Below are 51,690 nucleotides of genomic sequence, written 5' to 3' on the forward strand. Positions count from 1 at the left end.
GGCTCAATAGCACTATAAAGTGCCTTTATTGTCCTCATCGGAATTACTCAGTCATCATGGAAATGTGACAGAATATTGAAACTCTGAGGTTGTATTATGAGTGACCAAACATTTGTACACATACTTGTACAATGATAAGACTCATGCGTTTCCTTCATTTTATACTATTTATGAATTTTTTGTATTTTTTTTGATGAACGTGATTTTGGCATGTCCCGCCAACTACAGTGTGCCTAATGAGTGGTTGAAATGTTTTCTTACGTTTTTTTTTAAAAACAAATTTGATGAAATGAATCATTATGATCATGTACATCATCTATTTTCATGATCATATTTTCCACGTGTCCCTGAAATTGTCATTATGGGGTAACTCTGTCATCGTGAAATATCAATTGACATAAAAACCTTTCAGAAATTCCCAATAGATTTGTTAAAACAGTACACAGTCAGCCTGCGAAACAAATCATGTTGCTAAGTGAAGGTCCCCCATGTACTCATTAAATGCTAATATACACCCAAAATATCCATTCTGTCATTGTCCGCCTAGTCAGCAAACTCACGCACAGTATTTGGCTGTTTACATGAACATTGTCTGCTTATAGTTAATTTTAAAAAAAAAATGTCAGAGCTTGACCAATATGCATTTCTAACAGCATAATATCTACTAAATACAATCGCATTTCGTAGTTCAATGGAAAATGATCTTTAAGGCACCTTATGTTGATATTGAATCAGGGGCATATTTAGTCACAGGGTATTAAGTTGTAAATTTAAGAAAATTTACCAAGCTAGACAAAGTCCTTAATATCCTTCTTGGGGATTGTCATCTAACAAGTGAATCATCTCAACGCCTTTACTGTAATTGATAAGTACATGAATCAACATTTAATATAGTTGACCATTTTGACAGCTTTAAAACTCAGTGAGTAGTCACAATTACTCACATCTTTGTGATGAAAATTCATCGCTTCTGCATCCTCCTGGTAAGAGCATCTATCTCTTGTTGTTGTCCATTATGCACGTTCGCTGTCATTATCAAAAATGTTGAAACCACTGGTAATTTTGATCAAACTGTTTGTTTTGCTCTCCTCCTCCTCCTCTTCTCCTCTCCATTAGGTAATTCCGCTTCATTTCCCTCACGACATGCCGAACAGTTTGTTTTGCAAGTCTCTTCCTGAACCAGGTCTGCACATGCACTGTAAGGAGATGGAATGGTCCATTGCATGAGAAGGAGGAGGAGTGGGGTGTGTGTGTTGGGGCGGTGGGGCGGATCTTCGAAATGATCATGATAGATTAAACATTTGGATTATTTTAAGTATGTGGATTAAAAGTAAAACAATAAATGCTGTAAAAAGAAGACAACTTTATTAATCAGTTTTTATGAAACGTTTGGAGCTCCTGGATGTCTCAGGGACCAATGCAATTGCCAATGTTTTCCCAATGGTAAGTCCGCCCCTAAAAGTCTGCGTCCATATACTGTGCATTATTAAACTCTAAAACGTGCATGCTAGGTTGATTGAAGACTCTAGATTGCCCGTAGGTGTGAATGTGAGTGCGAATGGTTGTTTGTTTGTATGTGCCCTGCGATTGGCTGGCAACCAGTTCGGGGTGTACCCCGCCTCCTGCCCGATGACAGCTGGGATAGGCTCCAGCACTCGGAAAATGGATGGCTAATTGAGATTATACAATTTTGTGTCATGGCCAGCATATTTTCTGTCTGGAGAAGATATCATTTGAGAAGAGGTGAGCAGTCAGGTGGGGTGAAAATGTCTATTGTAGCATTAATATACAGCACTGCGAGTGTTCTTTGTCCAAACCAGCTGCCAATTCAGTGTTTGAAAAATCTCACGGCACTGACACGAGGGAGGTGTGGTGAAGGACCCATCTGCAAAATACGGAACAACCAGAAAAGTTGGAAAGGAAAGCAACTGTAACAGGTCTCTTCAAAGCCAGGATACAGAGCAGTTAACGTCACAGTCCAGAGGGTCAGGCTTTGACTATAGGGAATTTGTTTCGGGCCAGTGATGCGAGGTTCCGGAATCCACTGTATCACTGTAGCTTGTAGAACGTGATTGGCTGACAGACTGGCTGTCTGTCATGATGGGAATTGGCAGACTGTGACAGGCACACCACCAAACAAAAACATCCCAAAAGTAGCAGGTCGCACCTTGACTTTTTTCTTTGACCATGCTCATAACTCAATTTACTCATTCCATCAAATCAGTTTAAGCCATTGAAATGAATAGAAAAACTCCAGACCCCCCAAAATACTTTTTGGTTGTATTTTTGATAAATAGAAATTGCTCTGTATTGTGTAAAAACATAGCAAGACAATGTAAAACATAAACTTCTTTATAAAGTGTAATTACTGTATGTTGGGACAAGCCAAAAGTGACAACACCTGGAGTAATATTATCTGTGCCTTTCAAAGGCGTGGTCTAGTGAGTGACTTCAGGTGTTGAAGTTGACTTGGCCCAAATTGGCTGATTAGTCTGCTTGAGTGTCTGGGCGTGACTCATTTTGCATTTGTGTGTTTGACTGTCCCGTTTTTTAAAAAATGGTTAAAAGCGCATCAACGGTTGAAGCTCCCCTTGGAGCAGTAATGTGTGCTCATAAGACAAGGCGCAAAAACAAAAACAAAAAAGTTGTAACTCGATAAACTAAGTTAGGGACTCATTTATTGTGCTTTCTGCCATCTAGTGGAAGAGCGTTTAATTATTCTGCCTGTCACAATAGGTCACCAACATAGCGAGATGAACAAAGATACTGTCTTTGTAGTGAATAAATCATTTTTGAACCAATCGCAACACATCTGATTATCCTGCACGGTCACGACACTTATGTGCCACAGCACATGCAATAAAGAAAGTAAGCATGAAAGAAAGAAAGAAAGAAAGAAAGAAAGAAAGAGGACACAAATGCCAGAAACAGTGAATTACAGTAAATGTTCAAACTGTGCACGTTAGAGTGGCTTCAACATTTCCATTTTTATTCCAATGCAGTATGTTTGAATACAGTTCAATTCTTTTCACCTTAGTACAATTTCAATTTTTCAATAATGTCACTCAACTTCGTTGCAATGCATTTGATTTCTTCTAAATTTATTATTATTATTTTTTTTAATGATCAATCACTGAAGCTTTATCTTCGTCAGTGGTGGCATGTGGGGACGACGGGGCATTTGGGGCATATGTGGATGGGGCAGTCGTGGACGTGGGGGCATTTAGGGCATTTGGGGTATTTGTAGAATGGGTATGGACGGAAGGTGGGGCATTCGGGGCATGGCTGGATGGTGGTGCATGTGGGGCATGTGATGGGGGCGGGGCATGAGGGGCATGTGGTGATGTCAGGGCATCTGGGGCATACGGTGGTGGGGGGACATCTGGTGCATGGGGTGGATATGGGGCATGCGGGGCATGGGGTGGTGTTGGAGCATGTGGGGCATGTGCGCCAGGGGCGGCATGTGGGGCATGGGCGCCAGGGGGGGCATGCGGTGACGGTGGGGCATATGGGGCATTTGATGACGGGGCAATCTCTGACGGGTGTATGGTCGGTGGTTGTGGGCTCGGTGGTTGCGGTTTTGATAATTGAGTTGACGGAAAGTGTGCTCTGGAGGAGTCGTCTACCGCCGCCGTGGTGTTCTTGACTTTCCTCAGCAGTGGTTGCTGTTTCAACGGAGTCGTTTGGTTAGATATCTTACATGATGACATGAAGCTCTCGATTGTAAAATTTTGTTCAGATTACTTACCAAGAAGTGAAAGCACGAAAATGAAAGTTTTGATCATCATCATGACGCCCTTCTGTCCTCTGATATATCAAAAGAAATGGGATTATTTCCTGTAAAAAAAAGATGAAAAGAGAAAGAAAAACACTTGAATGTAAAATTATGTTTATGTCCCCAAATATTTCCTCTTTTATCAAAAGCTGTTTGGACTTGTTGTGATGAAAAGTTGCGCATTGTTGGAAGCACTGCAGGAATGTTTTCCACGCAGGATGTTCAAAATGGGATAACATGTTTGTTTCACACTTACCGTACGTGTTTCTGTTGGTATATTATTATTTTTGTTAGTTCACATTCCATGTCACTTTTTAGTCTCTTCTATTCATTTTTTTTTTTTTTAAATCTTGTATTGATGTTTTCTGTTCTTGCCAAGAGACGCATGCAATTAAGAATGTCATTCTTCCCTGCATTTCATAAGCTGATCCACACCAGAAAACCTTTTTTGCACACTGTCACTTCAAGGTGTCAGTGTCCAAACTCTACAATCCCATTAGACAAACATCCTAAAGTGGAGGAGGCAATGTCCACTTTGACCCCAGTCCAAATCTGTACCTTTCGCGTGATTCTACAAAGTGCAACAATTAAAATGTCCAACTTGGATGAAAGTTGGAAGTTTCTCAATGAAAATTTCTCGACGAAAATACTTCAAGATGGAGAAAGTACTCACCACGCTCAATCAATGACGCTGTCAATAGCCTGAGTGGAGCTCGAAAGAACTCTGTGTTGGTTCGGGTCCTGCACCAACGTTTTATGTGGACTCCCAGCAGGGCCGTGATCGTTGATAATTAGTGTGACCTTAACTTACGTCATAATTATTTTACTGCTACTCCCTAATCTTTTGAAGACAACTTACTGTGTATTCAAGAGTTGACTCTTTTCAAGCACTTATGTTTTGCTGTCTGTAATTAAATAATTATCAATTGTCTGACTAATGTCATACTAAATGTGTTCTAATCAGAACAGGTGACATTTGGCAAATTTACATCTAATGGTGTTGGCTGGCAATTAGTTGACTGATGTGGTGCAGAGGTGGTTCTAACATGGAGGAACAACAAGTCAAACATGACGTAGAATTATTGACTTTGCACCCGTTGTTGTGAAATCTAACAACTGGGAAACACAAGACGTAACATGGAAGAGGACACACGAGAGGAGGGGATGATGCTGGTTTTGGGATTGTTTTTTACAGAAAAATCCCTGACTAAAAAAAAGAGAAAAGATTTTGAAAAATTCTGGAGACAGCGTGAAAGTGGACTTTATAGTCTACTGCACAAGCGGTATCCATTTTATTCCGCTTATCCGGGGGATGGACTGCAGGGTTAGCATCTTAAGAAGGGAAGCCCAGACTTCCCTCTCCCTAGCCACTTCGTCCAGCTCTTCTAGGAAGATCTCCATTCTTCCCTCACTTGTGAACAAGACCCTGAGATACTTGAACGCCTCCACTTGGGGCAGGATCTCTTCCTTGACACGGAGAGGTCACTCCACCCTTTTCCGACAGAGCACCGTGGCCTGAGATTTGGAGGTGCTGATTTTCATGTGTCCTGGTGCAAAGTGCACGTATGGACACACTTATGTTTGAACATGGTGTTCGTTAAGGACAGTGCTTGATGATCATAGACGTCCAGTAACAAAGCAACAATCAAATTCAGATCGGAGAAGGGTGTCATTCCTCCGAATCGCACCCCTCCAGGTCTCACTGTCATTGCCCACGTGAGCGTTGAGGTCCCCAAGCAGAATAAAGGAGTCCCTAGCAGTGGCGTTCTCCAACACCCCCTTGAAAGACTCCAAAAAGGGTAAGCACTCTGAGCTGTTGTCCCCCCACCCAAAGGCGGAGAGAGGCTTTGGGTGGCTCTCGTCTATTGGGGTGAACCCAAATATACAGGCGCCGAGGCGTGGGGCAATAAATATACCCACAACTGTGCGGCACCTGTCACTGTGAGCAACTCCAGAGTGAAAAAGAGGAGAACCCCTCTCAAGAAGACCGGTACCGGAGCCCAAGCGCTGTGTTGAGGCGAGCCTGACTATATGTAGTCGGAATTTCTCAACCTTGCACACCAGCTCAGGCTCTTTCCCTACCAGAGAGGTGACGTTCCACGTCCCGAGAGCTAGTTTCTGTAGCCACGGATCAGACCACCGAGCTAACCATCTTCGGCCGCCCCCTTGGCCCCTCCCACATGTGGTGAGCCCTTTAGAAGCGAACTAATGTTGAGTTCGCCAATTAAGTTAATGGCCTGGGTCATTATCCTTTGTGTTTCAGATAGTTCAAGTACCTTTTTATTTACGCCCGCTTCCTCGTTCCTGTCAGGTCGCTTCTTGGTTGCGGCCGTTCCGTTTCAAGTCACAATTCAAGTCAAGTCATGACTCAGGAGTAGAGAATGCCATTTTTCAGGATTCCCACTGGGTCCCACGGGACACCAGCTCAGGGTCTTTCCCTGCCACAGAGTTGACCTTGCACGTCCTTAGCGATAGCTTCTGAAGCCGGTTATCGGACTACCAAACTGATCCCTTTGGCTGGCGTCCGTCTCGCACTACACCCGTAGGTGGTGAGCCCATGGGAAGCTAGCTAAAGGTGAAGTCTCTAATTAAGTTAATGGTCTGAGTTATTATGGTTTTGTCTTTGGGTAGTTCAAGTTTAGCTTTATTTACACCTGCTTCCTCATTCCTCAACCAGGTTGCTTCTTGGTTGCCTACTTTCCATTTCAAGTCAGAATTCACTAAGTCATGCCTCGGTTAGTCGAGGCTGAAAATTTTCGGGATCTGAGGGAATTTCACCATCAATCACGCAATTGGGCAGGAGCAGGATTGAAGGTCATCTCGAGCGGGTGGGAGCGGGAACTATGAAACAAAGTCACTGGGATTGGGTGGGTGTTGAAGCCGTAATGGCAGGAGTTGTTGGAAGTGGAAACCATAACAGGAGTGAAAACATAATGCAGTTATTTTATTTTTAGTCAAATCGATGTTTTGAACATTTCCCATCAGCATTTAGATAAACATTGCTATTGTTCATAAACTTGTTTTCTTTCTTGATCATTCCGGTAATACAGTGTCTTTTACAGTGACTAAAGCAGACATATTTTATACCGAGGAAAAATAACGGAGCAGGATTGACTGGTACAAAAAAAAATAATAAAGGAGTGAGGGGTGGTGGGTGGGGTGCGTGTATGGGAGTGGGCTTCTGTAAAATTTTGGCTGGGATAGGGATCAATTGCAGTGGGAGTGGGATTTTTTTCAAAGACTCGGGTTTGGGCAGGATTTCAAGATTTTTTAAACACTCACTTGAGACTGGGAGTAGTGGGAGCAACTTCTGTGGAAGTGGGAGGGAGTGGGATTCAACATCCGCTCCCATGTGAGCTTCGACTTGGGAATCGTTGACTTTTTGGTCGTAGATATTAAACACGTTTAATATTAAAGACTGTCGGACTCGACCCGTTCCAATGGGACAAATTCACTTCAGACCACAAGATAATTTTATAGGATAATCTGAGAAAACATATTCTGCAATTTGTCCTTGGTCAGAAAGGTGGCAAAATCAGGACATAAACAGACCCATTATCTTTACGTATGTGGCCGAGTAAACTGTCCGAATTATGCAGCCGCTCCGATTTTTTTACCTGCATAAAACCTGGACCCAGTATTTCAAAACATTTAATCTGGAATCTGATTGGTCTGGACAGGAATCAATCTCAAAATTGGGTATTTCGAACCAGAATGTGAACCTGACCCAAGGACATTTGGAATATAGATTTGGTAATCCAATCCTACCCAGAATCCCGATCAAATGCTCTTCTTGGGTATTTCAAATTCCAAGGTGGAGACCAGCAGTGTGCGTGCTCGCCAATGGCGAACTGAAATGTAAGGATCAAATACTTTCTAATTCTAAAGGAGCATTCCTTTTTTTTTTTTTTTTTTTTTTACAGGTTCATCCCACAAGGACCTGATGTAATGGTTTTATTAAACCATACAATTATGACCATATAACAGGGCAGTTGAATGTAGGGCTGCACCTATCGAATATTTTAGTATTCACATAGCCTACCGAAGTCAATCGAATAATCGAGTATCCAGATAAACTATTTTTGCTCGGTTAAAGAACATGTGCAATTCATAGTACATATACAGTATACCTGTATATTTCATCAAACGAGTGTTTTGTGTGTGAAAGAAGAGTGTACAAAACCATCAGACATCAAGAAGCAGGTTTTAGAATCAATTGTTTATAATTTAATGATATATGGTACACAGGACACCTGGGTCTTCAAACAGCAGCTGCTTTCTTCTCCTGATAGGTGGCCATCATCTTCTTGATCTCCGCTATGGCTTTCCCCGGGTTCAGGCCCTGTGAGGACGACACAGGCGGCAGGGTATAAGTGTCATTCACCGACGGTCAGCAGCGGCCGGACGCGTTACCTTGGGGCACGTCTTGGTGCAGTTCATGATGGTGTGGCAGCGGTAAAGAGAAAACGGATCCTGCAGCTTGGACAGACGCTCCTCTGTGAAGTCGTCCCGCGAGTCGATCATCCAACGGTAGGCCTGGAGAACGACAGGGAGTGCGCTCATCCTTGACACGTATGAGGCTCTTACAATACAGTGACGTTAAACACAAAAGTTTGGTTCAAATTCTAAATCTATGAAACGCTGTATTTGGCAACCCATTCTTTGCGGTCGCCATTCATGTTCACGTCTCAAGTGCGCGTGGTGCGTTCAGGGACACTGCGTCAAGGGGAGTGAATGTCTTCTTTGGTACGTAATTGCAACAATTGATGACTAGAAAAATTATTTGTATCAGAATGCCTTAGTTAACACTGCACGGAATTTATTTAGTTTTTTATTACATAAAATATTTTGTTAATATAAGTCAGCGAGAGCTGCGAGAAATGCAGTTATCATTGACCTTTCACCATCGTTCCTGTCACACCGCGTTGTTTGGTTTTGTTTGCGCATTAAGAACAAAAGTCCTGTTTTGTTTTATTTCCTCATTTAAAATAATATTAATAATGCATTACACTTACATAGCGCTTTTATGGACACTCAAAGACGCTTTACAATTGCATACATTATTCATTCATTCCACAGTCATAGCTGGTGGTGGTAAACTACTTGTGTAGCCCTGGGGCAGTCTGACGGAAGCGTGGCTGCCATTCTGCGCCTACGGCCCCCCGACCACCACCAAACATCCAATCACATTCATTCGTAGGCAATGTAGGTTAAGTGTCTTGCCCAAGGACACGACAACAACATGTGCTCAGGCTGGGATACGAACCAGCGATTCTCTGGTATTCTTAGGCTCTTCACCACACAAGAATGACTATTCAAGCAACAAGTTTTTCCTCATGTTTTTGAGATTGTAGGGTGAGAGCTGCAGCTGGTTACCAGGGTGGAGTGAATGGATGGCAACATGGGGGAAATGAAATGCCAGTGTTTTCAGGGAAACAGCCTGTCAACAACATATTATTTCAAAATTTTTAATTATGAACTATGAACTTAACTAGTTCATTTTTGGGATGAAATGAACTTTGAAGTAGTTTGTGTAGAAAACAAACTTTCCCAACACTGACTATTTCAGTGTGTATACTTTTTTAAAAAAATTTTTTTTTTAAACATTTTTGTTTGGTGGTGTGTAGTGAGATGTTTATAAAGTAAACCATGTACCAGGGTAGGCCTGCAGGATATTGGGAAAAAATGACATTGCAATTGTTTTTTTTTTTTTCAAACCTGCAATGTGAAATACAGGATCAGTGTTGGAAAAGTTCATTTTCTACATGGAGTAGTTTAAAGTTCAGTTCATCCTTCCAACAATTAACTAGTTCCGTTCATAGTTCAAAGTTCACTGGTCCAAAAATTAACCAGTTCATAGTTATCATCCCCCCCCCCCCCCCCCCAATATGTTGCTGACAGGCTGTTACCCTCAAAATACTGGCATTTTATTTGCCCATTGTTGCCACCCATTTGGTTCACACTAGTAGCTAGCTGCAGCGTCCCCCCCTACAATCTCTAAAACATGAGGAAAAACGTGTTGCTTGACTGTTTTTTAAGGAGGAATTAAAAGAAAAACAGGACTTTTGTCCTTAAGATGCAAACAAAAACATTCAACACAGTATGACAGGAACGATGGTGAAAGGAAATCGATAAAATAATTGATCTTGTCTTATATTGCAAAACAAAATCAATTCCATGTTATCCCAGTGTGATCGTACAGTGGTTTAACTGAAGCATTCTGATACAAATAATAATTTTCCTGGTAATCCATTTTGAAAATGATGTACTCTATTACAAAAGAACACATTCGCTCCCATTTACGCAGTGTCCCCAGATGCACCTCGTGCACTCACGCAGCTGCAGCGTGTCAGCCTAGTTTCACTCTGAAGCCCGAAATAGGAAATGCAGCAGGTGTACAATCTATTAATCTTTTGAGCATGCCCGAACAGATCCCTCTGCTGGTCACTTGTAATATTACAGTTGCTATCCCTGTATGTCACAGTACACCTACATCGTAGCAGACCCAGCGATTTGACTATTGCACACACATACGTCGCGATAACGATGCACAAACAAAATATCGTGCAGATATTGGTATCGATATTGTACATCTGCATGCTCCGATACCGCAACACCCGATACCGCTTCACCAGCCTTAAATACATACGATACCTTCCTGGTAGGAGCCATTACAAACATGTGGAGACACTTTAAGGAAATGGATGACAACACTTTTAGGCGACTGCAAATTATTCTCTGCAAAACTCCAATTCAGGCAGCAAGGGTGGTGACCACCTTCCGGCAAGCAACGAGCTTCACGACCCCCATCTCCCACTCGGCATGCAATGGTATTTCTCAGATGTTCCGGAATCGTTAATTATTTGACGTTCATATTCTGTTTGTGTTTTGTATTTTAACATGTTAAGTGCCCATAAAAGCTTCTGTTAGTTGTTGTGATCCATGTGGCCTTTTAAGTGACTATTTGCAGATAGAAACAAGTTTTTTGCCCCCACGTCAAACTAATATGAAGTTGTTTGTGTGTTGCACAAATGGAAATTTCTTGTAAAGTCCTGCTCAGAAATACTCACCCCTGGGGTGGCAATATTTTTTAGCATTATGCTTTTTTTCTTGACTGTCTGACATGAAATCAGACTTTCCTGATATCAAACCTTTCCTGTTTTAGGTCTATTGTGATTACCAAAATTATTTCTATTTACTAAATGCCAGAAAGTGAGAGGAATATTTTTTATTTTTATTTTTTTTAGAAAAATAGATATAATAGACAATACAGTTAATACAGTTCCCCACATTCAGTTGCGGCCCCTCACATATGTACGCCTTTGACACAGTGCCCCCTGGTGTTCCCGACTGAAACACCACATAACTAAAATGGCTTGTGTTACAGGCTACGTTTAAAAAAACATGCAGTTGGATGTTAAAATGTCATTTATTCTAAAAACTGTTGTATTTGAGTGAAACATGCCATGCCACATGTTCAAGAAAAGTTCGTTTTTGAACAATATTGGATTAAAACATGTTGATACCTGGAATCGGTGAGTACTCAAATGTAAGTACTTACACTTGAACTCTGTCTAAAAAGTGGTATCGGTGTGTCCCTTATTTATTTATTTGTATTTAACCAGGTTATTTTTATTTAGCCAGGTTGGTCTCATTGAGATTGAACCATCTGAGTAATACCTACGAATCCATTGTTTCAAGTAGCTGAGCTAAAACGTCAACATTCCATTATTACTTTTACAGTGGTTAATGTCTTCTTATATTTGACAATAACGTTAAAATGTTACTTTTAAAATTCCGGATACAATTAAGAAAAGTTGTATGGCAGTTTGGACTCTGGGACATTTTATACTGAATATAATTGATCTCAATGGTAAAAAAATAAATAAATAAATGTTCTCCTAAACAAATCCCAGGTCGACAAGCGTCACAGAACAGATTTTGGTCGAGGTACTATAGTACACACCTGCATGAGCACGGCGGGTCCGAGATATTTGTCACCATTCCACCAGTAGCTGGGGCAGCTGGTACTGCAGCAGGCGCAAAGGATGCACTCGTACAGCCCATCCTGCGCGGGACAAAAAAAAAAAAGGAAGTGAGATTAGTCCTCAGCATCATGGGACTTGCGCTATGGATAGCGAATGTGAAAGCAGAAATGAGAGGGACATGCCAATTTCTGCCTGTCCTCCACAGACTGCATGTACTGCTCCTTCCCCTCCTGGGACTTATCCTTCTTCTTCAAGTACGGCTCAATGGACTTGTACTGAGCATAGAAGTTGCTCATGTCCTGTGGAGCAAAGCACGCTTACTTAAAACTTTGCCATCCATTCTACACCTACAGATTGTTTTTATTTCAATCATGGGAAAAATAGCTTTGAAAGCCATACCCTGCGTTGGAAGAATACTTGACAACAAAATTACATTTCCAGAAGTTCCAGCCTCCCCCCCTAAAACGTTTGTAATGTTTTTCATATTTATTTAATATTGTACTTTAGACAAACATACAGTAATTCCAATTAAATACAAGGTAAATAAATTAAACTGTTTTTGCTTCAATTCAATGGTCATTGTGCTTCTTCAAGTGTGCGCATCTTGGCCACCAGAGGGGAGTAGAATATTATCAGAGACACACAAAGAAGTGTTTCACAACTGACTCTGACTTTATCTAAAAAAGATAAAGAATATATGCCTGTGCGTATTGTTATATTTGTCTGTCTACAAGTGTTGCGCCACCAAATATTTGTTGCTTAAATGGTTTTAACATCGCGACACAGATGCTATTCGTCCGCCCGTCTACGGCGTTTCCCATTATGCATTAGCATTAAGCTAGCACACTTTAAGGCGAAGTTATGTGGTTGTTTTACTTACACAATGTGTAATTCTCTTTGTTTAGTTTGACAGTTAACTTCAACTGGGAGTTAACCAGCTTGAAGCCTCAATTTGGAAATATATTTCACTATGTGCCAAACTGCTGCTTGAAGTTGAGTTTTCAGTTCTCTCCCACCAACAGTCACTCGTCTCTCAAATTTTTGTTGGCAAGTCAAAGAAAAATAAATACATAAAAAATAACGACGGCTTGCATCTCGAAAAACTCTTACTAGGCTTAAGATGGCGTATACTTACAGGCACCAGGTCTTTGACCACATACATATGTGGAAGGGGGTAAATCTTGGTTGGCTTGCTGATGTTCGTGTCAATCTTGTTGAGGCAGGCCAGCGTGTTCCCACCATTGATGTTCATTGCGCACGATCCACAGATACCTGCATTTACAAGTAAGAGAGTAGACCCCTCACGAGGATTCAGTTTTATTTGTATTTTTTGCAAGAACAATCTGAAATAACAGAGGCACTCTGCTTATGGTCTGATGTCAAACTTGAACATTCAGAATACACACCTTCTCTGCAGGAGCGGCGGAAAGTCAATGTGGGGTCCATTTCATTTTTGATCTTAATTAGGGCATCAAGTACCATAGGTCCACATCTGCAGGAAGGATAAAGAAAGAACCGAAATGTCAAACGTGCATGTTTAAAATCTTTTTGGCACACAGCTTTAGAGGCTCGCTAAGTCAAGCTGTGCGAACATGTTGGCCACTTTCCCAAATTTAAGACCTAATTTGGATGTTCCGCTGTTTTCAGGACAACACTTAATACGCTGCAGCTGTCACAGGCTTGGATCTGGGTCACCTACGTACGTGTTGAGGTCGATGTCGAAGGTCTGCATGCGAGGTTTGTCTCCTGGAGTGTCTGGGTCCCATCTGTACACCTGGAACTTCTTAATCCGAGGCTGTGCTGCTGGAGCGGCTGCTGTCTGCGCGCAACGCACTGCCTGCCACAACGAAATGCAATATTTAATCCAAATCAACATGATGAAAATGAAAAGGTGGGATAAACTATAGACAACTGTTTCCCAACCCTCAATGAACCAAGGCACATAGTTTACATTAGAAAAATCTGTCAGCACGCCACCGGTAAAAAAAAATGTCATGAAAGTAATGCATATATGTATATATTATTGAATTATTGGATAATTTCTCATGGCACAGTGGTTGGGAATCACTGCATTAATGGTGACTCTTTTTCACGTGATTTGCAGAGGTTAGAATTACTTTTTTTGGGAGGATTTTGAAATTATCCATGGTGGTCTAGTTTATTTAATATGTAAAAAAAAATAATGGTAGTATTCAAGAATGTCATTAAGGTTTCATCTACTACTACTGTAAATAAAGAGAATGGTGCCGATATGCAATCGGTATTCCAGGATATAGACGGACCCCTCTGTTGTCAATCTGAGTCATACCATACAAGTCATACAAGGCAATATTTTCTAACACGGAAAGGGTAAAAAAAAAAAAAAAACTTTACGAGAGTCGGTGATGATTATGAACATACCACTAGACCAGTTGATGAGCGGAAAGCCAAACCCCCACAGCGGCTCAAGGACGTGAGGCTAGCTACGGACATGTTGCTGTTTCTAGCCTGACCTACACTTCCTTCCTTCCTCCATGTCCCACAATCCACCGCAGTAGCGTCACCAGAAGGTGGAAGCGTTGGTTTTGAATACCGGCATCGCCCGGATTTTACATTCCTTAATCCGGCCCACCAAGCATTTACATTATCAACAGTCTCTTTAGCATGAGCATTTATCAGATAAAATACATTTTGGCTCTTTTCCCCCACGAAAATTTTTATAAATTATTTTTTTGAATTCATTTATCGCATTAAAGAATTAATTATTATGCATTATTACTATTGTTAATAATCTAATCCACTAAAATAAAAATTCCACCTGGATTTACCATTGCTTTATTTTTTTTATTGAATAATGGGATTAATTATAATTAAATAAAAATACCCATAAAAAGATAATTTTTATTATTTTACAAAAATAACAACATGATTTTGCATATTTTAAACACCCAATTATATATTTTTTAACCTAATCTATAAATGACCTGGCCAATGTTTGAGTTTTAAAAAATAAAATTGTGGCCCTCAATCACAAAATGTTGCCCAACACGGTGCTAAATAAAATAAGAGTTGGTGCTTATTGTTGAGTTTTAGAATTTCCGCACATCACCATGCACAAAACTTGACTTTCCAATCCAGTTTAAATCCAAATGTATTCATATCGCACGTATACAAACAAAGTAATATTAATAAAACATATTACAAAACCAACAAACCACTTATTTTCATAGAAAGAAATACATCAGTAATCAGTAACTGTTTTTTTTTGTTTTGTTTTGTTTTCCCGGAGCTAATCCATTAGTGTCTGGAAAACCTTTACCGGCTTTCACGGTACAAAAAAAACAAGCGAACCCATGTACCACTAGCGTGCAGTGAGTCTCACGTAATGAGCGAGTGTGACTCGTGTGGATTCTATCGAATGTCACAGTCAACACCGTGGCCTCATTGTTGCTGGTGGTTTTTTTAGTAAGAATTCTGTGGAAATCCAAAAATGGTATTCCTGACGTTGTCCAACTGGATTAGAAGCCGTGGACCGGACAGATACTGGAAGGTTCAAGAACTTCTCAAGCATGCACGGGTAAGCACAAGAGAGCAACGTGTTAATGTTAAACTACTGTTTCCCGTTTGTATTACACGTCCCTATCATCGTCCTCTTGTTTGTTGATGTTCTGAGAAATGACTCAAAGATGTCTATAAATGTGACGATGATGTCATCATATAAGATATTGGACGTCTGTTTGAAGCATTTCAGAGGCAGAAAGAACCGCTGTTACAGTCTGGCCGTGCGGGCTGTCAGGAGGGCTTTTGTCTACGCTACGAAAGGACGCAGGCTGAAGAAACGCAACATTAGAACGGTGAGAAATGCATATTTCGTTATTGTACTCATGAGGACCACCGTACCAAACATGGAGAAGCAATACAAGAGCGCTATCAAAAAAAGGTTCTGCCTTGGACTAGATAATAATGCTCACATTTGTCCAATTGATTGCAAGGTGGGTCAAAAAAAAAAAAGTGCCAGGACTGGTGTCATAAAAGTTATTTTCAAACCTAAACTCCAGCCAATGAGCTTTGCCCCCCTTCGATGTGGGCCAGATGATCAACCGGCACAGCCGCAGAGAGATCTGCCACGCTTGCGTCATTCAGTCAGTGTGCGAGAGTTGTAGCTCACAAGCCCCGAGCATCTGACAGTTCCTGGCCGAGAAGAAAATCGCTGTGCTGGAGCTCACCTGACCTCGCTCTGTGTGATTTTATTTTTTGTTTTGGTTTGGTTTAGTTTTTTTATCCCCCCCCCTTTCCCAAGCTTAAGAGGGTCCTCAAAGACACCACTTTTGCAAATGTGGATGAGCTCAAGATGACTGTCAATAGAGCTGGGGATGATCCCGGAAGAATCCTTCCAGCAGTGCATGAAGGCGCGGCAGAGAATGATGTAAAAATGTGTTACTTGGTATTAAAGTGGAGATCACTATTTGAGAAAATATGGTATGGTCATTTTTTTATTTGCTTTGTTTAGTTACATGAGTGGGACCAAATAGAAATGCAGAAATGTTATGAGACACGTGTAGGTTTCTCATGAGTGTATATTTGTGCTAAAGTGGTTAATGTGTGCGACTAAAATGTGCATCTTACAGGTAGCCAGATTTCATCTTGAAGGAGACTAAAAAATTATTATTATTTTTTTGTCATATAATCATCCCTCCTTTGTTTGTCTTATTCCAGCTGTGGATCACACGCATTGCTGCAGCGTCCCGAGAGCACGGCATGAAGTATCCCGTCCTCATGAGCAACCTAATAAAGGTTAGTCTTTTTAAATATTTTTATTTTATTTTTTTTAACTCAAAACACTGAATAGCTTCCCCTCTTAGAATATTTTTAAGGGGTGTACAACTGTACCGTTTTCTAAATATGATAACTAGAATCAAACCAAGCATTGTTGTCTTTGTAAAACCAGAATATACGACACATCGCTTTTATTGGATCGTATTAGATTGTGCACTAAAGTTCCGTCTGTTCTTATCTACAGAGCAGTGTTCAGCTCAACCGGCGGGTTCTCAGCGACCTGGCCATCACGGAACCCAGGTCGTTCCTCGCCCTCGCGAAGCTGGCCCGGACCCGGCAGCAGGAAGGCTTCTGTGCAGCGCTGGGTGACGGCAAAGAACCTCCCGGTGTCTTCTCCCGTGTTGTTGTGCAACAGTAGTGGACGCGCTACTGGCCTCAGTATTGTGGAGCTGTTCATTAAACGGGCACATACAGTCGATTTGGTTTAGTTTTTTTATTTTTTTTTTTTTTTCCATTTGTTCTTTACAGTGTAAAGGGGTTAGAAAGCTTTGTTTTGTAAAACTATCAATAATATCAGTGTATTATTGTAAAATGACAAGACATGGTGATTTTCTAACTCTTTGAAGCCGTCACACCGCCACAATTCCAGTTGGGAACGATTTCATGTCATAATAGTGTGTCTACAGATTATATTACAAATAAATTCAATTCCTCTGCATAGGGTTGATCTGAAATGTCTGTCCATTTTTTTCCTTTATGTAAATATTTATTTCTCATTGTGTGATTGTCCTCTGATTGTTTAGTTACCATTAAACATTTTGATATACTGTACGTTTTGTTTGCTTTTAATGTATGTGTTACAGGTGAACTTAAATTGAAAACTTTGGAATATACATATCCAGCTGTGGAATGTTTCAGAACTTTCTTTGTGTTCAATTTCCTGTTCCCTAAAAAGGATCGGAATGAAAATTTACAGCAGGTGTTTGATCCAAAAATGGACCAATAAGTTTCCTGGTTTAATTAGAATTGGTATTTAAACAGTCCTTATGATCATGCTGTTCACATTTTGTCATAGAAATGAGACCCAAGATGTCTCCTAACAATTGATCAACTGTACCTCTCCATTGCAAAGCTTCCAACCGGATGTGAATGTCAATAGTAAACAAGTTGTAACGGAGACTGGAAGACTTACAGAAAGGTATAAAAGTGGGCATCCTTGTAGATATGATTAACGAGTCATGGATAAAAAATGACAATTTTGCTATTCAGTTGTGCAAAATGTACTGAAACAGTTGGACATATGTAGGCTATTTTAAAATAAAGGTCAAATCAAGTTCACCTGGAAAGATTATAGTGCATTTTAGTTCTATGATGAAATTCCAGGTGAAAACTAAATAACTATTTTTGAGTAGCGTATATATCATTCAGTGGGCATGCAAATTTAAAAAAAAAAACAGCAATGTCAAATTTTTTCCTGGTCACGAAGCATCCCAGAAGCAAGGACATTCAACAAAAGTCAACGTTTGACTTTCAGAAGCAGCCGGACTGATGTAACAAACCGACATGACGCTCGGATCGGATTTGTCCCATGACGGCTGCCGTCTCTCATCTGGGTGGGGCCTACTGATGACCTCTGCAGTCACAACGACCAATAAAAAGAAAGAACACTCAAATCGAGCCAATCGTTATTGGTGTTACTCAGCGACACCGGCCCTCTCCGTTGCGCATGCGCATAACACTAGTGAGTGGCACGCGCGTGGAGGAAGTCGAGTGACAGATCTTTGGCAGCCCGTCCCGGTCCCACTACACACAACTGGCCCAATTCATCCTTAGTCACTCCCAAAAATGTCGTGGCTGTTCGGCCTGAACAAGGGGCAACCGGAGCCTCCTCCGGGTCTGCCGGTTCAGCCTCCCCAGCCGCCGCCGTCCGGAGGCTCCAGCGGCGGTGGAGATAAACCCAAGGACAAATGGAGCAACTTCGATCCCACCGGGCTGGAACGGGCTGCACAGGCGGCCAAGGAGCTCGACAAGTCCCGTAGGTTTTCCGAGAGGAGGGGGGCTCTTTACACGGGACGCACTCACTAACTCCGGAGTTTCCTTTTGGTTTATTCCTGTACCTGCAGTCTCTTTGACATCGAGGCCTAGCACTCTGGTTCAATTGGTATCTTCCTCAACATTAATATGCAATAATACATGCCAATTTCACCAAAAAACACTTTTTTTTTTTTTGTCCCACCGCCATTCAAACTCACAGGCATGGTTCAAAGGTCGTCATCACGCTCCCAAGCAAGCAGTGTGTGTGTGTGTGTGTGTGTGTGTGTGTGTGTGTGTGTGTGTGTGTGTGTGTGTGTGTGTGTGTGTGTGTGTGTGTTTGTCTTTGTGTCTTTTGACTGACATGCTTATAATGCCTTGTGTTGTCCATTCATTTAGGAAATGCCAAAGAAGCTCTGGAGTTGGCCCGCATGCAGGAACAGAGTACCCACTTGGAGCACCAGAGCAAAATCAAGGTACGCCGTAAGAAATAAACAACAGCGGCGCCTCTCTCTTGGTGCAAGTCATTTCATTTAGCTTGTGGTGTAGCTCGTCGCTGTTTGATATTTACAATGTGAGACTTTAAAGTTCTATAATGGACCGTAAATTTCCGTCTAGTGATTGTAGTGGTTCACCTGCACATATTACACATGCGAATATGAGCAAAAACAAAAACTGCCAGTCTTACTGTAGGAAATAAACAAGTGGAAACGGCAGAAAGTAACACAGAAGCAACAAGTTTGCTAGTGACATAACACAAATGCGCACAACAGAAATAAGGGCCACAATCTTCGTCACATTTATTCAACGTCATCCTGCTCACGAAATCCATTGAAGTCATTCATGCCGCTTCAATGGCCAGGTCAATCGCCTTCAACTTTAAGGCTTCATCGTTTGTCTGTCAGCTAGATAAATAGCATAATAGCATCTCCTTTCATGTTATCAATTCAGATTGCCATTTGGAGTGTGTTTATATTCATGTAACTATGTAATTTGGCCTTGGAAAAGTTGAGTTTTTGCCTCTGGTTAGACAATAATGTCAATAATGTCATAATGAGGCTAAAAAGTTTTGTTTGATGGCTTTTATTCTGTTTTCCACCGTGACAGGAGTATGAAGCGGCCGTGGAGCAGCTGAAAGGCGACCAGATCCGAATGCAGGGTGAGGAGAGGAGGAAAACTCTAAATGAAGAAACCAAGCAGCATCAAGCGGTGAGTTTTGCGCCATATTTGTCCAACATTTTTCACTTTTTTGTGTAAGTAATCCTTCGTGTCTTCTTCAGAGGGCTCAGTACCAGGACAAGCTGGCCCGGCAGCGCTACGAGGACCAACTAAGACAACAGGTGAGCTGTCCTGATTTAGTTTGACAGTCCTCTGCAGTAAAGAGTTTTGGTTTGAGTTTTCCCTCCACCCCCGCTCAGCAAATGCTGAACGAGGACAACCTTCGCAAGCAGGAAGAGTCGGTTCAGAAACAGGAAGCCATGAGGAAAGGTCCGTGCATCGGCTCTTCAATAAACCCAAGATCCGCCGATGAGCTGGAGGTTGATGTGTTTTGATATTTTTTTTTTCCTCCTACAATAGCGACCATCGAGCACGAGATGGACCTGAGGCACAAGAACGAGATGCTGCGCATCGAGGCCGAGTCCAAAGCGCGGGCTCGTGTGGAGCGAGAGAACGCCGACATCATACGCGAGCAAATCCGCCTGAAGGCTGCGGAGCACAGACAGACAGTCCTGGAGTCCATAAAGTAAGACATGCTCACTTGACAGGCCAGTTTAGACGCATGCACTCGGGCCACAACATTAGGTACACTTTCACAACAGTGACACACATTTTTTGTGATGAATGGTCCCTCCTATTTTTTTCATGGCGAATCCTTGAAATGATTGTCAAACTTGGATACCATACTCCTCCCGTGTTAGGTGGTGCAGGCCAAAAAAGCGTAGCAATTTGGCGTTGACCATCCATCTAGTATACCTGCTTCTGATTGAGGCTCATTTGGGCAAATTCCTTCAACGTATGGAGCCCTGGAATTTACGCAAAATAGCCGCTTCAAACCAAAATGTCTGACTCCCGATTCAATTCCGGGCATGGGTACTTTTGACTTTTTTGTGCGTCCTGCTATGATGGGCATGTCCACCGAATTTCATGTTGGTGGGTGAAACTGGTGTTGGGGGATAATATTTTCTAACTTTCCTAGTAAGTTAAAAGACTCCTTAATTTTTTTTTTTTTTTTTTTAAAGTCTCCTAAAATTCATACAGTTTCACTCTTGGTGAGCTTCTGGTATTTTAATTTGCCAATAGAATAATACTAAGCCGATTCCATGTGATTACTTAGTAACGCTCAGTTAAGAGAATGAGAATCAAACCTGTTTGACAGTCTTTATGAAAGCAATTGTTGATAGAGAGCTTGTATTACTGTAGACTTATTAAATTGTGCAGGTGTGCCTAAAGTTCCTAAATCATATCAATGTGATACTGGTCACGCTGATGTAATGAACGTACTTATTACTTTTAGAACAGCAGGCGCGGTATTTGGAGAAGGATTCAGAGCCTTTGTGTCTGACTGGGACAAAGTCACGGCCACGGTGAGTCATCTGCTTCTATATGCTGCGCGTGTACAGTAGAACCTCTAATGTGCCCAAGGTTCGATCCTAATGTGGATAAGCGCTACAGAAAATGGATGGATAGCTAAATTGTCCCCCTCAGACTAACTGGTTGTCCATGTAACAACTTTATCTCCTTGCAACAAACAGGTGGCCGGACTAACACTTTTAGCTGTGGGGGTGTATTCAGCCCGCAACGCCACCGGAGTGGCGGGTCGCTACATCGAGGCGAGACTGGGGAAGCCGTCTTTGGTGCGAGAGACGTCCCGTTTCACTGTGGGGGAGGCCATTAAGCATCCAGTCAAGGTAGGACTTTTACGTCACAAATAAATCCTGTATTTGATGTATTCCTCTTTTGACATCATTGTTCCTCTCGCGCCGCTTTTTAGACGGTCAAAAGACTGAAAAGCAAACCTCAGGATGCCCTTGAAGGAGTTGTGCTCAATGTAAGTAGCAAGAACACACAAGCTACTATCAAGTACAGACAGTATTGTGACAGTTTTATGTTCTAGCCTATGCTGGAGGAGCAAGTGCGTGATATTGCCATAGCGACAAGAAACACAAGGCAGAACAACGGCCTCTACAGGAACATCCTGATGTACGGACCCCCAGGCACCGGCAAGACGCTGTTTGCGAAGGTACAGAGTGGCTGATGAGACTTTTTAAAAAGGAGCTTCGGCTGGAAAGCATTTGTCTGTTTTGAGCAGAAGCTGGCAGTGCATTCTGGGATGGACTACGCAATCATGACCGGGGGTGACGTCGCACCGATGGGCCGCGATGGTGTGACGGCCATGCATAAAGTGTTTGACTGGGCCAAGACGAGCAGACGAGGGTAAGCTACTTACTTACTGACTGACTTATAGGAATAAAATGGAAACCTGCAAAAATTTCAATTCCCTTTTATGTTATTACAGTCTGCTGTTATTCGTCGATGAAGCCGACGCATTCCTTCGTAAGAGATCCACTGTAAGTTTGAATTATCCAGAAACGATTAACTTTTTGTCATTTCTTAAAAAAAGAAAAAGAAAAGTCTTTCTAGCCTCAAGTGTGTTGATTAATTTTAATTGTATGCAGCATTTCTGGTTCAAACCAGTTAAATCATGTTTGCCACATTTGTAGATCAGGTTAAAAAAAAAAAAAGTTGCTAAAATGTGTATCTAAAATAGTTTATATTAATGATAACAAAAAATCATCATCGATTGTAAAATGTTAGTAATAATTAATTTAATGTGACCGATTATTTAATAAAATAGTTAAATGCATATGTAAAATATTTTTGTACTTTTTAAACATTTTGGTGGACTAGCCAAAAGTCAAACACACAAACAAAGAAGCAAACAACATTGACAATTAAACCAATTACCATATTGTTTGAGAGACAAAAATCATAAATTGATAAGTATATTTTGATGGATTTTTATTTATGCATAGCACTTTGTTTGAGCTGCAGTTGTTTGCTAAAGTGCTCTATAAATAAAACTGAATTGAGTAACCAATTTTAGAAACAAACAAGACAAATGAAACATTGCTGGCGTCCGGCAAAATCCTCTCATCAAAAAAATACGGCATTGAGCCATAAATGTTGCATCGTCAAACGGAGCAAACCATTTTCAACACTTCTCATTGGCCAATAATTTGTAAAAATAAACCCATGTGGGGACTGACCAATAGTATTGATTTGTGAAAGAAATGTGAAATTGACCAAATTTGGATATGGGAGGTTTCTGCACGACGGCAGCGATATATTAATTCACATTTTTAATTAGCACATTATTGCATGAGCTACATGAATAAGAAGACAATAGTGAACACATTTTTTAATCTCAGGAAAGAAACCGCTAATGATGTTCCGTGGCTGGAATTTAAGAATGGAGCGGGCTGTATGTGTCCCCTGAGCTAATTTGGAATCTTCCTTCCCGATGTTTGCAGGAGAAGATCAGTGAAGATCTCCGAGCCACTTTGAATGCATTCTTGTATCGCACTGGAGAGCAGAGCAACAGGTAAAGTCTATTCTATATTTGGAAAGTTTGGCCTTTGCGACTACCTGCCACATCTCAAACTGTGCTGTTTTGCTGTTCCCATCAAGGTTCATGTTGATTTTGGCCAGTAACCAACCAGAGCAGTTTGACTGGGCCATTAACGACCGTATCGATGAAATAGTCAATTTTGCTCTGCCCGGGCTGGAGGAGAGAGAGAGGCTGGTGCGTTTGTACTTTGACAGATATGTTCTGGAGCCCGCCACCGGAGGGAAGCAGTGAGTAAAATATATATAGTTTTTGGGCACAACAAAAATGATGGCTTAGACTGCTCAATCAGTAGCAAACAAAACAACACAACAATGAAGTGCTTCAAGAAGCGATTAATAGACCAATCCAAAAAATGTTCTTTACAATAATTTATTCAATTATTCCCATCACTTGCAATCCCGAATAGCCTTCATTTCCTTAATAAAACTGACGTGCTTATAAAACTGTATCCAGGCTCACAGTTGTTGTCTTTTGTTCACTTGCAAACGCATGAATGTTTGTCTTCCTGCAGGAGAATGAAGCTGGCGCAGTTCGATTATGGTAAAAAATGCTCCGAGATAGCCAAGCGGGCAGAAGGCATGTCCGGTAGAGAGATCTCCAAGTTGGGAGTGGCCTGGCAGGTAAGGCCCTTAAAGTGCTCATCAAAGTGAACCCTGGGTTATCGCGGGGGTTACGTCCAAGTTCAAATCTGTGACATGAGAGACCATATAAAAGCATTTTTAAAAATTGTTTAACCCCTCCCACTTATTTTAAATACACTTAAACTTATTATAACACACTTCCTTAGCGCCGCCTCGCACAGTTTTCCAAAAAAGAGGCAAAGCTATTCAAGCTATTTGTATACTGAAGTGAGTTGAAGGGCTTCATTTGGACAAAAGTAGTGCTTTGCCGCCATCTTGTTGCATCTCTAGGCCGTTCTACACCTTTTGGTGGGGTATCAATTACTTGGGGATTTTTGCTATTCGCAAGTAGCGGTGACTTAAAAATCAGCGATATAACAGCCGAACACTGTCATCTTAAGCGTGTTTTTGGTTCTAATACGAGCACCATGTCCTCACAGGCAGCGGCGTATTCCTCCGAGGACGGCGTTCTGACAGAGGCCATGATCGACGCCCGCGTGGGCGACGCCGTCAAGCAGCACCGGCAGAAGATGGACTGGCTGCGTACCGAAGAGGAGGCTCAGACCAAGACCCTCACGCCTCCGCCAGCAGGGGGCGCCGCTAGTAGCGCTGTCGGTAAAATAGGCTTCACTCTGCCACTTGGAGAGACACCTCAGGCTCAGGAGGTGATCGCCCCGCTCCTCGTCCACGAGATGAAGCAACAACGGGACGGTCTATCTCAAGAGAGGACAGCAGAGGTTCAAAGTTCTGCCTCAGCCGGACTAGACTGTGAAGAAGCAGTCAAAGCAAGTTTAGAGCAGCCCGCGGCTGACAGTGAAGGCAGCGTGGAGAAAATGGACATGACTGGCTCGTCTCCAAAAGATGGAACTCCAGTCTGAATCATAGATTATTTCAATGAATTAGAAAGACTCATGTCCCTCGAACGAGTCTGTCACTGTGTCTTCACACATGTTCCGACTATCTTGGACTGGTTCGTTTATTGTTGGAGGAAACTAACCTGTAAAAGATTACTTGTCTGTCTGTAACAAGTTCAACATAATATAAATGTGCACAATGGAGTCAAGTAGAATTAAACTGCTCTGTGTCTTTCTAACCAGTAACAATTGATATGATTATCACCTACATCACCATCGCTACATTAATACAGGTTCTTTTTTCACCCTGAAATGAATGACGAAAGTGAAGGCAACATGCCTGCAACAACCAGCCATTCCAACAAAGTGATGACATCATGTACACGACTTGATGTGCTATAATTAACTCATTCAAATATGTTATAATTAATGGTATAGCGCTTTCAATTAAAACCTCAAGTAATGTTGAGGTGAAATAAGAGATAAAACACTAAGAGGAAAACTCAAATGGACTGTGTGATTTCACTGGAAATATGAACTGATAAATGTTAAACATATGAACATACATGATCAAGTGTCCTTTAACATTTGCCTCAAGTTTTTTTATAACCTAAAATTGCTTGCTTTTAATTAATTTGGTTGACTTAAAGGAACAAATGGTGAAATATGTTTCCAATTTCAATAAATGGTTTAAATAATTACAATTAAAATGAAATTAACTATCCATCCATCCATTTTCTGAGCCGCTTCTCCTCACTGGGGTCGCGCGCGTGCTGGACCTATCCCAGCTATCATCGGGCAGGAGGCGGGGTACACCCTGAACTGGTTGCCAGCCAATCGCAGGGCACATACAAAAACAAACAACCATTCGCACCTACGGGCAATTTAGAGTTGTCAATTAACCTACCACGCATGTTTTTGGGATGTGGGAGGAAACCGGAGTGCCCGGAGAAAACCCACGCAGGCACGGGGAGAACATGCAAACTTCACACAGACGGGGCCAGGGATTGAAACCCGGTCTTCAGAACTGTGAGGCAGACGCTCTAACCAGTCGCGCCACCGTGCCGCCTGAAATTAACTATTTTACATATTTTAGACTGAATTGTTTGGGCACCTCCACTACAAATGACCCACCAATCCGTCTTCTACATTAAATATGGTCGATCAGCATAAGTTTGCCTAGCCCTGATTAGTTTTTGGACGCCCCATGCTGCAACTTTTTTTTTTTTTTCATCACCACCAGCTAAGCCTTAAAAGTTCACAGAATATACTTTGTGAACTCTCCAACTGAATTAGAAATTGTAAATTGATATTGTATATACAAATATATTTTAGATGATGCTTTAACAGCACATTAGCACAGAGGTTTCAGAAGAGCAGAATAACTGACCCCAATGCAAATGTGCTAACATAACAGCAAGTCTGTAATGCCGAGTACTTAATGTGGAAAAAGTATTTTCAGGTCCTAAAAGCAGTGCAATGGTTAAAAAAAAAAAAAAAAAAAAAAAAAAGAATAAGCCACAAATCTTTCTTAGAGATTCTTTTAGTATATTCCTATGTACAAATCAGGCACTCTTGAGCTGACAAAGCATCATTTTTAACCCCCCCTCAAAAAAAGGTACACCCTGAAAGACAACATATCCAAGTTTGAGTATCAGGCCAACACATATTTCTTCAAAGAGGTCAAGGTTTGGTTATTCACTAGCTTGACCTTTTAACTTAATTTAAAACGCAAAACAAAAAGCATTCAGATCATTCTTCCTGGCTCAATAAAACAAACCTACAGAGTTCTGGGTGTGGAAGACAAATCTGACGAGATTGAATGAATTACTGAACAATAGATGACCAGGATTGGGGGAGAATCATCTTTATGAAGATGCACTGAGTAAAATGGTGGGACTGGGCATCATTGCACTCCCTGAGGAGGCGTGGCTGACCTTGGCTTGACCTTGATCAGGAGGAATAAAGGCAAGAGGAACAGCAGTGAGTCAGCGCTCCTCGTGGAGGCCAACCAAATGATTGCCAAGATTTTTCGTTAGGCTCTGCACACGTGTGTTTCTCTGAACACAAAGCCTGTAAATGTAACTGTCACATTATTTGCCATTGGTGCCGGGGCCCTGCGTGTGCTTATTGCAGCTGTCAGTAGAAGCAGACCGTGTGAAGGAAAGCCCTGCTGCTCTTGTCCTCAAACTCTTGCAGGAGCTCGTCAATTTCGTTCTCCATGTCGTCCGTGTGCTGGATCTGTGAAAGATGTGAGGAGAAAAAAAAAAAAATGCGGCTTAATGTTGTGGCAGCAGCTGCGGTGACAAATGCAGACTGAAATAGAATAACCGGAGGGGCCGAGCCCATCAGCTAAGTGCAAAAAAGCCAAATTGACACCCCTCCAAGTACAGCCATATTGACAAACATAAAAATACAGTGGCATCATTATTACTTAAATTTGGATTTAATTGTATTGCACACGTAAATAAAAATTCCACTTAAATGTTTGAAAACAAGATTGAATGATTGAACGTATTGAACGTCAAACTTAAAACAACTGAAGTGTACTTAAATGTACTGGTATTTAAAAAAAAAAAAAAAAAAAAAGCTTTAAACCACGAACATTTTGCACCGTATAAAAATTTTATTCAGTGATTCTTTCCCTTACCACTAGAGGGAGCCTATATACAACAACTGATACTTGTACGACACTTTGAGAACCAATGGTTTAAATCGTAACTATAAGAAAACCTAGGATCCCGGTTGCTATTTTAATACAATTTCAGTCATCTTACGACATGAACCTTAAAAATAATTAGCTTACATATTTAATTTAAAAAAAAAAAAAAAAAAAAAGCCTGAAGTTTGCATGTACATGCGGCAAAGCCTCCCTGAAACTTCCACTCCCCACCCAGATTAAATTTAGCTCATCCCTGGCATACAAAGCTGGTCTCTCAGTCGAGATGCATCACTTCACCCTGGAGACCAAACCTGTTTAAAATCTTTTAGAAATAGCTGCCAAAAAAAAATAAAAAAATAGGTGAGTTTTTCCAGTAAATAATGGACAGATAAAATTATTATTATTATTATTTTTAAACAATTGGTGAATTCACAGTGTGTTCAAATAGTGGCACCGGCTGAGTGCCTAGCTTTCTTGGGTTTGCTGTGGGTACTCCTGTCTTCCTCCAACATTCCAAAAACATGCATGTTTGGTTAATTGACGACTAAATTGGCCTTTGGTGTGAATGTGCGAGTATGAGGTCGTTTGTCTATATGTGCTATGCGATTGGCTGGCGACCACTTCAGGGTGTACCTTGTCTCTTGCCAAGTCAGGTTGGATAGGCTCCAGCTCACCCAAATGGCAAATGACGATAAGCACTAAAAAAAAAAAAATTGATGGATGGAGGGAGTGAAGCGGGAGGGGGGCGGTCCTTGTGGAAACTTGGTCTGCCTTTGAACAGTACCAAAAATTCAGAATACATGTACTGTTACACCCCCAGTTATATTTCTGATGAAAGCCTGTTTAAATGTTTTTTGTTTCTTCTTCAGTAAACAAAGACTAGTCAAACCTGAGATGTGGGTCTTTAGTTTAGGATAGAGTTCTGTTCCAACGGCATCGACGTAACCCGCATTTGTAAGTTGGAACACGCCAAAATCAATTACGAAGCTAAGCTAATGCAGTAGTAAAGTCACAATTACAGTAAATCTTTGTATGAAAAAACACTTTTAGGGCACAAATATAATCAAATGAAACAGTATGGTTGTTGTATGAGCGTGTCTTTTGGTGCCACGTGACAAAATGCATACACCGAAACGCAAATTAGCCAATTGTGTGCACTTTGGTGCTGGCGTAAACAGAGGGCCCCTTGTGATTGCTTTTTTACTAGCAGTCTGCTCTCCGCTCAAAATGGGTCCACGAACCATCAGTTGAGAATCACTGTGCTACACCTTCACAGACTCCCAAAGTTGACAAAAAACAAACAAAAACAAAAAACCTAAAAAGCTTAAGCAAATGCGGAACATTTGATGCTGATGCCTTGCCTGCCTCAGTGACCTCATCCATGTTTGCTCAAGTTCTACACTGATTTTACCAAATCTAAACGACCTATCTATACAAGCCACTTGATTAGATGCACCAGAACTCTTGAGACCCAACAGAAACTCTTATCAAAAGCTTTTACAAAGATAATGATGCTCAGTTGTGATTGATATTGACAAAGGTTTATTATAGAACCATAAGGCTTCTTGCTGTTGACTAAAATGATCCATATAGATTATAATGCTCACTTAATGTTCATGACAATGCCAGAGGTAGTTATCTGAAAAAAAAGTAGTCAGAATCGGTTCTCAGTATGGTGCAATGCTGCTCTTCACCACTGCAAGTGACAATCACAAAGTCAACATTTTGGGAAATGATTGCTTCTTGTTCTGAACAAAAGTGAGGATTATTCGCTTTAAAAAAAGATTTCTATATTTGATGGTGCAGATGATGCGAAAGAGGAATTGGCTTCAAGTGTTAAGAGTAGAAAGTGCTCCAGTGCAGAAATGGTCAGTACGAATCATTCCAAACCAAATTGTTCTTCAGAGTGACGCCTCCACCTAGCAGACACTCACACATTGACACAGCTCGCAGATGAGGAAGGCGCCCAGCGTTGCTTCCTCATGGTTGTCCTGAATGTCTACATTGATGACGTGCACGGGCTGCAGTGTCTCCTGCTCCCGTGAGCTCAGATCTGTGAAAACAACAACAACAAAACATGAGGGAGGTGGGGAACACAAAGACAGTTGGACAGGAAGCCCCGCTCACCCTCCAGCACTTGGTCGTAGACGCGCTCCTCGCAGGTGATGACCAGGTCAAACTTGTCCTTGCAGCTCTGAAAGCGCTCCGGCTTTGACTTGATTCGCTTGTTTCGGTCCAGCATGTGGAGGATTCCATTCTGTGTATATCTGAGGAGGGGTCTGGGTCAAGGAACATACCAAGGCGATAGATCATGTTGACCATTTGAAGTGAGCAACATCACCACCTAGTGGTAACCCTGAGGAACACACGTAGCAGAGACGATTGCGTAACCATGTTTTGGTATACGCCACCATTGCGACGTCATGTGCTTTAACAAATGTACTTCTAAACGGTTAGAAGCTTAATTCGGCTAAATTCTGTGGTAAAAGGTTAATTTAGTATATCAACCGCCACTGCAACTCAATTGTCAAGTTTGACTGTAGACAATCACAAATACTCAATTGTGTCACATTTAGTAATAGAAGGACCCAGCCATCCTGCACTTAGCAATACAGTTAATAAGCTCAACATACACTACTCAAAAAGTTCGGGATATTCAGTTTTCAGGTGAAATTTCAGGATGAACCTAAAAGGCACGCTCACATTTACATTGAACTTAATTTGATTTCTAAATTTTCACATGCCCAGTCGTTCAATGCTTCAATTTTCTACACAACTTAAGAAGCTGAATGGCACAATTTGCAACAGGTGTTACACAACATTTCCTGGTTCAATTATAATTTGTATTCAAACAGTCCTCTTCCCCATGTTGCCGGAATTTTGAGACCAAGGCGACACTTAACCATTGTGAGGCTTCAAACAGGATGTCCTCAGAGGGAAGTGACAAGTGAGCTTAAAGTATCACAGAGTGATATCAGATGATTGTTGACATACAGGGAGACTGGAAGAGTCACAGAAAGGCAGAGTGGACATCCTTGGGGGGGAAAAATAAAAAATCAATTCAGTTTTGCCATTGAGCTCCTTAACCAGCATGTTAAAAAAAAAAAAAAAAAAAAAAAAGTAAAACATTCAACAGTTGTATATGTGCATTTCTAAATTGAGGTGTCAAATTAAGTTCCACTGTGAAGGTTTTGGTGCATTTTGACATACAAGAACTGAATCTGCTCTTATCTTACTAGGTAGGTGTCCCTAATATGTTGTCCTTTGTTTTTAAGATCAATAGATTTGATGAGGGGATTATTGCATGGCTCCCTCCTTTAGTGTGGAACTTTTTTTTTTTTTAAGTTGAAACATTACAGCTATTGCTAAAATATGCATACCATATGCTTTCCTGAACAGGAAAGAAACTTTAGTTTTATGCTTTTAAAACAAATTTTCCCCAAGTTTGCATTTACAAGATGCTAAATAATTCAGTGGTCCAATGGATCCCAATAAAGGGCCTTTGAAAATTATACTGCAGCTTCAATTAGAATAAATACCATCTTGAACTTATATTAATCTAATAGTTTCCTTTTTTTTTTAAATAAAAAAATCATTCGTTGTTGTAAGCGTGCATCCATTTTTCTTTAAAAAGTTAAAACTCAAATATTCATTAAACACCATATCAGCTTATTTTTGTTGTGCAATATTCCAGTTTCTTGAGATGGTCAATTTCATAAAACTATAATCAAAATACAAATAAAAAAAAAAAACTTTAGACTTGTAAAGACAATGAGCTTTTTGACTAATATACTCTAGTTGCATTGAGATGCACTTGTAGTTTGTCTTAAAACTGTCAACTGATGGTGTTTAAAAGCAGCGACAGCATCAAGTCAAAACAAGACAAGGTTTCTGTATTTAACCTGTATATCAGAACTAAACGGAATAGATCTGATTCCTTTCTTACAAAAAAAAAACCGATCTATTTTTTTAACCATACAGCCATTTACTTCAACACAACTGGCATATTGCAAGATGTTTAAGTGTATTGTTACAGAGCTAAAGACATGGGTTCCCTGGCATGCCATTTACCCATCGATGCAGTTGCGTCCACCTTCCTGATGTCCATAAAGCTAACAAAGATGCGCACACAGTACATGGAATACTTATCCCGTGATTTGTCTGACAGTGCGTGTATGTGTAGTGAGACGGGGATACAGTTCCTTGTCCTTGCGGACCAAGTCGTTGTACATCTGTTCATATGTTGTTTTGAAGTCGTACACATTAGGCTTGTCTGGGGCAGGACCGGGTAACTTCACATGAGAACCAGTCCCGAATGAACGCACATCGAATCCACGTTTACTGCAGAGGACAGAGAGAAGATGGGGCGGGGGGGGAAAAAAACAAACAAGTTAATTAGATACCATAGGGAAAAGTAACAATTTAAAATGAGTAGACCAGCCGACCAATGCCAGAGTTCTGCTTTTTTTTAATTTTTTTTTTTAAATCACTTATGCAACCTATATAAATATTTCTATTAAAAATAAAATAAAAAAAGGCTTTCTTGCAGTTTCGTCTGTAATCCCACAGACATTATTTCATCTTAAAAATGTTAACTTTAATACGAGCGATCCCAAATACCATTTTTACCCTATGGAAAGCTGTTTGAAGCATTTATTTGACATCCTTGTTATCCACCTTGTAGGTCCACACACTAGTACATTGTCCTCACTTGTAAGACAATTCGGCGCACTAGTAAGATATCGAATAAACACATTAATGGCTTGCCATACAGCCATATGAGCATTTTTTTGATATCCTTCTTAAGGTCCAAGTAGTAGTAACTCCTTTCATCCTCAACAGGACAACTTGAGCATACTAGTTAAGTTAGGGTTAGTTAGTTAATGCATCTAGTGCTTCATCACCAGTACTAACAGTACGCAGGTGTCAACTACTGCAATTGTCCTACTTGAATACCAAAGTTGGACGAAGAGCGTACTAGTAACATGGACCTTAAGGCTGCCTATCAAATAAATTACAGCAAGCCGTTTGAGCAATTATTTAATTGCCTATTAGTGCCCTGAATTGTCTTACTTGTGAGGAAAACGAGCGTACTACATGGATCTTAAGATGGATATCAAATAAACGCTCAAATGGCTTTCCATAGGCTTTACCCAAGTCAGCGCAAACATTAAAGCGAGTGACCGAAGGGGGGCAGCACTGGGCCCCTACGTCATCCAATGCCGCGCAGCAGCAGTTGCTTCCTTCCGTAATTCTTTCACCTAGGGGGCGCTCTCGCTCTGTCAGCATGAATCGACTATTAAAAAAATATATATGTCCGACTATTTTTTTAAAAAACGGACTCAGTTGAGAATACACGCTGTGAGGGTATTTATCCAACGACAATCTTAAACTGACTCAGAAAACAAGGTTTAAGAGTAGAGCTCAACATCCGGCGTGACACTGCACTCTGAGTCCATTGTTGGGACTGCGGAGGCCCGGCAAGTGCGGCGTCGTGTCAGCTGGAAACCGCTTCACAAACACGACGCGATAAGGCACATTTCGTTCATGTCGTCGTCGTCGTCGCGTGGTCGTCGTCTTCTTCTTCCTCGGGTGGCCATTGTTTACCTGAGGATATTGTGCGCTTCCATACTGCGGTTCTGGTTGCTCGAGCACACAACCGCTACTCGCAGCGGGTGGCTCGGCATTGCGACTCTCCGGCTGAAGCTACGCTACGAAAACGGTCGGAAACCACTTGGTGTCGTTTGTTTGTGCCCAGTTTAGACAAGAAAAAAAAAACAACCCCCTTTAAACAAGCTATACAGTAAAGCGCTTCGAGTACTGTTCTATAGACGCCTCTTCTCCTTTGAAAGCAGGAAGTTAAAATGGCGGAAACCCCGTGCTTGGAAAAGTATTTATTACCGTGACGTCATTAGAGGGCGTGCCCAATCGTTATAAGGTTAGCTGACGTCACTGTATGACGCGCGTGGTCTTTGTTTATTTTGTTTGACGTTTGATAATTTAGTATCAAAATTAAGAAAATAATTCCTGTACCGAGCATCATAATTAAAAAAAAACTATTTTATTAAATACACAAAAGAACCATACACATCGTGAGCCTAACAGCATAATTGTCTACATCATTTTTTCCAACATTTTAGGAAAAAAATAAATAATTCAACGAACAAAATGAGTTTGTTGCCTTGTTTCAACCTTTGCGGATTACTATGATCTGGATGACTGAGTATCTACACACGCACATGAAAAAAAATAAAATAAATTAGCAAACACATTTACTGATATTATGACAGTAAGTTAAAAATGATTTAGGCAATTATGCTATTAGGCTAACGATATGATGGTGACGTATATGAAACTCAGTAGACCGTATGATAAATCCAATCTTTAAATCAGCTGTGAATTAAGAATGTAGAAAATGGATGGATGGATCATATTTATTTCTGTTGTTATTGTTATTCTATTTTTGTATTTTTTTTTGTTTTCCTAATTCTGTGTGTCAGTTGTTACATGGTGAAAGTAAATACATGTCTGCTATTTTGCATGTTGAAAAGGTGTGTGCTTGCTACAGAAGTTTGAAAATGTTGTATACTATTCTTTATGCTAAATTGATGCCCTCCCGCAACACATTTTACTATCAAGTAGAATATATTCCACAGAAGGAAAGCCAGACCCGAGATTCTAACCCTGAATCTCAGAAATGTGAGGCAGACATATATCCACTTGACTGTGATCACAATGTACGAGTAATATAGAAAACTGTTATAACAGTCTCAGCCTCTCCTACTTTGATACTATACTGAATCATATTCGAAAGTCTTTTTATACTGTTATACAGCTTTCTTTTGGATATTTATTTGCATAACAATGCTTGTGGTCATTTTCTTAGTGTCATCTTGTAAGTGTGAAGTTGACCAAATGGCCAATCTCTCGTGCACAGTCAGTAAAGAAACACAGTCAAATAATATAAATAATCTCATGATACTTTACTGGCTGACAGCAGGACACAAGTGGGTAATGTAGTTTGGTACAGTATTTAGAGGTTGTATTGCCCTTTATCAAATGGTATACAAATGTGTACATATGGAGACCACTGCCACAAAATTAGTCTAATGGGCACACGTAATTCACTCCAGTATCTTTTTTTTTTTTTTGTTTGTTTTTGTTACAGAAAGGACACAAGTTATCTGGACACTTACGTGCGGCGCAAGTTGAACAAACCATCAGCTGATGGGACACATTTGAAGCATTTCATTAATTATATTGCTGTATATTGCTGCCGGTATACAGATTAACTATTAATCACTGACAAACCTTTGAACGTAACAGTTGAGTTGATCGTCATGTACTCAGTGTACAGTGCAGTGGAACCTCCAAAGTTGAATGCCCTCAGGTTGTAAAAATATGGAATTCTACTTACATTTTTGGGACAAAATGCCTCTAAAGTCATTCACAAGACTTCAAGATGAATTCCACAAGACTATTTTGGGTTTTCTTTGGCCCTTTTGCATTTTTATCGCAACGAAGGGTACCAGTGATGGCAACGAGGTGAAGTATGATGTCGACTATAGAACCATAGATGGATATGCAACACGGTAATACGGTATCGTCTGTATGTTGTGGCTGCTCAGTACAAAAATAATCAAAGAAGAAGGGAGTGTATCCCGGAGAGTGTGTTATGCAAATTAGCCATTCGGTCAGTTATTCTGGACATGCATCTCTTTCCTGGTTGAAATGTCACCTAAAGCAGCGATTCCCAACCATGAGAAATTATCCCGTTTCAATTCATTTATCTGACAATTATTGATTACAAATATATCTTTATCTGTCTTTACCAGCAATATATGGTGACAGGCAGAACAATTAAATGCTCTTTCATCCGATGGCAGAAAGTACAATAAACCCGTGTATCCACCTGTTGCCATTCTTAAAACAGAATCTTCCTGTGAGTATCTTCGCTCTATTCGATTAAAACGGTTCAGATTTCATGCTAAGTAAGCAAATTTGTTGGTAAATTGAGACAATATCATTATTTTAGTATTTAGACATTTTGGGACTTTTGTGCTTTTGTTTGGTATTGTGCTCGGAGATTTTTCTAACGTAAAATGGGTGCCTTGGCTCAATTGAAGTTTGCGAAACACTGACCAAAAGCAGGGGTCCCCAACCACCGCTACGCGGACCGGTACTGGGATGCGCAATTGAACAAAAAAAAAAAAAAAAAGATATTTTATTGACCATCAGAGTCTGTTTGAAAATTAGGTGCATCCACCTGTGCCTGTGTGAGAACGGGTCACGTGATACAGGGAGAAAAAAAAAGGAAGCACAAAAGCTAACAAAAATGAGTAAATATGTCACAACAGGCTCACAAATGAGGCAATGAAGCTATCAAAACTGCTTAGGCGCAAGGAACCCAAGCAAGAAAGACAAGCCTTGGGAGGTTTTTTTTTAAAAGACAAAAGATTACCCCAAGATGGGACCGGCGCCCGATCGTTACAACTGCAGTACATTCAGCGTAATGGCGTAACGTGAATCGTGTATTTTATCCGTAAGGGCCGTCAATATACTGTATGTCTTTATATGTAACCCATCCGTGGCGCAAAAAAACGTTGGAGATTGCTGACCTAAAGCATTGCCTCAGGATTGCATTGTTTTTAAAATGACAGCAAATTGGAATCAAACTGGACTGAATCCACTTTGGAGATTACATTGTACAGTATCAGTAAATTTGGTTTAGCGCTTGTTTGGAGACGTTGAAAGGTTTATTTGTGTCAGAGTCACTCTTGTGCTTCAGTAGCGTAGCAGCACACACTGGTGTTGCTACGTGGACAACAGTTGAGAGAAGGTCACGTCAGATGCAGTCACGGTGGATGCTTAAAGCTCATCAGTGCAAAGGTTAGGCGGGGAACCTCAGTGGCGTGAGTGAGTGCGGTAAGAGTATGTGTGCTGCGTTGCGGGGCTCATGATGTTTTCCGTGATGTACGCCACCAGTAAGCAGATGATGACCAACATTACGCAAATGGCACCCCCGACCGTCGTCATGGCGATCACGATATGCTGCATCCCGGACGGCGGCAGGGTGAACTCCACGCAGTCCCTGTGGTCCGCTCTCTGGACCGTGGAGCGCAGGCAGATGCGGTAAGGGATGTTCTCGTGCAGCCCGCTCAACAGGAAGTCCCTGCACCCGGAACCGAGACGGACCCCGGCGCACTCGAACTGAGTGTAGCTGCCGTTCCACCGGCAGCTCAACTCGTAGCCTCCGGGTCTGTGGCGCCGGCCGCTAAAAACACTGTTTGCATTTTCCCCTCTCGACGAGTTTGTCCCACCGCGTGACCCCCGGACCCCCGTGAACTCTCCCCCTCGACCCCACTGTAGTAGCACGCTGCCATTGACGAGAATATTCGCAACCAGGCTCCCCGAAGACACGGCTGATGTGCAGTCTCCCTTGTGGCACTTAAACCCAACCGACATGTGTCGAAAGCAGAGCGGCCCCCCGATGCCCCCTTCCGTGACTTGGTAGGCACACAGCGCTGATGACCCCCCGCTCGCCGGGCTCCACTTGACCGACGCCGCAGCCGAAGCGTTGCCGTGGCTCGACGATTTCTGCCACGGCCTGCTTTCCTGACTGCTGTTGTCATGGTTGAGCCGCCTGCGTTGCATCCCAGAATCCTCCCCGCCTGTCACCTCCGATGACGACGCTGATGCTGATCCGCTGCCATGAGTCCTGTGCTGTGCTGTGCAGAAGAGCAGTGCTGCTAAAGCGAGCACCGACGGCCGCTGTTGGCCGCTCATCTCCTCTGGTCGGACGTGCTGATGGCGGCCATGAAATTGGATCAGCTCTGCTTCAACATCCGCGTGGAGGAGGGAAGCGCGTCCACGGGCGAGGACACTTAGGATAAAGCATCTGCGACAGAAATCACACAAGCAGAGAGAGAGAGGGGCTCCCTTTGAGTAAAAAGAACAAAAAAAAAGAATTCAAATCAGCCCAAGTTGCGTCATCGATCACCTCGCCATTTTAGATCGTCACTTACTTCCTGGGTTACGGTGCCAGTGGGTCTGCCGGCCGCGTCTTCCTCTTGTCGCTCCCCGTCGTGCGCGCTCTGATGTCCGCCGTGGGCGTGTGCACGCGGGGGGGGGGGGGGGGGGCGCCGCACAGTGCACGCGTGCGTGTGCAGGAATATTAATGGCCATCAACAAGTCGGCCTGAGTCACAATCCCACGCAAGTGTTGAAAAAAAAACAACCAACCAACCAGTCCCCAAAGCACATGGGCGTAGGAATGACGTTAAGCAACCCGACCCCCCCCATTCACAACAACACAGTCAACGTCTTTATTAATTAATCTTTATGAATTATAATATCACAGTTTTTGAAGCAATAAATATGAGTTCAACTATGAATATCTATTTTGCAGTTTGAGTGTATTTGTTTCATTCAGAGGGAATTCAGCTTGACTGTCATTCACACTCTCACAATTTGATGTAATTCAATAGAATAGTTTTAATAATACAATGTTGCCCCACATCTTCTTTTTCACAGTTTTTATGCTTAGCCCAAAGCACGGTATAATATACTGCGTAAGTATAGCTTTGCCGCCATTTTGTGGCATCTATAGACAATTATAAATCTCTTTTTTGGGGGGGTGGGGCCGTGGGTGGTGTCAATTACTCGAGTATTTTGTATGTATATTTGTGGCAGGCCTCTGTCCCAACTTTTATTGAGCAAAGGCACATATTTACATCAGAAAAAAATCTCATGGCATCGTCATGGCTCTGAGTGACTGGCATAGATTGATGAACAGCTATCTAATGGGGATTATTAGGAGATAAAGAAAGATTGGAAAGGAGTTCTGCAATCAAATGTTGTGACATTATCATCTGTTTGGGAAGGCTTAAGTAGATTTGACAGGTATCTGTACCTAACTTGAGAATTTAGTTTTCGGACTACTTTTTACTTCTACACCTTACATTTGGAAATAGAAATATGTACTTTCTATTCCTTATTTTGACAAAATAGGCTTGTTACTTTTTTCAAACTCCACGGATGAAAACACAGTGTAAAAATGATAGCAATACAGAGGTCAAGTCAAATGGCGTTAAGATTTGGATTACATTTATTCGAGATAAGCGATGTGAAGGAGCCAGGGAGCATTGATGACGATGATGCAACAGTTTTGGAGAGGCAACATACAGGATTCCGCATCCTAATTTAGCATTTGTGCTTAGTCAGTTCATTAGCATTAGCAAAGCTGAGGGAACTTTGTTTTGACAGCATTGATTCCCCCCCCCCCCCCCCCCCCCCTTCTCATTATGAGCACTGTGCAAATTAATGAAAGAGGGAAATTATTTTGTGTGGAGACTAGTTTTATTTTTGTGTCTTTGTGCCAAATCATCTAAACAGCTATTGTATACAATTGTCAGTATAATTGAAAATGGATGTATAGATGGAATTTGGTTTTAATTTATTACCCATTTCTATCACTACGCCGTGCAGTTAGCTAGCTAGTTATGCGTACAGAATGAAAATGCATCTTCCCTGGATGCTGCAATTTACACAACAGTTCATTCTTTGTAATTTCTAATAACAGCCATTTGATGGTGCCATAACCAACCAAACACCAGAACGGAAAGGAGCTTATAACAATTGATCATGATCCCGTATTGTGTGCCAACATCTGACTTCATAGAAATTTAAATACAAGAATATTTACAAACCGAACATATTTCTCTCGTGTCCTTTAATTTAACCAATGAAAACATTTACAGGAACAACTGAACTATAAATAAAGATGGAAAGATAAAAAAAAAAAACATTTAAAAACACATTTCTTTTTGGTTTATAAATGGGAAGAGTTTGATAAAAGAGCTTGTTTGTCATCATGTCATCCTATCTGCCGCCCGTATTGTCACAACGAGCCCATCCACTCACCACATCACTCCAGCCCTGCAAACTCCCCCGGCTCCCTGTCCAATGCAAATCCAATATAAAATACTGATCTGCACCTTCAAGGCCATCAATAACCTCGCCCCGCCAAATCTTGCTGACCTTCATGTTGCCATACCCTCCCGCTTCTGTCAGGTCTTCGTCCTCCATCCACCTCACCGTCCCTTCTGCCCGTCTGTCCACTGTGGAGGACAGAGCCTTCAGCCGCTCTGGCACCCGTCTTTGGAACGTACTACCACCTCACCTCCAAAACACAGACTCATTAATCTTCTTCAAATTCAAAGTCAAGACGCACCTTTTCCGGAATGCCTACTCACTTTAACATTTTCCATATCATTTACCATTTTAGTTGATGTTTTATGTTCTGCATGCTTGATTTTTTTTCAGTTTGTGTGGGGACCTTAAGTAGATTGAAAGGCATCTTTAAATAAAATTAATAATAATAAATTATTATTTTGCATTTACTTTTGTGTTAGACAGAGGGTGGCTGAAGGACGCAACAATGTAAAGCACGTGGTGTACTAGTGTTAAATCAGAAAGGTGGTGTCTGAGTGTAGCCCATTAAAACACTTAGCAACTGTGCGGCAAAAAAAAAAAAAAAAAAAAAAAAAAGACTAAAAGCTGGGAAAAATAAATTGCAATGATCATCTTTATAGTTTACTTGCTTTCGTAGGTCACATCCACTTCAGATGAAAAATGCTCAAATTTATGAATCCGGGCTCCAGCTTGCCTGTGTGAAGTTTGCATATTCTCCGTGTGCTTGCATGGAGAAAATGGATGGATAGATAGTTCTGCACAAATGTATAATTTGACACAAGCAAGTCCAGTAATAACTTGACTCTTATTTGCTACGATATTTTTCATCATTCAATGTAAATATGAAACTTGATTGGTCCTGAGATGGAAATTCAATTATGTATAGATAGTGTTAGGGATAATAATAATCAACATTTTGTATTTGGAAAGCCACAGCCTTGAACATGTTGTAATGTTATGGCTGAAATTCATAAAAAAAAAAAAAAAAAAAAAAAAAGAATAATAAGACTCAGTCCTGCAAATTATCTTGTGCCTCCAGCACTCCAAATGCAGATTGTTTGCCAGCTGCTAGATTGCAGCATTCTCTCGTTAATCCAGGAAAACGGATATTGCATTTCCACAAATAAACAAAAAAACACAACACAACTGAAGAAAAGAACTGAAGAGGCCTTAAGCTCCGATAACCTCTTTACTTCTCTGTCGTGCAGCATATGCCCTCTCCTCGGCCCGAGCTGTAGACGGGCGACACGCACACGCGGCTGCTCGGCGCAAGGTGTGTGAGACGCGTTGAGTGTGAGGACGGCGGCAGGTATATGGAGGAAGAGCTGTGGGTGTGGCCTTTCTCCCAGCTGAGCCAGAATCCTGTCAGGCCCTGCTGTCGCGCCTTCCATTCTACCTGTACCTCATCGTGCGCCGTTGGGTTGAGCTGAAGATCTGACAGGGCAGGCAGACTCTCTGCTGGTGCTGGTGAAAAAGAAGATATAAAGTACTGCAAATACACTAGGAATTTGCGTTTGACAACATTTTTCTTGATCCATTTATCATTCATCCATCCATTTTCTATAGCGCTTGTCCTCATCAGGGCTGCAGGGGAGCTAGTGACTAGTTAGCCCAGCTGACTTTGGGTGAGAGGCTGGGTACACCCCCAGTCAATCTTTAATTTAAGACAAATACAGACAAACCATCCATACTCACATTCACACCTATATTACTGCAGTCTCATGCACAAATCCATGTCGAAAACAAGTTAGCGCGACGGCAGTGAGTCAGAAGCAAAGTGCGTAAAAGAATGTCCAAAGTTTGGCAGCATTTCACACTGAAAAAAAGAAGATAACACAGTTCAATGTGTCTACTGCAAAGCAGAACTAGCTAACATACCAAAATAGCACATCTATGATGGCCAAAACAAGGTATCGGTATTAACTAATAGCCGACCGCCGCTAGGTAGAACATATTGTAATGACCCCACAAGTGGCCAAGAATATACACAGCTGCCACTGCACTTTCCATCGCATTACTGAACAAACCGTAATAAAATAAACACTTAATAAGCACATTCATACGCAAGCTGCTATGGCCAACACTCACACAGATTGGCTAACAGTTAGCCAGTTGGTAGCTGTCTGCTAACTTGCTAACAAGAGCCACCTTTACACTCCCATTTGCTGACTCCCACGTCACTCACAAGGTCAGACCCCACCTTTTAAAGCCACACACACACACACACACACACACACACACACGCACACGCACACGCACACACACACACACACACACACATGAACTATTTTTGTTGTGCAATAAAACAAAATGTATTTTTATCCAATGGGATAATCGGTAGAATAAATATCCAATAGCTGCAGTCCTACACCTATGGACTATTTAGAATCTTCAGTTAAACTCTGATGCATGTTTTTGGAATGTGGGAGGAAGGTGGAAGAAAGCCGGAGCTGAGATCCGAACCTGAATGTCAGAACTGGGAGGCAGACATGCTAACCACTCGCTCACCAGCTGCAATTAATCAATTGTTTGTTTTTTTGAAATGGTATTCAAATTGGGTGGGATAATGTTGGCTTGTTCTGAACTTCTTTTTAAATGTATTGAGCAGAAGAGGAGGTTGTTCCATAGTAAAGGTCTTTGCGAATGTAGCTCAACTTCCCACAGCTGACATCATGCTATATTTCTTTAGAACAGCAAATTAGTTCCGAGTGGATCAACAGCGCCTCAGCTGGTCGCATTCAACAAGTGTACTGCGTTTTTCCTCAATTGCGCATTGGATTGATATGGCCATCACTAAAATGATTGGTTGAATAAAGCAGCTGGCATAGGCCATGATTTATTTTCCTATGGGGCAGTTAGGACTGAGCCCCATGAACTCTGCCTAGCAACAAGTTGCAAAAAAAGTGCAGCAACTCCTAATTTTGACTGTAGTTGTTTCTTTGTGTTACAAATAACTGGTGGTGTAAAATAAAAAAATAGTTGAGTTTTCTTGCTATGGAGACTGCATAAATGTTTTGTTTTTTTAAATATAAAAATGATACAAAGCTTGTCTTCTTGTCGTAAACAACCAAAAAAGATGAACATAAAATACTGTACATCTTTCAAGGACAACAGTTTTTCGTTTTCTGCATTGCCTTCCTGTTCTTTGTTTGCTTTCTTGCCGAGTTACACTATGTCACACTGCTTTTGATGTCTCACTGTTTACATAGCTGATACAGCCACACCTTGCCTACTCAAACTGTGCTGTACCATGGGAAAATCAAGTGTGACGCTCGATGGAAAAGTGGCCAGTGACATTATGATCAGAAATAAAGGTTATCTTTAGAAAAAAAAAAAAGATACAAGCAAGATGACACCTTTACACACCTTCTTGAGTGCATGCTTTCACAGACATGGCTCTTTCTTTTCCGTTCTTGTACAAGGCACTGACTGTGACAAGGTACTGAGTTCCTGGCTCCAGGTTGGTGAGCACAGTGGAGTTCTGGTGGCTCTGTGCCATTACACTGGAGACCGCGCCGCTTGGAATGACTCCGTACTCCACGTTGTATCTCGCAACCAAAGCTGGCTGCAGGGGACCCCAGCTCACTCGTGTCTGACGGGCGCCGGATTCGGACACCGAGACCACTGCCGGGCTTAAAAGATCTGAAGCTGTTATAGGGAAAGATAACATGATAATCATGAGAAGGAATGAAATAAGCATCTCAGAGAAACATCTTAAAGTGTAAATTGCAAATACTGCAGAAAATGCATGTGAAACTGGGGATGCTATCAAGCTAAATAAATAGATAAATACAATTTTGAAGTATTGCACTGGAAAATTTAAAAATTTGAAATCGTAGTTAAGTACATATTTAAAAACAAACAGTTCTTAAAGCTTAAATGCAAATGTTTTGAATTTGAAAATTGTGTTAAGCAACAGATATTTGAACACAAACGGTGGAGCAATTCATTTAGATATAATATATAACAATACTCACGGGCATGTTTTCTTTATCCTCTGCGAAAAACGCCTAATATTCCTGCAGCTTATTGAGGAGCTGTGATATTTCCATGTATATCCATGCTGTATGTCTGTATAATGCTGCCTCCAGGTGGCCAAGATGCGCACACCAGAGGGACCAGCACGATGTCCATTGAATTGAAGTAAAAACATGTGTCAAAAACTGTTTAATTCTTTACATTTTATTGGACTTTGTCATTTACTGTATGTTTTTTTATTATAAAGTACCATGTTATAGAGTGCTATTTTTTTTATTTAAAAAAAAATATATTTTTTTTTACGGGAGTCGCTGGAATATTAATGAATGAACGGCATTTCCATTCATTTCAAAGGGGGTACATGATTTGAGATAAGGGTTTATTGGTGTGTTTTTTTGTAACTTAAGGCACCACTGTGCGTTTTTTCTGTGTTTAGTCTATCTATTACATACTGACAAGAAGTATGCATGCTGTTGGAAATACATTTATTAATTCCAAAAATACATTTACATCTTTTCTTCAAAGGATGAGGCACTTTCCCACTTTATTTACAGTTGTGTCATTACATGGTGGTTATTCTCTATCATCCTTGTTTGAGTTAGGAATGTGATCAAGTTACCTAATTAATTCCCTTTCCTTTGTTTTTAAATGAGAAAAACTAGGAAGCCAGCCAGTGACACAGAACAGATTTTGCTTGACTTTGATACGTGTAGCACTACAATTTTCAGGTGATCACATCATTGTCCTGTAGCATTCACGCAATGATAACATTCTCACCTGGAAGCGTGGTGAAGCTCACAGTGAGGGTGTTGAAAAGCCTCTGGTTGGACTCGGGCCGCAAGAAGGCGGAATAGGTGGTCTGGGGTTGCAGTTCGGTCAGCGCCACCGAGCTGGTTTCTCCCGGGAGAATGCGTCTTGCCTCTGCGTGCGCATTCCCAATGGTGTTATACCACAGCTCGTAGTAACCGCTTAGTGTGCTTAAAACAGGGCGCCACTGCAGTACAGCGCTGTGCGACGTGACGTCAGTGGCACGGAGTCGCTCTGCTCGAATGATTCCTACAGTTAAGATGAACAAAAAGTTGTTGGAAATCATCAACAAATTGTATTGCCTTATCCAGATAGATACATGGAGAAAACTACACCAGCCGCCACTGGGCCCAGGTACCAAACATAATTCACACATACTGATAATGGCCGCTCTCATTTCCTCTGTGATGATGTCAATGTTGTCCATGTCCACAGAGTACAGGTGGGACTCCAGAGGAGGGGAGACCGCACGCTGCAAGACCTGGTAGTCGCCGTGCACAGTGGACACAATCAACACAGACACCCCTTGCGCCTTCAGTTGTGCTATGGGCTCGTCCACCTTCCCCAGCTCCACGCCATCGGTCAGCCAGAGCAGAACCTTCGGCACGCGCGTCTCCGTCAGGAGCCGCTGGGCTATCCGTAGCGCCGCCTCGGTGTTGGTGCTCCCCTGCAGCTGTGCGACGCCGAGCAAAGCTTTCTGCAGACTTCTTTGCTCGCTGTGCACATCCAGGCCGAACTCCAGGTTCGGGGCGGTCCCCACCTGCAGCAGCCCGACCCTCACGTGGCCGCGGCCTAGCGAGAAGGGCCGAAGAAGCTTGGCGGTGAAGCCCAGCATGCGTGAGAACTCGTAGTTGGCCACGCTTCCTGACGAGTCCAGCAATACGAGAATGTCGCCCTCACAGCAGTTCCACACTGAACAGAAGACAGAATACGGCAAACACTACTTAAGTTTGGAGGAGTCCCAGTGTGAGTAATTGGGTTTCACCAATACAAATTGTTTTGAAATCAAAATATGTTTGATGATGATCTTGGTCACAATTTGATACTTTTGTGAGGAATGCCGAGATACCGTATATTGCACCTGAATCATTGTACATGTAAAATAGAACTTTGGGTATTGCACTTGTAACCTATTTAGAGGTACTATGGATAGCAAATACACATCATATATTTAAATATAAAATGTAACCATGAGTAATCCTTGGCAGTGAATGACTGTTTGAAGTCTGGAACTTGTGGAAATCATCACTTTCCTGATTTTCCTCTCTGGCGATACTTTGACACCACCAAACATTTGGATTCTTCTTTTGTGATGCTTTTTCCAGGCTTTCATTGCAGCTTCTTTCAGTTATTGTTGTGGTTGTTGTCGTTTTTATGGAGAGGAGGGGTTTACCCCCTTCAGTCTCCTTTTTTTAGCAGGAAAAATCCATGTTCTATAGAGTTTAAGTCTGGAGATTGACTAGACAAGTCTAAAACATTCCATTTCTTGCTCCAGATGACCTCCTTTGTTGTCTGGGTCATTATCGTGCTACATAGTCAAAGCTCTCCTAATCAGTTGGTTGCATCTTGCTTTAAATTGGGAGGCAAAACGTTTCTGTAGACTTCAGATTTTATTTTGCTGCTGCCATCATGTTGTTTATCAGTGAAGATTAATGAGTGATAACAGTCTCAGAAGATGCCATGCAAGCCCAAGCCAGGACATGACCTCCAGTGAGTTTCACAGATAAGTTTCCATGTCTTGTCTGTCCATAAAAGTTTCCACCCAAGATTTTTAGGCTCATCTTTGCACTTTTTGGCAAATTCCAGTCGGTCCTTCCTAGTCATCATGCAATGAGTGGTTTGCATTTTCAGGTGTAGTCTCTGTACCTTTGGACTGCTTTCACTCCTGCCCTCTCGGGGTTGTTGCTGATGTCATTAACAGTTGTTTTAGGCTCTTGCTGGCAACGTTTCTGTTATCAACTGCTGCTGGTCTACCCATTCGACGTCTGTTACTTAGTACACGAGTGGTTTATTTCGTCTTCAGGGCATTCCAAATAATTAGATTATAGTAGTAGTTTGGAATATAGTTAGATTATTTTTTTCACCTATAGGCAGATTTCTAGTTTTCATGTTTTTCTTCACAGGCAAAGCCCAAATGTGAAACTGAGCTTAGACACGCTATTTATTGTTTGAATAATCAATGTAACAGGACACACCCGGGAAACAAAACACACGCCAGTCACACGTTCCAATACTTGCGCTTACATGTAAAATGTCTGGGTTCAGACAAAAGGTGTTACAGAATCTTCAACTGTGTATCAGGTGAAGATCTAAATACTAGGAAATAAAAGCTAAAGATATTGATCACTTTTTCATATGCATAGTTCAGATTTCAAAGACCTCAAAGGATTTTAGAACCGCAACTGCCCAATTCTTTCAGAGTGGCGTGTGTGTAATTTGTGCATTCTGGATCTCCCATTTGTGAAGCCTCAGCAGAACCAAAGAAATATTTTATTGCAGTGCTTGGCCACAATCATGAATTTTTTAAAGGGGAAAAAAAAGCCACTGGAAAAGAGTGAAAAACGAGCGGACCAATGCTCGTAAAACAAATACCTTTAGATACCTTGAGAGAAGAAGCCGAGTGAAAATAAAACAAGACAGAGACAAAACACATGAGCTGATGAGGGTTAGACTGACTCTTCTTGGAGATGCTTGAATGAAATGTTGCATCTTTGCATTCATCCAAAACAGAGGTGAAATCTGAGCATGTCATCTGCGAATGCTGGAGATGCAGGAAATTTTCACTGGATAGACAAAAATATTGGGACGCCCAGCCATCATAACCCACCACCCAGCAGCTCTTACATCTTCTACTCTCCTGGAAGACTTTCTACAAGATGTGATAGTACGTCTATTGGACTTGCTGGTCATTTGTACTGTATACTCAGGTCACTGAGAGAAGACCTAGCTCTTAGTTCATTCCAAAGATGTTTGGCTCAAGTTCTTCTTTTACCAAACTGATCCAAGCATTCCTTCAGAGACTGTAATCTGTGCACTGGGACAATAAAGGGTATACTCCAAACTGTTAGCAAAAAGCTGGAAGCATAAAGTTTTTGAAAATATCTTAATAATATGACGAATGAAAATTGATGGGGAAACTAAGAGACTTTTGTCCAGATATAGTACAGTTAATGGGGGTTGAATTACTAAAGATTGTTTGTTTTCGATTATAATGTGAAGAACGTAAAATCAAACTATATTAATTGATTATGTCATTTATATTTTTTCAGCACAGTAGAGCAGTCGCCCATCTTTTTTGCAGCCCAGACCAGTTTCAAGTGAAGACACATTTTGACGAACACAAAATACGTCTCGCGATTATGTTGAATGTAGTTGTTGTTATTGGTGTTTTCCATACTCGTAGCTACTTCACGGCGTGTTATAAGACGGGACATCGTAGCCAGGCTCCAAAAAAATGAAGCATTTCTCTTTTTCAGTTTGTGTTTCGCTTTTATTGTGATTGAGGATAGTCTTGCATATTTGGCATGTGACCGTTGTTGACAGTTGTCCGGACATTTTTGGACATAACATTCCCGCGGTCCTGCAAGTATGAGTATTTTAAGACAAGTGGCGATCAGTATAGGCGAAGCTAGCTCTTCTACCACCATCTTATTTTCACGCTCTTTGACCCACGCAGATGTATGACGACTGCCCGTTGCCTTGATGGCTGGACATTTCGCTCCTCCGTGGAGCGTTTATGTTCGACAATGGCAGTGGAGGCGTGAGTCAAAAGTCATCGGAAAATGTATCAATTGGAAGATGAGATGAAAAAAAAAACATGGCAAGGGATTAGTCGACTTCAAGCTTTAAATGTTGATGCAGAGTCGTAAGTCTACTCGTCCACCAGTCGACAAATCGACTCATCCGTTCAACCCCTAATAGTCAACTGCCATTGTTAAAAGGAAATTTAGAGGTTTTATAGTTAGTTGTTTCGACTCAGTCTGTAGACAAGCCTGCATTAGCACACATTACCAGATTTAAAATACATTAAAAAAAACAGCAATGAGTAATAACAGGGGACAACCTCCCTCCACTAACATCAGAGCAAAGTAGCGCACTGGACAAGTAGCAAATTATTCTGCTTTTAAAGTGTCACAGCACCACTTTTCGAGTTTCTCAGCCATTAGGTGACGGAGCTATTTCTGAAAATAAGTCTGAAAGTAACAAAGAGTGTGGGTGGAGGGGAAAAAATGCTGTGAAGCATGCAGTAGCCTGCGGTTGACATACTGTATTATTAATAACTTCCTTGCATTGTACCTTTGGAGAATCATTCATTTAAAAGTGTGCGAAGTATAAAGATGGACGGAAACAATCCATTAAAAGGTCCAATCTGCCTTTGGTTGTCATAATTTGGTCATGGTCATTACTTAACCCTGCAGCAACATCATCATAAGCATTTTGCTGTTGTTGAATAGCATAAAAATAACATTGAATAGCAAAAAAAATTTAAATAGAAAATATCAGCGATTAGATGAATCCGGTGTTGCCGAACCGCGAGTATGCACTGCAGACAGATGATATAGTAATACTCGCAGGGATATATTCTTTATCTTCTGCAAAGTACGATTGATATTTGACCACCTATCTGTATGCCGATATTATATCGCCCCCAGGTGGAGCAAAAGGAGCAGCACAATGTCGAGTTAAATTGAAACTAAAAAGGGGGCAAAAACTGTTTCATTCCTTACATCGTATTTTTTTATGACAGTCCTGTATTTCTTATAAAGGGACAATTTTACACAGTACTGTACAATTTGTCTTATTAAAAAACATTACAAAAACGGATGCTGTTTTTTTGGGGGGGGGGGGTTTGTAATTGTTTTTTTGGGAGTTCAGCAGCCAATGCAAATGACAATACGTGTTGAATCAAAGTGTCATTACTTTTGAATATAAAACGAAACTGAACGGTTGAACCCAGGCCTCTCTGCCAGTGTCATTGTGCAGGTGTACCTAACGAACTGGCAGTCGAGTGGAATGACTTTTGCGCTGCTGGAATAAAATGAACGAAAATAGCAACTCTCGACCTGAAGGATGTCTGTTGTGAGTGTCGATACGTTTCGCCGTCTCTCTCACCTGAGTCAGGTAATTCAGCAACCTGCAAGATGCCGCGCTGCAACGTCGCCCACAGAAAAACGCAAGCGGGCCAAATCGTCTTCATCCTCATAAGATGGTCACGCGCGGCATAACTCTTCTCCTCAGTGTGTGTGGAAATGTTGATTAGCAATGCTCGGAGTAACCTTCCAGCTTCTCCTCCTCCTCCTCATCCTCCTCCTCCTCCAGGAAGTCACATCATCATTTCAAGTTTTAGTCTCGCTGCTCCAACATGTAACAGGCACTTAACGCCCGCGGGCTCACAAGTGATTCATTACACGTCTAATGAGCAAATAATGAGCAAATCTCAAAGTGCTCTGTGGTAACGCCCCACTATTAATAATACAATGGCATTGCGCAAGTAATACGAACAGGGCGTCACGCGGGACAGGACGACACGCTCAGTTACCGCTGGGCAAAAAAAAAAAAAAGGGGGGAAAAAAAGAAAAGTTACAGTAGGGCGGCATGGTTTCCCAAATTTTTTTTCTCAGTGTTTCTGTCTATTCCCCCCCCCCCCCCCCTGTTTTATGACTATCCCCCCCCCCCCCCTGTTTTTCTGAGTAATTTTGTTTCTAATGACTAATAACAATACCATCTATGTGACTCAGACAGGAGTATCTCCCAGTGTCTTAAAACCCGTATCAAAATAAAACTTGATCAAACTAAATAAGCCGGTCATCCGCAGAGTCACTTGCAGTTCTCAGGTTCGATGTGTCCGATAACTTGGAAAACAATTAGCCAGAAAAACAGGTGGAAAAAAATTTGTCAGAAAAACTGAGGAAAATAATTAGTCAGAAAAACTGAAAATAATACTCAGAAAAACAGAAACAAATATTTAAAAACAAAGCCCTAAAAAAAAAATTCTCATTAAAACAGGAGTTTTTTTGTTTTTTAATCCAAGTGAATGCAATACGCTTCCGTAGTTTCCGAATGGTTTAGAGGGGGTGTAAATATTAAATATTCCGTCAAAGCTCTTGAAACGCAAAGTAATGGCTCAGCTATTACCTTTCCCACTATGATTGGGCACACGAATGATTGACACCTCGTTGGTCACGCCTTCTGTCTCTGATAGGTTGTTTTTTCCTACTGCATGGTGGTTTAAAAATCTTATTAGAGGTACAAGACGGGGCCAGATAGAGATTTTTTATTTATTTTTTTCAAAGATCTTTTTAATAATGTACTACTGTTAGGTCATCCTGATGGTTTTAACGAACATAACCAAAAGTGATGTTTTTGTTTTTGTTTTAAATTGCAAATTGTCATTTAATGTACAGTCTTTCAGGTACAGCAGCTATTTGAGAATTGACTTTTCTTATGACTTTTTACTTTTATTCCCTACATTTGAAAACAGATACCAATATAATTTCTACGCCTTACTTACAAAATAGGCTAGTTACTTTTTTTTTCAACCTCCGCAGATGTAAACTCGATGTGAAAAGAGAAGAAAATAGAGAGAAGTTAAGTCAACAGCGGTTGAGATTTTGACTGATTGACATCTTGTGGATTTACAAGGCGGAACGTAATTCAGGGAGCTGAAAGCAACCATTTGGAAAACCAAATGACTCAGAACATTTTGTACTGTAAAAAAACGAATTGAAAATAGCACCATATACGTAACAGCATATTATCTGAGTTTTCATCTCATTTCTTGCTAAGGAGACTGCAGACAGGGAGAGAGGTGCATGCTGGGTAAAAGGAGGCAGGCTGATGAAATGATAACACAAATGAGTGCTGGAATCTGTTGATACACGGTTTAAAAAAAAAAGACAAAAATCTTGCTCACAGTCTGCCAATTTTAACCCTCTCAAAATCATCCAGACATTTCTCCAACTTTACGAATCATTAACGCAAGATAGTTTAGGACCCTTTTATTTGTCATTCATTCATCTCTAAATGTGCAGCAAGAGTGCCCATGCTCATTCTACAACCTTTAAAAAGGAGAAATGTAAAAGGAATATTTGATTTTGTGTTGACGGAAGTGTGCAGGATGAGTGATGAATACGCATTTGATCAACACCGTGTTGATGAGCTGTGCTGCTGCTGGGGAGTCACGCTAATTAATATGACTCCCGATGAACGTGCTGTCAGCTGTCTGCTTTTATTTGGTGTCACAACAGCTTAGCGGTGCAACAGTCTTTAATTTGAGTTTATTTACAAATCAGGTGAAGGATGTAGGAATAACAGCAGTTTGTATAAATGCCTCCCACTTTTGAAGGGACCATAAGTCATGGGACAAATTAACAATCATGAATCAAAAGGTTGCAAATCCTTTGCAGTCAATTAGAAGCTAAAGTCTGGAACGTGTAGACATCACCAGACGTTGGATTTCATCCCTGGTGACGTTCCGCCAGGCCTCTACTGTAACTATCATCAGTTCCTGCTTGTTCTTTTTCTCTTTGTTATCACAGTATATATTTGCATGAAAAACACTTCTAGGCGATCTAGTTTCGAACAATCAAATGAAAAACAGTAAGTACAATGAAAGGAA

General features: G+C 41.3%; 6 protein-coding genes across 6 annotated transcripts; 2 read left to right on the forward strand and 4 right to left on the reverse strand.

The window, feature by feature from the left end:
- Nucleotides 1-7,975: 7,975 nt before the first annotated feature.
- Nucleotides 7,976-14,323, reverse strand: sdhb (succinate dehydrogenase complex, subunit B, iron sulfur (Ip)). The gene is made up of 8 exons (XM_061783639.1): nucleotides 14,164-14,323; nucleotides 13,467-13,600; nucleotides 13,170-13,255; nucleotides 12,899-13,035; nucleotides 11,946-12,062; nucleotides 11,742-11,843; nucleotides 8,189-8,311; nucleotides 7,976-8,117 (listed from the first exon to the last, which is right to left on the reverse strand). The coding sequence occupies exons 1-8, from the start codon at nucleotides 14,233-14,235 to the stop codon at nucleotides 8,037-8,039; spliced, it is 852 nt and encodes a 283-aa protein (XP_061639623.1). The 5' UTR covers nucleotides 14,236-14,323; the 3' UTR covers nucleotides 7,976-8,036.
- Nucleotides 14,324-15,091: 768 nt separating this feature from the next.
- Nucleotides 15,092-17,349, forward strand: mrpl20 (mitochondrial ribosomal protein L20). The gene is made up of 4 exons (XM_061783642.1): nucleotides 15,092-15,319; nucleotides 15,486-15,596; nucleotides 16,459-16,536; nucleotides 16,763-17,349. The coding sequence occupies exons 1-4, from the start codon at nucleotides 15,233-15,235 to the stop codon at nucleotides 16,934-16,936; spliced, it is 450 nt and encodes a 149-aa protein (XP_061639626.1). The 5' UTR covers nucleotides 15,092-15,232; the 3' UTR covers nucleotides 16,937-17,349.
- An 890-nt stretch (nucleotides 17,350-18,239) lies between these two features.
- atad3 (ATPase family AAA domain containing 3) lies at nucleotides 18,240-24,892 on the forward strand. The gene is made up of 16 exons (XM_061783636.1): nucleotides 18,240-18,553; nucleotides 18,949-19,025; nucleotides 19,657-19,758; nucleotides 19,830-19,889; nucleotides 19,968-20,037; nucleotides 20,128-20,293; nucleotides 21,065-21,134; nucleotides 21,303-21,458; nucleotides 21,542-21,598; nucleotides 21,665-21,790; nucleotides 21,860-21,984; nucleotides 22,067-22,118; nucleotides 23,082-23,152; nucleotides 23,239-23,406; nucleotides 23,691-23,799; nucleotides 24,240-24,892. The coding sequence occupies exons 1-16, from the start codon at nucleotides 18,364-18,366 to the stop codon at nucleotides 24,675-24,677; spliced, it is 2,037 nt and encodes a 678-aa protein (XP_061639620.1). The 5' UTR covers nucleotides 18,240-18,363; the 3' UTR covers nucleotides 24,678-24,892.
- Nucleotides 24,893-26,178: 1,286 nt separating this feature from the next.
- On the reverse strand, nucleotides 26,179-33,179 carry ssu72 (SSU72 homolog, RNA polymerase II CTD phosphatase). Its single transcript, XM_061783640.1, has 5 exons — nucleotides 32,923-33,179; nucleotides 31,513-31,656; nucleotides 29,443-29,582; nucleotides 29,250-29,368; nucleotides 26,179-26,894 (listed from the first exon to the last, which is right to left on the reverse strand). The coding sequence occupies exons 1-5, from the start codon at nucleotides 33,000-33,002 to the stop codon at nucleotides 26,793-26,795; spliced, it is 585 nt and encodes a 194-aa protein (XP_061639624.1). The 5' UTR covers nucleotides 33,003-33,179; the 3' UTR covers nucleotides 26,179-26,792.
- Nucleotides 33,180-34,274: 1,095 nt separating this feature from the next.
- fndc10 (fibronectin type III domain containing 10) lies at nucleotides 34,275-37,608 on the reverse strand. The gene is made up of 2 exons (XM_061783638.1): nucleotides 37,341-37,608; nucleotides 34,275-37,213 (listed from the first exon to the last, which is right to left on the reverse strand). Exon 2 carries the CDS (start codon nucleotides 37,099-37,101, stop codon nucleotides 36,220-36,222), a length of 882 nt encoding a protein of 293 aa, XP_061639622.1. The 5' UTR covers nucleotides 37,102-37,213; nucleotides 37,341-37,608; the 3' UTR covers nucleotides 34,275-36,219.
- A 1,419-nt stretch (nucleotides 37,609-39,027) lies between these two features.
- Nucleotides 39,028-49,394, reverse strand: LOC133483065 (von Willebrand factor A domain-containing protein 1-like). The gene is made up of 5 exons (XM_061783637.1): nucleotides 49,185-49,394; nucleotides 44,451-44,984; nucleotides 44,043-44,321; nucleotides 42,654-42,935; nucleotides 39,028-40,751 (listed from the first exon to the last, which is right to left on the reverse strand). Exons 1-5 carry the CDS (start codon nucleotides 49,273-49,275, stop codon nucleotides 40,477-40,479), a joined length of 1,461 nt encoding a protein of 486 aa, XP_061639621.1. The 5' UTR covers nucleotides 49,276-49,394; the 3' UTR covers nucleotides 39,028-40,476.
- Between the last annotated feature and the right edge of the window lie 2,296 nt (nucleotides 49,395-51,690).

Source organism: Phyllopteryx taeniolatus, chromosome 9 (genome assembly GCF_024500385.1).
Source record: "Phyllopteryx taeniolatus isolate TA_2022b chromosome 9, UOR_Ptae_1.2, whole genome shotgun sequence".
Classification (NCBI taxonomy): Eukaryota; Metazoa; Chordata; class Actinopteri; order Syngnathiformes; family Syngnathidae; genus Phyllopteryx; species Phyllopteryx taeniolatus.

What these genes read in the sequence shown, in the direction of transcription:
- mrpl20 (XM_061783642.1), top strand. Translation starts at nt 15,233, where the DNA reads ATGGTATTCCTGACGTTGTCCAACTGGATTAGAAGCCGTGGACCGGAC. An exon ending in AACTTCTCAAGCATGCACGG is followed by an intron (nt 15,320 to 15,485) that starts GTAAGCACAAGA and finishes GTCTGTTTGAAG; the next exon opens with CATTTCAGAGGCAGAAAGAA. An exon ending in TCATGAGCAACCTAATAAAG is followed by an intron (nt 16,537 to 16,762) that starts GTTAGTCTTTTT and finishes TCTTATCTACAG; the next exon opens with AGCAGTGTTCAGCTCAACCG.
- sdhb (XM_061783639.1), bottom strand. Translation starts at nt 14,235, where the DNA reads ATGTCCGTAGCTAGCCTCACGTCCTTGAGCCGCTGTGGGGGTTTGGCT. An exon ending in GCTCATCAACTGGTCTAGTG is followed by an intron (nt 13,601 to 14,163) that starts GTATGTTCATAA and finishes TCGTTGTGGCAG; the next exon opens with GCAGTGCGTTGCGCGCAGAC. An exon ending in TGGAGGACAGGCAGAAATTG is followed by an intron (nt 11,844 to 11,945) that starts GCATGTCCCTCT and finishes TGTCCCGCGCAG; the next exon opens with GATGGGCTGTACGAGTGCAT.
- LOC133483065 (XM_061783637.1), bottom strand. Translation starts at nt 49,275, where the DNA reads ATGAGGATGAAGACGATTTGGCCCGCTTGCGTTTTTCTGTGGGCGACG. An exon ending in TGCTGAATTACCTGACTCAG is followed by an intron (nt 44,985 to 49,184) that starts GTGAGAGAGACG and finishes TCTTCTGTTCAG; the next exon opens with TGTGGAACTGCTGTGAGGGC. An exon ending in AATGAGAGCGGCCATTATCA is followed by an intron (nt 44,322 to 44,450) that starts GTATGTGTGAAT and finishes TCTTAACTGTAG; the next exon opens with GAATCATTCGAGCAGAGCGA.
- ssu72 (XM_061783640.1), bottom strand. Translation starts at nt 33,002, where the DNA reads ATGCCGAGCCACCCGCTGCGAGTAGCGGTTGTGTGCTCGAGCAACCAG. An exon ending in GTCCGCAAGGACAAGGAACT is followed by an intron (nt 29,583 to 31,512) that starts GTATCCCCGTCT and finishes ACCCCTCCTCAG; the next exon opens with ATATACACAGAATGGAATCC. An exon ending in TCTGCGAGCTGTGTCAATGT is followed by an intron (nt 26,895 to 29,249) that starts GTGAGTGTCTGC and finishes CATCTTTCACAG; the next exon opens with ATCCAGCACACGGACGACAT.
- atad3 (XM_061783636.1), top strand. Translation starts at nt 18,364, where the DNA reads ATGTCGTGGCTGTTCGGCCTGAACAAGGGGCAACCGGAGCCTCCTCCG. An exon ending in CCATTAAGCATCCAGTCAAG is followed by an intron (nt 21,459 to 21,541) that starts GTAGGACTTTTA and finishes GCCGCTTTTTAG; the next exon opens with ACGGTCAAAAGACTGAAAAG. An exon ending in CCCGCCACCGGAGGGAAGCA is followed by an intron (nt 23,407 to 23,690) that starts GTGAGTAAAATA and finishes GTCTTCCTGCAG; the next exon opens with GAGAATGAAGCTGGCGCAGT.
- fndc10 (XM_061783638.1), bottom strand. Translation starts at nt 37,101, where the DNA reads ATGAGCGGCCAACAGCGGCCGTCGGTGCTCGCTTTAGCAGCACTGCTC.